This window comes from Amblyomma mixtum, chromosome 3 (genome assembly GCF_055824585.1).
Source record: "Amblyomma mixtum isolate Tamu chromosome 3, ASM5582458v1, whole genome shotgun sequence".
Lineage (NCBI taxonomy): Eukaryota > Metazoa > Arthropoda > Arachnida > Ixodida > Ixodidae > Amblyomma > Amblyomma mixtum.
The window spans coordinates 313295412-313367288 of NC_143014.1; the positions used below are offsets into that span (position 1 = coordinate 313295412).

Consider the following 71877-nt stretch of genomic DNA (forward strand, 5'->3'; position numbering starts at 1 on the left):
AGCGAGCACTTTCAAAAAGTAAAAATTTTCAAAAAAGGTTTTTTGGGTAAAAATATGGCTTTTGCTAAATGCTATTTTCATTGTAAGCGGACACCATAAATCCGGTGGATCGAGTTAAGTAGTCAGCTGGATAGGTAATTGTTTATTTTTTAATTTTGAACTAGTAGAGTTGGACACATATTTGCAAATAGAGATTTGTAGGCGTTCGTTATATGTAGCCATATCAGTTTTAGAATTTCGAAAGCGCGATTGCCCTCGAGCTGTGGATCGAGAAAGTTTAGCTTTTTCGACTAGTTAAGTGCACTGGAGGGGTTGCTTTGCCTTGTTAAAGATCAGGGAGCATGGTCGGGCCGGAGAGGGAATGAGGGAGATCGGAGACGAGGGTGCGGGAAATACAAGGTGAAAACTTTATACAATTAAATCAGATTATGTACAAACAAGGAGCTTGATGACGAGACGCTCGATGCTGCGACCCCCGAAGATGAGACGCTGGAATGTCCACGAGCGGCGTTCCCGCGCATTTCATGTGTTCGCACGAGCAGGGTCCAGGCTACGTGCAAGTCCACGCGGTGTAGGGGAGACGCTCGCTGAAAACTTCTTCCTGTCAGGCGTACACTGCTTCCGTGGGTAATCCAGGCGTTGACCCAACGTGCCTTTCGTGGCTAGTCGGCGTTCCGCTGGAGCCGCGCCGTTTTGTTCCATACTACGAAGGCGAAACGTAACAGCCTGCATGCTTTCCAAAGCGGATGTATTTTTTGCGATGCATCCAACGTTTGTCAAAGCACAGCGGCGAGAGTATTCGCGTTTTCTAAAATCTGAAAACTGGTACGGCTGTTGCTAACGGCCGGCTACAAATTTCTAATTGTAACTAGTCGCCTAACTCTACAAGGTAAAAAGTGCACTAATAAAAATTAGTTAACCAGCTTACTACTTAAGACGATTCACCGGTTTTCTGGAGTCCGCCAACACTCCTAATATTAGGGCGCAAAAGCTATAATTTTACACCAACAATCCTCCTTTAAAAGAATTTTGAAAGCGTTCGCTGAAACACCCGGTATATCGCTAGTGATTATGGCGCATGGCTGCTGACCCGAGAGACGCGGGTTCGATCCCGGCCGCGGCGGTCGAATTTCGATGGAGGCGAAATTCTAAGAGCCCGTGTACTGTACAATGTCAGTGCGCGTTAATGAACCCCAGGTGGTCGCAATTTCTGTAGCCCTTCACTACAGCGTCCCTCATAGCCTGAGTCGCTTTGGGACGTTAAACCCCATAAAACCATATATGTATATACCGGGTGTCCCCGATAAATGTAACCAAACTTATAAAAAATGCGAAGTGTCCTAGTCCAGTGAAACCAACTGAAGGTTGCTCATAGTCGCGTGGCCTAGTCTTGAGTATTTTTTTCATTCTTCGAAGTTCATTAATTAGTTAAGTTTAATTAGCTGACTTTTTAATTATTGAATTCAGGAAGGAAGTGAATGAAAAAGTTTTAGATCGCATCGAAAAACCGCTAGTAGTGCTGTTTCCGTCAAGTTACGATTTACGTAGCTTCATTTATTGGCCTGAAAAGAAAGTTGTCAGGTGACGAGCTGCTCGCTCTCTTCTCTGCCCCAATTGCGCCCAAAGTCTCATCGAGGAGAGGAATTCAGAAAAAATAGATTTTATTCTTTAAGGCGCGTCTTGGGACGTTGAAGTGGCACAGTTGTCATGTGGAAGCTTTTTCGTATTGTGCGGGTTATGGTTAAAGGCCGGTAAAAAAACTACTTTATGTAATTTTTACTTTGCTCCATATGTCTCAGTAAGCTGTTTCTCAAAGCGATCTACACCTTTTCCATTGACACTGTGTTCCTCACGTCAATAATTAAAAAGTTAGTTAATTAAGCTTAACTAATTAGTCAACCTTGAAGAACGAAAAAATACTGCAGGCTAGGTCACGCGACTCTAAACAACCCTCATTTGGTTTCACACGGCTGAGACATCTCGTCTTTCTAAAAAGCTTGGTTACATTTAGCTGGGAAACCTGGTATATTAGAGGAGCGCGATACTCCAAGGTTTCACAGTGGTTTAATGCTCCTTGTCCGCTCAGCTTCCTTCTGGCATTTCATGCCAGCCAGTCCGCCCCAACAGCAAGAAACTTGAGAACGTGTTTGAGTAAAATGATTCAATAAAGGAACAGTAGTAACATAGTTGTGTTCCATGGCACATAAGTTATTAAAGATATCTAGAAAAAGGTTCGCTTTAAAGGGTTTAACATCCCGAAGTAGCTGAGGTAATGAGAGACACCGTCGGGAAGGGCTCTGGATAATTTAGACCGCATCTCTTTAACGTGCACTGACAATGCACAGATCATGTGCCTCTAGCATTTTGCCGCCATTGAAATGCGATCGCCGTGGCGGGGATCGGACCCCTGTCTTTCGGGTCTGCAGCCGAGCACCATAATCACTGAGCCACCGCGCCGGTTCAAAATAGAAGTTGCTAAAGTGGACCCCAAAAACTGATGTGAAGCTATCCTGAGGTTGTTTTAGAATGTGTTTACCTTCTATGGTTCTGAATTAGACTCGTCGTTTATCATGTCTGTGAAGTTACTTTTTCCATTTTGGCTAAAACACTGGTGCAATTAGCCTTTGAATGCGCGGTGTTCAGATCTCCCGCGTCCCGCACGAGCGCAGGAGAGGAAAACAACGAAGAGGAAAACATCGTCCGTGTCGGACAACGTGACGTCACGTTAAGTAGCCTGGAGTAAACAAGTGTAAACTATTTGAGCATATACTGTACTCCAATATTGCAAATCACCTCGATAAAAACCATTTTTTCTTTCCCAAACAGCATGGTTTCAGGGCAGGCTTCTCATGTGAAACACAACTCTTCGAATTCACAGCTGATCTTCATCTAAGTCTACATTCTTTATTTCAAACAGACGCCATTTACCTAGATTTCTCAAAAGCATTTGATCGCGTTCCTCCCCAACGTCTCATCTGTAAACTCGCATGCCTGTCACTCGACCCTCTAGTCTTTTCCTGGATTCGCTGCTTCTTGACTAATCACTCGCAGTTCACCGTCATTGCTTATCACGCATCTGCAACTACCGTAGTTATCTCCGGTGTACCCCATGGTTCCATCCTTGCTTTGCTTCTCTTCCTAATCTTCATCAACGACCTGCCATCTGGAATCTCGTCATCTGTCCGCCTTTTTGCGGACGATTGCGTCATTTATCGCCGCATATCTGATAACACTGACCAGGAATTATTACAGGACGACCTAAATAAAATACAGAAATGGTGCTCCGACTGGCTCATACAGCTTAATATTTCGAAATGTAAATGCATACACATATCACGCAAACGTTCCATTACTAATTTCCAGTACTCGATGAACTCTGTGGCGCTGTCAGTAACGAATTCATACAGGTACCTTGGCGTCGAAATAACGAACAAGTTAACATGGTCAGACCACATTATCAAACTTTGCGCAAGCACTTCCAGAGCACTTGGCTTTATCCGAAGATCACTATCAATGTCCCCTCCATCAATTTGACAACAAGCATACGAAATATGCAATCGCGGTAAAATGGAATATAGGTCAGCAATATGGAACACTCACTAGACCTACTTAATACAACTGCTCGAAGCTATCCGGAATCGGGCAGCTCGCTTCATAACGTCGCAGTAATCGTCTCGACACAGCGTTACCAACCTAAAATGTCTCTCGGCCTTGAACCATTAGCACACCGCAGAAAAGTATCAATTCTTTGTATTTTACACAAACTATACTTTAACTTCCCTGCACTACGCCAAACTTTGTTATCTGCTCCCTTACGCTCATCTCGCCGATTATTCAACTCCCTCAGCATACAGCGGTTGCACGGCGGATCCAACGCTTTCAACAAATCTTTCCTTCCCACCGCCATAGAACAATGGAACAACCTTACTGAAACCGTTGTCATCGAAACTGAACCCACCAGATTTAGGCAGCTAATAACAGACCACTTGAACCATCTATAGCTACTTCCCTCGCGATGCTCTGCCTGCAATTTGAACTGCTTGTGTCATTGCGACACCCCTCCTCCCCCCCCCCCCCCCCCACAAGTGTTTTCCCACTTATTTAATTTCCGTACATATTAATGTTTAATTTTATATACTACTGCTCTGCTATATATTTTCTGCAATATTTGGATTACCTGACGTTCACGTCAAACTTGTTACGCTTTTTTATGTTTACATGCCTTTGTATGACCGCTTAACACCACTGTCACCCCCCCCCCCTTTATGATGATGATGCTGATGAGTACTTCGAGGCTCCCGAGCGAGCTTTCAGCGAGCTTTGATTCTAGTGCTGCGTGCGCTGTGACGTACAAAACGTGTCAGCTGAGTTTGAGTACCAGGTTCAACGGGAGGTACGGTCGCGAGTAAAAAGATTACCCCACGTCACGGATCACAGGAGCGCCGCAATGGCAACGCGTGGCGCTGCGGATGACGAAGAAGAACGAGATTGTCGGGCCTTTACCCTTCTTAAGTATAGGGGGTTTAGAGGAGTGTCACGACAGCGCAAAATTTATTTATCTGTCTCGGCCTCTCTCTTTTCTTTTTTTTTTAATACAGCATTGCTCCCGTAGGCGACTGGTGAAGATTGGCATAGTTGTTTGTTTTTTGATAGTTTGGCAGTTATTTCGCGAGGAGCCTCTAACGCGCTCCGTAAGGATGGCTATAAAGGAAGAGGGAATAATTGCCTGAAATAGGGCGGTTTTTGAATGTTGCCTAAGCAGTGGAGTAAGCGAGAAAAAGCGGTGATATCTTTCACCATGTTCGCGATGGGGGGTGGCAGGCGTTATAAATTAGATGCGTGCCTACGAATTTCGCTAGAAGAACAAAAGACATGCCGCGCGTCAACTTCGCTACGAGAATGGAAATTCTGACATTAGTCCAGGACTGCAGGTCCAGGAGGAGCATTGCTGCCTAAGTAGGGCGCGCAGTGGAGATCGTAACCCGCATTGACCGTGCGTTTCTAGAAGACAAAACTGTCGACGCGGTGGGTAACGTCTTCCGGGAGCCCGCACTGAGGAAGAAGGCCGGCTGATCAAAACCGCCACCTCCTGCAGCCTCCATGTTACTGCTGCCGAGACACTGCAGGAACTGGGCCTCCTAGGAGTTTCTTTGTCGACGATTTGGACAGAGCTTCGGTCAGCCAGAATGTGTATACTAGCGTCGCCTTTAGGTGGGCACTTCTTATCGCAGATCACAAACGACTCTCTCTCGACTTTGCCACAAGCCACCTCACTTTGGCTGCAGAAGACTGGAGGGTAGTCGTATTCTCCGATGAATCGATATTGTCCACGATGTGGGACCAGCGGCGGTGCGTCTGCACGCCCAGTAGTACTCGGTAAGTGCAAGAGAAGAAAATGTTCATATTTTGTTTCGACACCTCTTTTAATTTGCAGTCACTCGAGGGCGAGAATTTCATATGGCCAGAGGCTATGACCAGCGCTCCTTTTCCACTGAAATGCATTATATGCTTCAGCTATTTCTATACTGTTTCATCGTTAACAGTTCATCTGGGTGCATTTATGTGTAGCAGTCGAAGCTTGAACACTAAGATTTATGAATGAGTATGCTGAAGTTAAGGGAAATTGCACTCTTTTAGTCGGAAATAGATCAGCTTTTGTAAGAAAAATGGCATCACCGTATTTATTTTTTGCAGGTATGAACCGCTGTTCCCACAGGCCGTCGCATCCAGCGGACGTCGCTCCATTAACGGGCGACGTTGTATTACGCACGAAGAGCTCGGGCCACTGGTCAGGGTCGAGGGAACGCTCACTGCTGTTTCCTACGAAATTATTGTTCAAAACGACCTTCTCCCTTTCGTTCTGGATGGCCCGCTACCTGATGTGTGCTTCATATTTCAGCACGACAGAAGTGCTATCCACACATGCAGGTATTTCAACGTTTTAACTCAGGTTATGTCACGCCGAGATAATTGCTTCAAAACGAAGTGTATTTCCGTGACGATGATGAACTAAAACTGCGTAGGATGAACAGCGAAACAAGGCTACGCTGATAAGCAGGTCATATCTGGCAGCAACCTGCACATAGCAAGGGAGAGAAGACATTGAAGAGATGAGCAGCCAAAGTGACCATACCGCCACCTTATTAGCCCTAATTTCGATTTCACTGAGGTAATAAACCTTTGTTGGTCTATATGAACATTTTCCCCTGTTTTGGCAATGCACTATGAAGCGAACAAAGTCACGTTTTCTAATGGACCATTTGTTTTACAGCACACTAAAGGTGATAAAACGGACAGAATGATTCCACTTGCTTTATTTGGTGCTCTCTACCCGAGTTTTCATATTTGCTCTTTTCATGCAAAGACGAATACTTGCAGCATGTAACCATTTTTTTTTTCATGCGAGTGCGGCAGCTGCTTGAAGAGCTCTGCAGCCACGAGTTTCCATGGCCTCCCAAGGGTGCAGATTTCAACGTCATTGAAAATATTTGGGGGTTGATGAAAAAACGACTGGCTAAAAGCCAGCTGCACGGATCACCACCAGATCTCCCTGGGGGGGTGGTTCCAGAGGAATGGAGCAGGCTCCAGCCATTTCGTGATCTTGCGAACAGCCTGTTTGAAGCCAAGAAGCGCCTCCGCTAAAAGATTAAGCATGCTCATGGAGCCCCTGCTGAAGCTTTATAGAGGCCCTGGCACGTGTCACTCTACTCAGCATTAGCGCGGCCAGACCTCGTGGGGCGTGCTGAGAAAGATTCGGTTCAACGTGTCCAAGCAAGCAAGCAAGCAAGCAAGCAAGCAAGCAAGCAAAGCAAAGCAAAGCAAGCAAGGCAAGCAAAGCAAAGCAAGCAAGCAAGGCAAGCAAAGCAAGCAAGGCAAGCAAAGCAAGCAAAGCAAGCAAGGCAAGCAAGGCAAGCAAGGCAAGCAAGGCAAGGCAAGCAAGCAAGCAAGCAAGCAAGCAAGCAAGCAAGCAAGCAAGCAAGCAAGCAAGCAAGCAAGCAAGCAAGCAAGCAAATGAAGCAAAGCAAAGCAAAGCAAAGCAAAGCAAGCAAGCTATTAATAGGGCGCATCTCGTTTTTTTCATCCGTTGGTGCCTCGTCCCTTTATTCGTAGCTATGCGATTAAAATAGAAACGTTTGACAGAGCGCTTTCTAATTTGGGATGCAAGGTAATGGAAGGAATGAGCGCCAACCGAGCTGTTGCAAAAAAAAAAACCGCGACCTTTCGAAATCTTGCTCGTTTCTTCGTCAGTGTGTGACTGCGGGTGAGGTGCAGCTTTGAACACAGATAGAGTTGACCACCACGTCTCTGGAAAGTTTCCGGGAGAGCGATTAATATTTCCTGGTGTCTGCTGAACGCGCCATGACTGAAGCGGAAGCCTTGTGCGCGGATTTGGCTTGACCTCCAGCGCGCAATCATTCCGTCAGTCTAACCTGTAGCCGCATGCCTCGTAGTGCTCAGTCACGGCGCTTTGCTGACTCTGACGTCATCGTTGTGCTGCTTAATCCTTTCCGTGAAATACTTTGTTGCCCCAGCGGACAACGCCGGGCACTATGAGCAAGAAGCCGTTAATGGCTCATCATCCTGTCCGTCCATCCGTCACACTATAGCTGTCAATCATCCTGATGATGTCATCAGTGCTTTAATACGCCGTAACCAGAAACTACTGAATTCACTGTGGCATAGTCTGTCGTAACCATTAATTTGTAATGTGTCACTAATTGGTACCACTGATAAGTAACTGACTAGTAATAAGTAATTGATTGGTAATCAGTAATAGTTGAATAATTAGTAATTATTCATTAATCAGTCATTAGAACTTAGGGATTAACTGCTAACTAGACATTAATTAGTGACTGATCATTAGTGATTATTTAGTAACTAGTCTAATTGGTAACTGGATCAGAACATGGTTGGTGGCTCCTTACTGCGCATGTGCTTGCGGCCTTGGTGGCGCCACAATCGTGTGGCGCTCGCATTTCAGCCGACCGAGTCAGACGTCTCCTTTCATTCGTAAACAGCATTGAATCAGCGACAGAAGCAGAGAAAGTGGTGCAGAAAGGCTTTCGCCTCGCGCAGTTTAGATCGTCAAAGTGCCCTCTGAATTTCTGCACACAACACCTTGAGCTTTTACGTTAGGATGACAGTCCTTGGGGCGAGCCAGGAGGCGACCGGGCGTGGTAATGGGCTTGAGTATCGTTCGCACTACTTCCTTGCCGAGAATACGAGGCCAGGTTGTACTGGCGCCTTTTACGCATGGAATGCATACGCGTCTGTCACGCTGACGTATGCTTGGGCTAGGCGTAGAATTGCATTGGTTGCAGCATTTTTGATTACAGGTGATACTTGAAATGAACTAACTCTGGTATCCTTTTCTTCGGTGGTCAGCGAAAGAATAGCCGCCAAAATCGGTTTTACAACACCGTTGCGATCTGCACTGAACGCAGCGCCGTGTCCATCTCGGTAGCTTCTACAGTCCTCAATGTGTCGTCCTGTCGTCGTCGCTACCTCTACCAACCACAGGGGGCGGCGTGTCCCAAGGCATGCCCCGCTGCGCCCGCAATTTGCGCTTTTTTTGTCTAATTTGGGTTCGATATTTGAGTATGCAGCATGAAAAAATGTAGGACGGCCCGATTTGCATAAACAGTGCAGGAACGAGTTACTGACCCGTCAACGCAACGGCTTGGTCCAGGACTCTTTTCCCAAGCACTTCACCCCAGGAAAGCCGAGCATTAGGCCGAAGGGTATTATTGTAACCATTAGAAAACTAGTGGCTCTGAGAATCGAACCCGGCACCTCCCGAATGCGAGTTTAAGTTTATCGGCCAGCAGCGATGGCGGCTGCACGAATTCGCCCTTTAAACGGGATTCGGATGTGATTTTCTTAGTTATTCGTGACTTCTTTCGAAACTCGCCTTGATTGACGGGGCTAATGAAGCTTTTCATGTCTTCCCTCTCAAACTGGGACGTCAGCTGCAGCCCTGCAGTGGCTGGGGCAATGGAATTTCTGTCAGCGTATATTCTCACGTAAACTCGAAGGCCTCAGCTATTACTGGCTCCTGGCAACATTGTGTTCATGTGAGCCGTTCGCATGACCACTGGCAGCAACCGCAGGTCTTTTATCGCGGGTGAAAGAATCCTTACAAAGTGGCATTGCCGGCTTTTCGTCAAAGCGCGGTGTTGTCGGAGTCAGCTTTTCGATGAGCGATACCGACTTGCACGGAGGAAGCCTTCTCAAAGTTTCATACGCAGCAGCGAACCTCAGTCGGTGCTGCGAGCTCCTTTTGAGGAGATTTAAGTTGAGCAAGGTGCGAGAAGAAAGACGGCTGCACTCTAGATGCCCCCTTCTTGCCCGAAGAGTACCCGCACTGTGTCCACAAGAATAAGTGGATGCTCCTAGAACCACCAGAAAAGACACACATCTGGAAGCAGGAGGCGGCATTGTGCACGAATTCATGCAGTCCACGGCACGGTGTTTTATTGTCGCTCACAAGCTGTAGTGAACTAAATTGCATTAAATTGCATGTCCCACAATTTATTCTATATATACAAACAAAATTTCGTGTAATTTCCTGCACGCACAGGCAACGAGCCCTGTTCGCACGCATTACAGATGCTTCCCTCTTTGCTCGTAGAGGCAGTTTAGCAGTTTTTCAGAAACAAAGTGAAAGAGTGAGGGTGAGATTAAAAGTGGAACGAAAAACGTCTCCACCATTACCGTACTGCCATATCCTTAGCAGTACAGCGCGCATCATGAATCACACCCCCCTTTTCTTGTCAGAATGTCTTTGCGGCAAGTCCGATCACTGCAACAAGTCTGTACAGTTCACAAAAACTGTAAAAGTCTTGCACACAAAAGGCATCACAAAATGCGGTGGTGGTGCGACAAGCACTGATGACAAAAGCATATAAAAACACGTTTTGGGAGCCAGCACTGTTCACAAGTACATAAGGAAGGCATCACTGGCAGTCCTGAAGCCGATGTCTAACCTGACGCATGCAGATCTGTCGCATTACAGTGCATCAATAACTCAAATTTAAAGTTGTAAAAGGAGTAATTAGAGCTTACAAGTTGTTTTCTTGTAAACAGCTAAAATTTCAGTACATTTAAAATCTCATTCGCTGTTAAAGCATATTACACGAGAACTTTGAAGGTAGCATGTCTACACTGCACTCCTGCTGCAGCTCAGTTTGGTCCTCAAAAAAGGCAGCAATCTGCAAGAGCCGTTATTTACACTATTTACACTTATATCACACTTATATTTATGCACTTATATACCCTTTTAGACTTATAGTTGCATTTTATTTTAATTTACACTACAAATCTGTAGTAGGCTCAAGCGAAAAGCGAACTATTTTCGCTTGTATGCATCACGAGCCCCCTGCACGTGGTATATCATTTCTATCGTGACTTTTAAATAAAGCTACAGAAACTTGCATTAGCTATGAAAGAAGTAGCAACTATTCATCTCTTTTTACGCTTTTAGCGCTGGGAGTGCTGCTGGATGGTGATGGAGTCGTAAGGTACACTGGAACTATTAGGTGTCTTAGCTCGAGCTTGTAACGAACCACTGGCTGCCTGGGCGTCTTAAATTTTGTGCCGCAGGCAGCTGTTCTGCAGGGCTTGGGTGCCCGTGAGAGCACGGGCACTATCATGAGGCGCCTCCGCTCCTTCGCTTTCGGGGTTTCCTACTTGGTGGTCGTAGAAGGGGATGTTTTGGCACCAGGAGACTTTCCCTCGGCTTTCTGCAAATGGCGGTTCCATGTGACGGGCGGCGAAGAGAGATCCGGTGGTGGCTGTGCATTGGAAGGCTTATCAGCAGGCCCGGCAGTCTGGACAAGCTCGTAACCTTCAGCATCAGCCGTTATCTCGGCCCGTTTCCACGAAGACGGCTGCCTTTCAGGCGGCGGTGCCTGCGCATCTGCAACTGGCAGCTCAATCTCTGCACTGCCTTGTGCTTGGTGGAGCCATGGCTGCGGGGGCTCAGTGGACGTTGGCTTCGGCTGCTGCTCTGCTTCGGCCTCATGCGCTCGAGAAATTGTGTCCAGCGCAGCTCTGCTAGACAGCAGACAGCTGCGGAGAGCCAGCGGCGCCCTTTTTGGTTGCGCAGTCTGGTCGGGCTTGCCTGGGTGGCTTCGATTTCTCGTGCGAGGGCTTGTCTCTGCGTCACTTTCAGGAGCATCGCCTTCAGCAATGCTCTTGGGAGCATGGTGGGTGCAAGCTGCAGAAGAAGCCCTGCGTCGAGAACCGCTCAGCCTGGACGTTGCTTTTGCACTGCGCCCTTCTGGACGCTGCTGCCTGTCAGGTGTCAGGCGGGAACTGCGTCGGGATGACGCAGGCAGCATCTCCTTCGCAGCACCTGTGGCAAGGGTACGTCTTGGTGTTCTGCTAGCTGCCTTCTTGCTGGACAATTTGTTTTCGTCGGAACCTGGGTCTGGCAAGCTTTCCTGGGCCTCCGTTGAAGACGAACGCTGTTGCAACCTTACGATTTTCTTTGCAGGACTTAGTGCTTTGGCTTTAGCAGGACTAGATACGGGGGGCCCCCGTGTAGGACTCGGTGTCCGAGCAGCTCGCTTGCGGGGAGTCTGCTTGAGTGGTAATTTAGAACGTTCTTTGGTAGCTTTCTTCTTGTCCAGACGCGATCTGTGATGAGGTGCTGTCGATGCAGGCTCCCTTATAGCATCAGCAGAAGTGGACGTTCTTTCAGGGCTGCCCGTTATCCTCTCTACTGGCGTTTTGTCCTTAACGGGACTTGGCACCGGCAGTCGTTCCTGCACTTCGCTTGCGGAAGAATGCCACCTGGCTCTGGTAGTCTTCGAAGGGCTCCAGCTCTTTTCCTTGTCAGGTCTGTTCAGACGCGGTTCCCTTTCAGGGCTCGGCATTTGAAAAGTGTGCTTTTGAGGAGTGTGAGTCACTGAATCCTTGCGCCTTTCTCCACCTGCTGTGGACTGCCCCCTGATGTATTGTGCCGCCAACTTCCTTGCAGGGTTTTGAGTGGCATATTGTTTCGGTGCTTTCACTGGGCGGGTTTGCAGCTGTCGTTTAGGGCGAGGCATTGCAAACAGCTTCTTGGCTACCCCTGCCGTTCTGGGAACGGACGTCTTTGACTGCGGGCGAGGGCTGTGTGTGGCCAGCTCCTTGCCTGTACTTCTTGAAAAGGCCAAGGTGTCTTTCTCGTTGCTTCTTCCTCTAGGTATGGTCGTCTCCGTCTTCCACCTTGGACTTCGTGCTGCATGTTTGGTGCTGGCTGCACATGAGCTCTCGCTGGCTGCCCATACCTTGCTTGCGGGCTGCTCAACCTGGAGGTGCTCTAGATCGGATGGTAGCGTCATGCTCCATGCTGTGGGCTCACGCACCGCTTCGACGGTATCCTCTGACGGCGGCGGCATCATGTTACTTATCTCGGCCAGTGGTGTTTCAGTCTCCCAGGTGCGCGTGCCAGAGATGCTCGACCAGCTGGTCTCCGGCTTTCAGTGCGAGTGGTCGGCAGTTCCAAGACCGCCTCTGAGGAGGTACCTGGCAAATTCACGTCGGTCTCCTCTTCTTCCATTTCACTTCCGAGGCTTCAGAAGCACTGATGATGACTGCGCGCTGCATAATAGGAGGTACCTCTTCTTCATCGGCGCCGCGTTGTTCTCCACTGACTGCGAATGCGGGCACGCGCAAGGAGACAGTTAGCGCCTTAGAACAGGTTCTGCTTGGTGGGTGATCAGTTATCTCGGTAGCTTCACTGTCGCAGACAGGAGTGGGCTCTTCCGCTTCAGCTGGTATCCGAAACTGAGCAATGCAGACCTGTACGTTTCCGATATGGGCAGTGCCGAATGGCGCAGTTCCTAGGCATGCAGTGCCGAATTTTTCATTACCGAAGTTTTCAGTACCGACGTGTGGAGTACCGATGTGTGAAGTGCTAATATATGGAGTGCGAACGTGTCGATTGACGAAATTTGGAATGCCAAACTGTACAGCCTCAAACTGGCGAGTGCGACCTGTGCAGTGCGTTACAGTGCAGTGCCACCGTGTGCAGCAGCAGCAGCAGCAGCCGAGTTGGGTACTGGTTCTTTTCCTCAGCTGCCGTAACCACAAGGCCCCTGCGCAAATATGCTCCATGTGGCGAGGAGTGTGGCCGTTTCTTACTTTTGAGGAACCGTGTCCACAGAGCTGTCTATAAACGACGTTTCAGCAATGTCCTCTTCATGAGACGTATTCCACACGCTTGCAAGTTTTGGTGCTGGAGCTGCACCAGCACTGCAGCCACTGGATGAGATATAGACTCCTTGGCTTCTGGGAGATCAGGCCCGGCAACAGCTGAAATGGCTGCAAGGCACATGGAAGCCTCTTCAATCAGGAACTCTGACAGAAGCGCCCCGCGCTCGGGGGAAGATGTCTAACGAGCTCCCTGTCCTGGCGCCTTGTTCGTATCTGTATTCAGGTCGGAACTTCTGGGCTGCACACATGGGGAGGCGGCTCACTGGGAACATCCTGCAAACTGGGACCAGGCTGCGCTGGCGTCGGCTAATAATAGCGAATAGGACCTGAGTGCTGTCTTACAGATCAGTGCCAGAGCCACCACTGTCACTCTCTGTGTGAGTCATCAACTGGATGGATAGGTCACTGGATACTTGTGTGTCCTTTGAAGGGCTTGGCTCCTATTCGCCACCTGCCCTCTCCTTGGGCGGGCACAGCAAGGAGTAGTCTGCGAGGCTCTGGCCAGGGGTGGTAATGTCACAGCCAGCTTCTGAACTCCGAGTCTGACATTACAATTCTAAGCATTTTAACAGATGCATATGCAGGTGTTGGCTGGATGTCTTCGCCGAGTTCTGTGCGCCTTGGACACGTGCCAGCGTGTTCTTCTCTCGAGCCCCCTCGAAGAACAGCAGGCGTGGCAACGACGGGTGGGAGGACCATGGGTCGCCGCTTAAGGATGGAGGAATGTGTGTTTATTGATCGCTGCGCCGCGGAGGTGGTCGGACGTGGAAGGACCTCCCACAGAGTGCCAGGAGGCATGCACAGGATCGATACCTCATCCTCCTCCAGCCTACTTTGCGCGGTATAGTTGCTGACAGTCGGCAGTAGACATTGAGGGACACGATTCACTCTCAGCCACCCTGTCAGGTGAGAGAAAGTGTCGAGATAACCTTACCAGAGGCGCGGCACAAGAGTGCGGACGTCATGGAAGAGCGAAACACGACGACAATGGCTGCCGCTTGGTTAACGCACGCTGTGTTCGCTGTGGGCGACCCGGCCACTTGGAAAAGGATTGTTGCAGTGTCCTAACGGATCTAAATTCTGCAAGGTGCACCACTTGTGTAAAGGCAATGACCGTTGAAAGCGCCTGGAGGAACCGAGACATGGAAGGGGACGCGCCTGGACAATAATTTCGGAAAGAAAGAATTGCCGACGATTACGTTGTCTGCTAATGAGAAATTTGAGCGCAGCTCATCAGCGGTTTCACCGTTTCGAAAGATTGATGCAAACGATGCGAGCAAGACATGTATGTACAATTACAGACAGCTTTTTATTTTTCAGGCACATTTCTTCTTCAAGAAACACTCCACTAACGGTAAAGTTACACTTAAGCGAGATTGCAATACAAAAGAATTATTGCACTTAAAGTTCACTACCACAAGAGGGAGAGGCAAAGAAAGAAAACGCAATTTGTTCACTGAAGCTTAAATGGCGGCTCGGGTGGTCAACGCCCTTCTTTTATAGGCTCCCTCCACGTCTGTCTGTTCTTTGCGCGAAGTCAGGCTTGCACATACATACAGTTTCGGCTGTGCAGTCTCCTTCTCGTTCTTGCGCCCGGCGTGCGTCCTCATTGGTCAAAAGCTGGGAGTGGCTTCCAGGAGCATCTCGAACTTTCTGTCGTGGCTTCGCCGCCGTCGCGCGAATGAAAAGGTCCAGGGCACCTCTTAGCGCACGCAAGGCCAGCCCCTCTCCATCAATATCGCGTAGAAGCGACTCTGAAAGTCTAGAACAATCGTCGGCAATCCCTCAGCGTGCGCGTTGGCGAGGGGTGGGAGAGGGGCAGCCACACACACAAGGCTAATCGCTTTTCAGTGGTTCCTTCTCCACCGTTTTATGACGTGCGTCGGCGAGAGCCGTCCGAGCGGAGCTGTTTTTTTGTTTCTTGCAAAGGAGGCGAGGAGGTAGCGCTCTTACCCTTTCCTGGTTACAACGGAAACGAAGACGGCGACAGCGACGCCGCGAAACGCTGAAACGGGCGCCTCAGAGTTGCGCTCTAAAAATAGCTTGGAACCACTGGTACGCCGCACATTTCGCTAGGGGGATATTGAACCGGCCGCGCAAGCGGCCCCTGATTTTGTTGAGCGTCATATCACGACCAGTTTACGACCAACACCGCTCGAAGTGGCCACGCTTGAACTGACCACGAGTCAAGTTGTTATGTTACGTAGGACAGTTGGCGGTGCGAGGTGAACAGGAACTTTCTGTGCGATGCAAAAGATTGTCCACAGCCTGTTCACTTGTGCTAGTGAACCGGGGTAGTCGGGGAAAAACAACCTTACATCCGAATTTTCCAATATGAAGGGCGTTCCGATCTCGGAGAAACGTGGACTAAGTCATAAAATCGGCCTGTAAAGAAAATTAAAACCGCGTACAACTATGCACAGTGTCCCTTTAAGGTGAGTACGACACGGTAGCGTAGTTTGGGCGCTCGGACAACCCCTAGAGGCATTACCTGCTTGCAGTAAGCAGAATACCCAACAGTGGTGCGGCGCGTCTCTACGCAGTGCATGGACTCCGAGCACCTGCGCATGCGCTCAGGAGCTTCCGAGTTCTCGGCGCATGCGCTGTGGTACCGAGTGCTAGCACCGGGAACGTTCCACACATGGACAATAGAGACGATCTTCCACAGGTATTACTACAGTTGACCGTCGTTATAAAGAAGCTGTCAAGAGAAAAATAACGGACACAACGATTGAGACAGTAGTCTGAGCGAATTTTAACCTCAGGTGCGAACACGCGACTGAAATTTAAAAAAAATGCAATGGCTATAACAAACGACTTGATCATCCCTGAGCTCAGCTATGAGGAAGTCTAACTGCGCCCGACTAAAAGGAAGGGTGAATTTTTCCGAAACGCCCGCGTCGTTTGTTTGTCAAATGTTTAGGGGAATCCCCCAATCCCCCGCGTCGTGCATGCGTTATAAACACAAAGCCATCACCCACAGGGAAAGCGGCGCGATTATGCGCGATACTTCCGACACATGGCTCCAGTTTCCCGCGGTAGTGCGCTCAGCAAAGCGGTCGCCCATCAGTAGGCGCTCACGTACTAACACGAAGTCCTCTTTCAGTTGGGGGTGGTGCTGAGATATCCCGGAGCGTTCTTTGCGAGATGTGAAATGTAGAGGTCAGCCGTTTCTCAATTTTGAGGTTTTGACGCTTTGGTTGCCAGGACGAACGACCTTCGCAATGAATGACACGGGCGGAGATCAGGTAGGAGTTTTCGTACTTATCTGTCGTACTAAACAACAAATATCGCCGATCGCGATTCGGATAGCAAGCTCATATTGCACAAAGGCTTCGTGCATCACAAAAGCAAAAACAGAAATGAAGAACCAGTATCTCTCTGCTTGACTGGGAGAAGTATTAAAAAAACAGCTGCACATATGTATGCCTTAAGCGCAACACCCTGTTACGGAAGCGGAGAGGGACACTTGGTAAGCTGAAATGTTAAACAGCCGCTATTTGTCTCAGCAGCAAATCCCGGTACTGTCACCAACAACAGACCCTTGCGTTGTAGGCTTAACCTGCAACGCGTTGTCGCGCTGGGGCAAATAGGAAAAAGGAAGACCACAATAAAAGAGAACTACAGCGTCAGGACGAGGAGAAGGAGGAACAACTTTACTTTGAGAAAATAACAAAAAGTGCTCAAGGGTGGGCTCTTACTTGTCCAAGAGTCCACAGGCCTGGGCGCCACCGAGAGCTTTGTCTACTAGCCACGATTGGCTAGCTTTTTGAGCGGTAACCAGTGAATATGCGCTTGTCCGTGCAAAGCGCTTTCGTATCGTCGTTGACAACTTTTGAAGCGTGCTGAGCCAACAAGGAGGGAAGCTTCAGCGAGCCGCCACTGTGACCCATGCACCAGCCCCATATCAGCAACTCTTAAGTTCTCGAACGTAGTTGTCTACCTTCGTTTGCGTTCGGGCAGGCTGAATAAGAAATCGACGCTGCCTTCCCCTGCGTGGGTTCATTCACCAAGCTTCCACGTGCTGAAGCGCGAGGATATAGAGAGAGATAGAGAGAGGGAGAAAACTTTTATGCATCGCTCGTTGCGTCTACGGAGTCTTCATGGGTTTAGTCCGCTGTCCAGGACTCATGCGGAGTATGCGGCAGCCCGGGCCCGTTCGGCCAGTGAAAGCTGATCACTGGGTTCCCAGATAGGCAACGCGGCCTCCCACTGTATCGGGGTGGCATTGTGTATAACTGGGACTTCAGGGTTGTCTTAGCATCCCCACGTGGTGTGGCATAGTGTGGCTGTCTCTCCGCACCACGGGTATGTGGGCCTGCATGTAGTGTGATGTATCTTTTTTATAATAAATAAGCATGGATGTGTGTTTGCTTGGAGCTGTCTCCAACTTACTGTCTGCTCTTAAGTGAGTTGGCTGTGGCGGGTGGAACAGACCCTCTTTTAAGGCGCTCCAGTATTCCACCGCACGTCTGGGTAACAGGCTCGAGGACCAACGCATCAGACGTCGCTCGGTTGGTATGTCCTCGAGCGATGGCGTCCGCTGTGTGGTTACCAGCCAGGCCAGCGTGTCTCCCGGTGCCCACATGATGGAATGTTTTTCTTTCTTTAGCCACCTTGGTTTAGAACGCGGAGAGCATTCTTGCCAATTCTGTCCCGCAGGATATTCCAACAGGCAATCTGAGAGCCCGAGATGATTGCCAGGGATTCGCCTCTTCTGTTGCCTTCGGAGACTGCGATAGTAATCGCAGTATGCGATAGTAATCGCAGTCTCATCTGCTTCAGCAGTCGAAAAAAAATTGAAGGCCTGCATATTTCACCTGTTTCCCTTATAGCTGGAAGCGCACGCCCGCACCCCTCTCCCCACACACTGAAATATATATATATATATATATATATATATGGTTTGGTTTATTGGGGTTTAACGTCCCAAAGCGACTGAGGCTATCAGAGATGCCGTAGTGAAGGTCTCCGGTATATATATATATATATATATATATATATATATATATATATATATATATATATATATATGTTGTTACGAAGACGAAGAAGAGGGCAGTAGCGTGGGACGGAGCACTCGAGCTAGGCCCGCAGCCATTAAATCATATTATCATCTGTCATCATGTCCTCCTTTCGCTAGGCTTGCCACCCCGTAACATTTGGTGGAGGTGCGGGTTCCTCATCGCCATCCTGGTCCCTGGAGCATCGCCGCCTTCTGCTCGCCTTCGTCGTTGGCCGAGGGCACCTGGACTCTGCCGCCGGCTCAAACCCAGCTCAACCCCAGCTCAAACCCAGCGAGCACTTTCAAAAATTTTCAAAAAGTTTTTTTGGGTAAAATAATGGGTTTTGTGAAATAGTATTACCAGTGTTGGCGGACACCAGAAAACCGGTGAATCGAGTTACGTAGTCAGCTGGTTAACTACGAGGGGGTACCCAAAAGAAACCGGACTTAATTTTGTTTGAACTTATTTGTTCACATTTTCAGCACAGACCTTTAATATCCTTCAAAGTACTCTCCACTTACAATAATACGCTTGTCGAATCTTTCATTCCCTTTTTCAAAACATTTTTTAAATTCATCTTTTGTGATGCTTGACAGTCCCTCCGTCATTTTTTTCTTCACCTCAGCAACATCAGCGAAACGCTTTCCATTCACCTGTCTTTTGATTTTACGAAACAAAGAAAGTAGCACGTGGCAAGGTCGGGTGAGTATGAGGGTTGAGAAACAAAGGTCATGCCATTTTTGGTCCGAATTTGTCGTAGAGACAGGGCTGTGTGAGCAGGGGCATTGCCATGGTGGAAAAACCAGTCACCCGTCTGCCACAAATCAGGCCGCTTCCACCGAACACTGTTGCCCAATCTTTTCAAAACATCCAAGCAGAAAGCCCGGTTAACTGTCGGACCCTGCGGAACAAATTCTGAATGGACGACTCCTCTCACGTCGAAAAAACAAATCAGCATTGTTTCGAGGTTTGGTTTCACCTGACGAGCTTTCTTGAGGCGAGATGAATTTGAAGTTTTCCATTGGCATGACTGTTGCTTTGTTCAGGATTTAATTCAGGAACACTTGAGTTGTCCCCATAGCATCGTCCTTGAACGTCTTTCTGAATATTTCAAGAGTTTCCGTTCCACTGTTTCCGAGAAAAAATCAGAATTTCACCGGCGCATGCTGTTCACGAACATCAGTCATTGCAAAAACGACACTCACACAAAACAGTCGTCACTCTAAAACTCTGCCTAAACTAGTCTGACCTCCTTCAGCGACGGCACTCGGCTTACTGACTCTGAAATGTTCGTTCTATGCGCTCCTAGCGGCAAAACGCGGTACCACAGAAGCTGTGCCGATTCAAAAAATTAGTCCGGTTTCTTTTGGGTACCCCCTCGTAATTTTTAATCCTTAAATTTTTAACTAGTTGAGTTGCGCACCTAGTGGCAAATAGAGGTTTGTAGGCGGTCGTTATATATAGCCATATCAATTTTTAGAATTTCGAAAACGCGATTGCCCTCGAAGTTGTGGACCGAGAAAATTTAGCTTTTTCGACTATATACGTGCACTGGAAGTGTTGCTTCGCGTGCACGCTTTTAAAAGCGCATGTATTTACTTGCGATGCATCCAAATTTTGTCGAAGCACAGTGGCGAGAGTAATCGCGTTTTCTAGATTATGAAAACTGGTGTGGCTGTTACTAACGACCAGCTACAAATTTCTAAGTGCACCTAGTCGCCTAACTCTACAAGGTAAAAAGTGCATTAAAAGATTAGTTAACCAGCTTAATACTTAAGACCATTCACTAATTTTCTGGTGTCCGCCAACACTCGTAATACGATGCCGCAAAAGCTATAATTTTACACCAAAAATCCTCCTTTAGAGAAGTTTTGAAATTGTTCGCTCAAACACCCGGTATATCGCTAGTGATTATGGCGCATGGCTGCTGACCCGAAAGACGTGGGTTCGATCCCGGCCACTGCGGTCGAATTTCGATGGAGGCGAAATTCTAGACGCCCGTGAACCGTGCGATGTTAGAGCGTGTTAAAGAACCCTAAGTGGTCAAAATTTCCGTAGACCTTCACTACAGTGTCGCTCATAGCCTGAGTCGCTTTGGGAGGTTAAAACCCCATAAAAGCATATATGTATATATCTTAGGGGAGCGCGGTACTCCAAGGTTCCGCAGGGTTTAACGCTCCTTGTCCGCTCAGCTCCCTAATGGCACTTTATGCCAGCCAGTCCGCCCCAACAGCAAAAAACTTGACAGCGTGTTTGAGTAAAACGATTTAATAAAGGAACAGTAGTAACGGAGATTGTGTTCCATGGCACATAAGATATTAAAGGTCTCCAGAGAAAGGTCTGCTTTAAAGGGCTTAACATCCCGAAGTAACTGAGATTATGAGAGACACCGTCGTGAAGGACGCGGGATAATTTATACCGCATGGGGCTCTAACGTGCACTGATAACGCACAGATCACGTGCCTCTAGCATTTTGCCCCCATTGAAATGCGACCGGCGCGGCGGGGATCGTACCCATGTCTTTAAAAATGAAAATTGCTAATGTGGACCCCACAAACGTATTTGAACGAATCGTGAGGTGGTTTGCGAATGTGTTAATCTTCTAGGGTTATGAATTAGACTCGTCGTTGATCATGCCTGTACGTTACTTTTTTTTCGATTCTCGCTAAAACACTGGTGCAGTTTGCAATTGAAATCGCGGTTTTCAAATCTCCCGCGCCCCGCACGAGCGCAGGGGAGGAAAACAACGGAGAGGAAAACATGGTCCATGTCGGACAACGTGACGTCACGTTAAGTAGCCGAGAGTACTTCGAGGCTCCCGAGCGAGCTTTCATCAAGCTTTAATTCTAGTGCTGCGTGCGTTGTGACGTACAAAACGTGTAAACTGAGTTTGAGTACCAGGTTCAACGGGATGTACGGTCGCGAGTAAAAAAGATTACCCCACGTCACGGATCACAGGAGTGCCGCAATGACTACGCGTGGCGCTGCGGATGACGAAGAGCTGTTAACGAGAGTGTGGGGCCTTTCCCGTTCTTGAGTATAGGGGATTCGGCGGAGTGTCACGGCCGCGCAAATTTATTTTATTGCGAAAGCAATACTGCTTGCACATTCAGCCCGTCGCGTAGCGAGGCCGGTAGCTACCAAATGCGGCCTAACTCCTGCTCCTGCCACGCGCGGCGCGCTTAGCGGTCTGACGTTACATCTGCAAGAGCGGGGCTCCAACTTGCGCTGTCGCGTAGCGAGGCCGCAGCTACCAAGCGCGGCCTAACTCCCGCTCCTGCCGCGCGCGGCGCGCTTAGCGCTCGGTTCGGGTGTCCACCGAGATGACAGAGAATTACTGCGCCATTTTCTTTCCTCAAAAAGCGATGTGTTCAAAGGGCAAGGCATGGCGCAGTAATTCTCTGTCATCTCGGTGGACACCCGAACCACAGGAAGGGAGGAACGCCACCACCCGTTCGGCGCGATGCCTTGCCCTTTGAACGCAACACTTTTTGAGGAAAGGAAATTCTCTGTCATCTCGGTGGACCCCCGAACCGCACCGTACAGGAAGAGAGGAAGTGGGAGCGAAAGAAGAGGGAAGCTTCTAGACAATCACCCGTTAGCGTCAGCCGCTCGTTTTGGCGACCGAGGCACGCATAAATCTCCCAGCACGTGGGGGCCCTCGTGTGGTGAGTATAATGCCATGTAAAACAAATGGGCAAAACTTTCATAAATAAGGTTTACTAAGAACACTACCAAGACACACCACCAGGCAAACCAGGCGCAGCCAGGGCTATTGCTTTCGCAACTTACAGGGATTAACCAAGCTAAGCCTCTGCCAATTTTTTCTTTCTCGCCCTCTCTCTTTTCTTTTTGTATACAGCATTGCTCTCGTAGGCGGCTGTTGAAGATTGGGTTGGTTGTTTGTTTTTTGGTAAGTTTGGCACTTATTTCGCGAGGAGCCTCATGCGCGCTGCGGAAGGATGACTGTAAAGGAAGAGGGAACAATTGCCTGAAATGGGGCGGTTTATTGAATGTTGCCTAAGCCATGGAGCAAGCGAATAAAAATGGTGATATCTTTCACCATGCTCGCGATGGGGGTAGCAAGCGTTATAAATTAGATGCGTGCCTACGAATTTGGCCAGAAGGAAAAAAAGACATGCCGCGTGTCAACTTCGCTACTAGAATGGAAATCCTGACATTAGTCCAGGAGGGCAGGTGTCGGAGAAACATTGCTGCCGAAGTAGGGTGCGCAGTAGGGACCGTAACCCGCATTACGCGTGCCTTCCTAGAAGAAGACAGGACTGGCGACGCGGAGCGTAGCGGGAATCCGAGAGCCCGCACTGAGGAAGAAGATCGGCTGATCATAGCCGTCGCCCCCCGCAGCACCCATATTACTGCTGCCTCGCTAGGATGAAATGGGCCTCTGCATAGTCGTGTCTCTTGTCGGATACCACTCCTGACTGCACATCAAAAACGACTGCAGTCTCGACTTTTCCACAAGCCACCTCGCTTTGACTGCAGGGGGCTGGAGGGTAGCCGTATTCTCCGATGAATCGATATTCTGGACGAAGTGGGACCAGCGGTGGTGCGTCTGGACGCCCGTTGCTGCTCGGTAAGTGCGCGACAAGAAAGTGTTCAAATTTTGTTTCGACATCATTTTTCATCTGCAGTCACTCGAGGGGGAGAAAGTGATCTGGCCAGTGACTATAGTAAGTGTTCCTTTTCAAGTAAAATGCATTATATGCTCCAGTTATTTTTACACTGTTTCATCGCTAACAGTTGATCTGGGTGGAGTTATGTGCAGGAGTCACATCTTCAACAGTCCGATTTATGAATGAGTATGCTGGATGTAAAAGAAATTGCACTCTTTTACTCGATTCTAACAATGAGAGGTTTTCGCAAATATAAGGTAAGCTGTTTTCACACAAATTTCATACTGTTATGTATTTTTTCAGTTATGAACCGCAGTTCGCGCAGGAGGTCGCGTCCACCATGCAGGGTGCTTGCTATTTCAGCACGACACAAATCCTACCGACACACGCAGGTATAACAACGTGTTAACTGATGTTATGTCATGCCGAGATATTGCCTGCAAAACGAATTATATTTGTAACACAAGTGCGAACTAAAACTGCGTAGAGCCAACAGCGAATCAAGGCTACGCTGATAAGCAGCTCATATCTGACAGTAACGTGCATGTAGCAAAGCAGAAAAGACGTGCAAAAGATGATCCGCAAAAGTGATCATACCGCCAGCTTATTAGCCCTAATTTCGATTTCACTTAGGTAAAACTTTTGTTGTTCTATATGAACCTTTTCCCCTTGTTTTGACAGTGCAGTATGAAGCAAACAAAGTCACATTTAGGAATGGGAAAATTGTTTTCATGGGATTTTTTGGTACAGTAAATGCGATAAAAGGGACAGAATCACTCGGCTTGCTTTTTTCAGTGTTCTATAGCCCATTTTTCATTGTTATTCCTTTCATGGAAACAGCAATGCTTGCAGCGTATAATCTTTTTTTTCTCCATGCGAATGCGGCAGCTGATCGAAGTGCTCTGCATGCGAGATCTTCTCTGGCCTCCCAAGAGAGAAGATTTGAACGTCATTGAAAATATCTGGGGGTTAAAGAAAGAGCGACTAACTAAAAGCCAGCTGCACGGATCATCGCTAGATCTTTTTTGGACGGTGGTTTCAAGGTCAGGCTCCAGGCACTTCCTGACCTTGCAAACAGCCTGTTTGACTCCTTGCTTGAGCTCTTTCAAAGTGCCGTCAGGGTTGGTGTGGCCTATGTAGGCCACTAGAGTAATGACGTGCTTGCGCTCGCGTACAGAAAGCGACACGGCGTAAACTGTTTTTTTTTTTGATCGCGGGTTCTGCTATCGCTCTTACTTCTCTCCCTGAATTGACGGGACTGTGCTCCTTTTAATTTTGTTACTACACCTTCTCAACAAAGTGTCTTGTGTGAACTAGTTGCAATGAAATAATAAACTGTGTGGTTGTCGAGTTTGTGTTATACTGGCTGAAAGCAGTGCTATCATCTCCTGTTCCCGCGAGCTCCTTTTGACAAGGCATCACGAACATAAAAGAACAGTAATAAACAAGACACCATTGTTGTTCTTTATGACCGAGCCGAAAAGAAATGCCACATGCACCGTCACATAAGGCCGGCACTTCGGCGCTCGGGTGGTGGCACGCTTCATAAACGTCACTTTCTGCCGGTCCCCCCCCCCCCCCCCATATCACAGCCTGGTCACTTGTTAATTGTGTTAATATTTTTTACTCGCGACAGTACTGCTCTAAGCTCGTGTGCGCGAACAACTGCCGCTGCGACTGCGCCGTCTGATACCGTTTCCCACGAGATAAAATGCTCGCAACTCTAAGGACAGCTGCTATGAAGAAGGAGAACTTCAATCCGACCAGAGCAAGCGTGGTCTTCTTGAAGAACTTTCGTCACAGTGGATGCATGCAGAGCTTGTCTCTGATGTGATCTCTAGGGATTTCTGCCAGAAAGGCACAGCTGAACTACGGTGGTTCCATCAATTTTCTCGCGTATGAGATGCGTGTCACTATTGCCAAGAAGCGCCTCCGCTAAAAGAAGAAACATGCTTACGGAGCCCCTGTAGAAGCTTTATTGATGCTCAGGCATGTGTCGCTATCCTCAGTATAAGCGCGGGCCAGACTTCGTGGGGCATGCTGAGCGGGGTTCGGTTCGAAGGATCAAAGCAAGCAAGCATCGAAGCTATTCATATGCGGCATCTCGTTTTTTCGCCCTTTCCTGCCTCGTCACATTGAGCGTAGCTATGCGGTTAAAGCAGGAAAATTAGACAGAGGTTTGTGTTTGGGATACAAATTGAAGGGAGAAGTGAATGCCAACCAAGCTCTAGTAAAAAAAAAACACGTCATTTTGAAATCTTACTCGGTTTCTTGGTCACTGTGTGACTGCGGGCGAGGTGCAACGCACATATAGTTGACCACCCTGTCTCTGAAGTTAAACTGTAGATCTAGGATGGGCAGAGGATTCCGAGGGAGCGATTAATATTTCCCTGCGTCTGCTGAACGCGTCATGAACTGAAGCAGCAGCCTTGTGCACGGATTTGTCTTGATCTCCAGCGCGCAATAATTCCGTCAATCTATCCGGTCGTCACTTGCCTCGCAATGATCGGCCACTGTGCTTTGCTCCCTCTGACGTCAGCTTTGTGATGCTTCATCCTTTCGGCGAAATACTTTGCCGCCTCAACGTAAAACTCCGGCACTAAGAGGAGGGTATTTAGTGCACAACGCCTTGAACTTTTTCGTTAGATGACGGTCTTTGGGGCGAGCCGGGAGGCGTCCGAGTGTTGTAATAGGCTTGAGTATTGCTCATACCACTTCCTTGCCGAGAATACGAGCCAAGGTTGTGCTGGAACACAACCTGCGCTAGGCGTAGAATAGTTTTGGTTTCAACTGTTTTGGATTTCAGGTGGTACTTGAAATGAACCATCTGGGGTATCCTTGTCTTCGGAGGTCAGCGAAAAAATAGCCGCCGTAATCGCCTTTACAACACCGCAGAAAGGTGCGATCTGCAATCAAAGCAGCACCGGAACCATCTCGGTAGTTTCTCCGGTCCTCAGTGTGTCATCCTGTCGTCGTCACTACTTCTTGACCAATCACAGGGGTCGGCCCGCCCCAATGCGTGCCCGTTGCGCCGGCGGCATATTTCTCCTAAAAAAGGCAATTCACGCTTTTTTCTGTCGAATTTGGGTTCCATAACCCAGTATGCAGCAGGAAAAAAATTGCCGACGATTACGTTACTTCCGAATGCGAAATTTTGAGCGCAGCTCAACGATTGTTCCAGCTTTTCGATAGATTAAGGCAATGAATTTGAGCAAGACGTGTACGTACAATTACGGACAACTTGTTACTTTTCACACATATTTCTTCAAGAAACACTCTACTAACAGTTGTTGATTGTCATGAAGGAAGCATTGTGGCCGGAGAAATAGATGGATATATATGCTCGACTTGTGGCACCAATGCCTATGCGTTCTTAGGCGCGTGGGCGCAGTGGCGAACAGCGGCGGCTATGCGTTTCGGCTTGGGCATGCGGGTTAAATGGCGCCAGGAGCGCGCGCATCTAGAGCAGCGCACTGCCCCGGCTGCGGAGCTAGTTACGAGGGACAACGGCGACGCCGCGAAACGCAGGAACGGGCGCCAAAGAGCTGCGCTCTGAAATTGAAGGACGCCGTTGCCAGCCCCATTTTCACAAAAATTGCAGGAATGGGTCACTGACACGTCCACGCTACGGTTTGGTCCAGGACCCTGTTCTCAAGCACTTCACCCTAGGACAGCCGAGCACCAGGTCGGGGAAAATTTTTTAACCATTAGAAAACCGGTGGGTAACCGGTGGCACTGGGAATCGAAGCCAGCACCTCCAGAATGCAAGCTTAAGTTTATCGGCCAGCAACGACGTGGCGGCAGCACGGATTCGCCCTTTCAACGGGGTTCAGATGTGATGTTCTTAGTTATTCGTGACAGCTTGAGATCTTTTGAAACTGACCTTGACTGACTGGGCTAATGAAGTTTTTCGTGCATTTCCCCTCGAACTGGGACGTCAGCTGCAGCCCTGCAGTGGCTGGTGCCTTGGAATTTCAGTCAGGGTACAGTTTCACGTCAATTTAAAGCCCTACACCTATTACTGGCTCCTGGCAACGTTGCGTTCGTGCGAGCCGTTCGCACGTACGCAGGCAACAACGGCACATCTTTTATCGCGGGGGAAAGAATCCTTCCAAAGTGCCGCTGCCGGCTAGTTGTCAAAGCAGGGTGTTGTCGGAGTCTCTTCATCTTTGAGTGAAACCGTCTTCCACGGAGGAAACCTTCCCAAAGCTTCATATGCAGCAGCGAAAGCAGTCGGCGCTGCGAGCTCGTTTAGAAGACATTGAAGTTGCAAGGTGCCAGAAGAAAGAGGGCTGTACTCTCAATGTCCCCTTTCTTGCCCGCAGAGTGCCGGCACTGTATCCGCAGGAAAAATTCAGGGGGCACTTCGGCTCTCTAAAGTCCAGCAAGACGAAAGCCTTTCCTTGCGCACAGTTTAGCACTGATTTCTTTATTTTCAATTTTTCTTTTCTATTTTTTTTTTCGGTTTTGTGATTTGTATTTATTTTGGTTTTTATATTTTATTATTTCTTATTTTTTATACCTTAAGAATTTCAATTCTTTTTAAACTTTTGTTTGCTTTTTAAATATTTTGTTTGCTTTTAATTTTTATTTTTTGTGTTTTCTATTTCTACCTTCTTTATTTTTTTCTTTTATTTTCTTGTTACCCTCAATCCGCGCACTGTGACGTCATAACCATTTCGGCCTACCGAAAAGTGTGACACCTCTGCTGACAAGCTTCTGCTCACAACTTTCTGTCGAGAAAGATGAGGCATTAAAGACTTTCGCCTTAATAAGTCGATGCTCTTAGAATCACCAGAAAAGATTGACTTCTGGGCACAGGAGGTGCCATTGTTCATGAATTCACCGCAGATAACGGCACGGTGTTTTATTTTTCACATGCTGTATTGAACTACATTACATTACATTACATCTCACACAGTTTATTCCATATGTAAATCAAATTTGCACGCATAGGCAAGGAGCCTTGTTGCCACATACTACAGGTGGTTGCCTCTTTGCTCGTAGAAGCAATTTAGCAATTTCTTAGAAACAAAGCGAAACAGTGAAGGTCACATGCAAGTAGAACGAAAAACATCTCCACCAATACCATAATGCCATGTCTATACCAGTACTAAGCACAGCATCAACCACACCACCCCTTCCTTGTCGGAATGTCTTTGTGGCATGTCCGATCACTGCAGTAAGCCTGTACTGCTTACAAAAACCACAAAACTCTTGGCGCGGAAAAGGCATCACGAAATGCGGTGGTGGTGCGACAAGCACTGATAACAAAAACACCTAAAACAAGTTTTTGGCGCCAGCACTGTTCACAAGACAGCAGGAAGGCATCAGTGGCAGAGAAACGCCAATAACCTTGAAGAGATAAGCGGCGCAATGAACAAGGACTCTATGAGAGACGACAAGACAAGCACTTGTCCGTGTTTTTTTCGCTACTCTGTCCTTCAAGGAAAAATAAGCCAAGTAGCCCAGGCCGCTAACCCTGCGCAAAGCTTCTTTGGCGTCTGCTGCGAACACTCTCAATGTCAGATCCCCCGCCCACCGCCTCCTCACCGAAAATGTTGCCCCCAACACTACGCTTCAAGCTGCCTACTTAAAATCTAACGGCATATTCTGCACTGCTCAATGGCTAAATGTGGAAGGTGAGGTGCAGTTGAAATATGGGCACGTTTGTCTCCCTACAGCTATGTTCGGCACCACTGTAGTGCCGATGTCTAACCTGACACATGCAGATCTGTCGCATTACAGTGCATCAGTTACTAAAATTTGAATTTATAAAAGGCGTAATTAGTGCTTACAAGTTGTTTTCTTGTTAAGAGCGAAAATTAAAGTACATTTAAAATCTCATTGGCGTTAAAACATATTACAAGATAGCTTGGAAGGTAGCATGTCTAAACTGCACTCCTGCTGCAGCTCAATTTGGTCCTCAAAAAAGGTAGCAATCTGCAAGAGCCTTTATTTACACTATTTACACTTATATGACATTTATATTTATGCACTTATATACTTTTTCGACTTATAGTTGCATTTTATTTAAATTTACACTATAAATATGTAGGTAGGCTCAGGCGAAAAGCGAACTATTTTCGCTTGTATGGAACACGATCCCCCTGCTCGTGGTATACCCTTTCTATCATCATTTCTAAACAAAACTACAAAAAATTTGCATTAGCTAGAAAAGACGTAGCAACTATACGTCTCTTTCTACGCTTTTAGCGCTGGGAGGGCTGGTGAATGGTAATGGGGTCGTTCGGTACACTGGAACTGTTGGCTGTCTTAGCTCGACCTTGTAACGAACCACTGGCTGCCTCGGCGTCTTAAATTTTGTGCTGCATGCAGCTATTCTGCTGGGCCCAGGTGCCCGTGAGAGCAGGGGCACTATCATGACGCGCCTCCGCTGCTTCGCTTTCGGGGTGTCCTACTTGGTGGTCGTAGAGGGGCATGTTTTGGCACCAGAAGTCTTTCCCTCGGCTTTCTGCAATCGGCGGTGCCGTGTGACGGGCGGCGAGGAGAGATCCGCTGGTGGCTTTGCATTGAAGCTTTATCAGCAGGCCCGGCAGGCTGGACAAGCTCGTAACCTTCAGCATCAGCCGATCTCTTGGCCCGTGTCCACGAAGGCGGCAGCCTTTTAGGCGGCGGCGGCCCCGCATCACAAAGTGGCGGCTCCAACTATGCACTGCCTTGTGCTTGGTGGAGGCATGGCTGCGGGGGGCAGTGGATGTTGGCTTCGGCTGCTGCTCTGCTTTGGCCTCATGCGCACGAGAAATTGTGTCCAGCGCTGTTCTGCTCGACAGCAGACAGCTGCGGAGAGCCAGCGGCGCCCTTTTTGGTTGCGCAGTCTGGTCGGGCTTGCCTGGGGGGCTTCGATTTCTCGTGCGAGGGCTTGTCTCTGCGTCACTTTCAGGACCATCGGCTTCAGCAATGCTCTTAGGAGCATGGTGGGCACTAGCTGCAGAAGAATCCCTGCGTCGAGAACCGCTCAGCCTGGGCGTTGGTGTTGCAGTGCGCCATTCTGGGCGCTGCTGCCTGTCAGGAATCAGGCGGGAACTGCGTCGGGCCGACGTAGACAGCAGCTCCTTCGTGGCACCTGTGGCAAGGGCACGCCTTGGTGTCCTGCCATCTGCTTTCTTGCTGGACAATTTCTTTTCTTCGCAACCTGGGTCTGGCAAGCTTTCCTGGGCCTGCGCTGAAGAGGAACGCTGTTGCAACCTTACGATTTTCTTTGCAGGACTTAGTGCTTTGGCTCTACTAGGAATAGACACGGGGGGCCCCCGCGTAGGACTCGGTGCCTGAGCAGCTTGTTTGCGGGGAGTCTGCTTGAGTGAAAATGTAGGAGGTTCTTTGGTAGCTTTCTGCTTGTCCAGACGCGATCTGTGATGAGGTGCTGTCGATGCAGGCTCTCTTATAGCATCAGCAGAAGTGGATGTTCTTTCAGGGCTGCCCCTTGTCCTCTCTACTGGCGTTTTGCCCTTAACGGGACTTGGCACCGGCAGTAGTTCCTGCACTACGCTTGCGGATGAAGAATGCCAGCTGGCTCTTGTAGTGTTCGAAGGGCAAGGGTCCTTCTCTTTGCCAGGACTGCCCAGACGCGTTTCCCTTTCAGGGCTCGGTGTTTGAAAAGTCTGCTTTCGAGGAGTGTGAGTCACTGGATCCTTGCGCCTTTCTCCGCCTGCTCTGGACCGCCCCCTGATGTCTTGTGCTGCCTCCTTCCTTGCAGGGTTTTGAGTGGCATATTGTTCAGGTGCTTTCACTGGGCGGGTTTGCAGCTGTTGTTTAGGGCAAGGCATTGCAAACTGCTTCTTTGCTACCGCTTCCGTTCTGGGAATGGACGTCTTTGACTGCCGGCGAGGGCTGTGTGTGGCTAGCTTCTTGCCTGTACTCCGTGAAGAGGCCAAGGTGTCTTTCTCGTTGCTTCTTCCTCGAGGTCTGGTCGTCTCCGTCTTCCACCTTGGACTTGGTGCTGTATGTTTGGTGCTGGCTGGACCTGAGCTCTCGCTTTCTGCCCATACCTGGCTTGCGGGCTGCTCAACCTGGAGGTGGTCTACATCGGATGCTGGCGTCATCCACTAGGTTGTGGGCTCACGCGCCTCTTCGAGGGTATCCACTGACGGCGGCGGCTGCACGTTACTTATCTCTGCGAGTGGTGTTTCAGTCTCCCAGGTGCTGGTGCCAGAGATGCTCGACCAGCTGGTCTCTGGCTTTCAGTCAGAGTGGGTGGCAGTTCCAAGACCGCCTCTGAGCAGGTACCTGGGAAATTCACGTCGGTCTCCTTTTCTTCCCTTTCACTTCCGAGGCTTCAGAAGCACTGATGGTGACTGCGCGCGGCATAATACGAGGTTCCTCTTCTTCCTCGGCGCCGCGTTGTTCTCCACTGACCACTGACAGCGAAAGCGGGTACGCGCAGGGAGACTGTTAACGCCTTACAACAGGCTCTGCTTGCTGGGTCATAAGTTGACTCTGTAGCTTCACTGTCGCACAGAGGAGCTGTCTCTTCTGCCTCAGCTGGGATCCGAAACTGATCAATGCAGACCTGTACGTTGCCGATATGTGGAGTGCCGAATGGCGCAGTGCCGATGCATGCAGTGCCGAAGTTTGCGATGCCAAATTTTTATTACCGTTCAGTACCGACGTGTGGAGTACCGACTTGTGAAGTGCTAATATGCGGAGTGCGAATGTGTCGATTGATAAAATGTGGAACGCCGACGTGTGCAGAGCGTTACAGCGCAGTGCCGCCGTGTGCAGCAGCAGCCGATCTGGGTTCTGCTCCTCTTCCTCAGGTGACGTAACCACAAGGCCTCTGCGCAAATCTGCTCCGTGTGGCGAGCAGTGTGGCCGACTTTTGCTTTTGAGGAACTGTGTCCACATAGCTGTCTATAAACGACGTTCCATCAATGTCCTCTTCATACGACGTCTTCCACACGCTTACAAGGCTTGGCGCTGGAGCTGCAGGCGCTGGATGAGAAGTTACTCCTTGGCTTCTGGCAGAGCAGGCCCGGAAACAGCTGAAATGGCTGCAGTGGGCTACAGAAAGCACATGGCAGCCAATTCAATCAGGAACTTTGACAGAAGCGCCCCGCTAAAAAAGGAAAAGGAATGTTGCAGTGTCCTAACAGATGTAAATTCTGCAAGGTGCCCCGCAATGACCGTTGAAACCGCGTCGAAAAACGAACACATGGAAGGGGCACGTGCCTGGACGTTAATTTCCGAAAGAAAATATTGGCGACGATTACGTTATCTGCTAATGAGAAATTTGCGCGCAGCTCATCAGCGGTTTCGGCTTTTCGATAAATTGATGCAAAGAATGCGACCAAGACATGTATGTACAATTAAAGACAGCGTTTTATTTTCCAGACATATTTCTTCTTCAAGAAACGCTCCGCTAACAGTAAAGTTACACTTGAGAGAGATTACAATACAAAAGAACTATTGCACTTAAAGTGCACTACCACAAGAGGGAGAGGCAAACACAAAAAACGCAATTCGTTCACTGAAGCCTAAAGGGCGGCTCTGTCGGTCAACGCTCTTCTTATATAGGCTCTCTCCACGTCTGTCTTTTCCCCGCCGCGGTGGCTCAGTGTCTACGGCGCTCGGCTGCTTACCCGAAAGACGCAGGTTCGATCCCGGCCGCGGCGGCTGAATTTCTTTGAAGGAGAAATTCTAGAGGCCCGTGTACTGTGCGATGTCAGTGCACGTTAAAGAACCCCAGGTGGTCGAAATTTCCGGAGCCCTCCACTACGGCGTCCCTCATAGCCTGAGTTGCTTTGGGACGTTAAACCCCAACAAACCAAACCAAACCAAACGTCTCTCTTTTCTTCGCGCCAAGGCCGGCATGCGCATCCACACAGTGTCGGCTGTGCAGTCTCCTTCTCCTTCTCGCGCAGGGCGCGTCCTCATTGGTCAAAGGCCGGTTGTGGCTTGAAGGAGCATCTGGAACTTTCTGTCGTGGCGCCGCCGCCGTTGCGCGAGTGAAGAGGTGGAGGGCATCTCTTAGCGCACGCAAGGCCACGCCCTCTCCGTCAACATCGCGTAGAACCGACTCGGACAGTCTAGAACAATCGACGGCAATCCCTCAGCGCGCGCGTCGGCGAGCGGTGGCAGAGGGGCAGCCACACACATATAAGGCTAATCGCTCTCCAGTGGTTCCGACTCCATCGTTGTACGACGCGCGCAGGCGAGAGCCGTCCGCGCGGTGCTGTTTTTTTAAGCGAAAAGCTTCACTAGGCTCGTCAACACCGCGCTTCGCGTGAGCCACCCCTCGGCGCCGCCGCTGCGCGCGCTACGTCGCCACTTCTCCTCCTCGCCACCGTATTAAGGCGCGCTCACACTAGCGGGAAAACGCCCAACGCAGAACGTTTTCCGCGCGCCGCTTCCCGCACAAGCCGGTTTTTCTCCCGCAGACATGCTGCTGTGCCGTCCCGCAGAGAGATGGGTCCGGGAGCTATTTCTCCCGTGCCGCTGACGAGAACAGCCAATAGGGGCTTACCGTGAACCGTGGCGTCAATCCCAGTTCAGTGACCCCGTCGGCGGAGGCGGAGGCTGCGCGCGTCCTGCGGGGCACTGGGCGGTTGCTTTGCCCTCTCTCAAAGCCTTCTCTCTACATTCCAAGACAACCGCAGCGAGAAAACGCGCGCAGTGTGAGCGTGATTCCGAGGAGCTGCGACATAGCGGCGTCGTTGACGCTGCGCCCCTGCAGGAAGTTTGCCGCTAGTGTGAGCGCGCCTTTACCCCTCCCCGTTGCCGCGCGGTCGCCGCCGCCGTCCCAAGAGGAGAAGGTTCTTTCGCAAGGCGTTGCGAGAATGCGTGAGCCGCGGCGGCGGCCGTAGAAGAGGCTCAGATATTCGCCATGGAAGGAGGAAAAAGAAGACGCAGAAGTGATAGCGAGGGAGTTGGCTACTGCGCGCTCGCCTCCTCGCCACCGTTTGCCCTTTCATTACAGCCGCGTGTTTACCACAGTTGCTACCCATGCGGAAGGAGGGCTAATAGACAGTTTTCGCTGAGTGTTTTTACGGCCAGCGTGGTGGAGCGGGCGGGCGGATACACGAGCGGAGAGGCGCGAGAGAAAAGAGTTTTAGCCGGGTGGATCGCCCATCTTCTCGAGCGGAGTAGAGTCGCTTGCTCTGCTGCTCCACCTATTGGTCACGATACGAGCTAGAGTGAAAAGAATATAAATTTAGCCTGTTAATAACGCATTGAAACTGTTTAGTAAAGATAGATTCTGTGTTTTTAGTTATTTGATAGGTGTTGCGTTTTAGAGGTACAAAAGAGGCTGCCATCTTGAATACCCATACACGCCCGCGCTGGCCGGCCCAGCGACGTGCGTATGCGCAGTGGGGTCAGCGCTCGTCCGGTCCTCTCCGCTGGGCGTAAAAACGCTCAGCTAAAACTGTCTAATAACGTGCATGCCTCCACCATTATTGGGGTGCTCCCAGTGCACTGTGCACGAACTGCGACAGCCATGACGTCAAACAAAGCACAACTGCAGCTTTTCGCTTGTATATCCAGGCTTAACCAGAGCTAAGCCACTGCCAATTTTTTGCTTCTTGCTAAGGAGGGGAGGAGGTTGCGTTTTACCCTCTCCTGGTTACAAAGGACAACGAAGAGGGCTACGGTGACGGCGACGCGGCGAAACGCCGAAGCGGGCGCCTAAGAGCTGCGCTCTAAAAACAGCTTGGAACCACTGGTATGCCGCACATTTCGCTCGGGGGATATTGAACTGGCCACGCAAGCGGCGCCTGATCTTGTTGAGCGTCATATCACGACCAGTTTACGACCGACGCCGCTCGAAGTGGCCACGCTTGAACTGACCACCAGTCAAGTGGTCATGTTACGTGGGACAATTAGCGATGCGAGGTGAACGGGAACTTTCTGTGCGATACAAAAGATTGTCCAAAGCCTGTTCACTTATTGTGCTTCTGAACCGGGGTAGTCAGGGAAAACAACATTACGTCCGAATTTTCCAGTATGAAGTGTCTTCTGATCTCGGAGAAACGTGGAGGAAGTCATACAATCGGCCTGTAAACAAAACTAAAACCGCTTACAACTGTGCACAGTGTCCCCTTAAGCTGAGTACGACACGGTAGCGCCAAATCAAAGAGACCTCTGTCGAATGTTTCTATTTCAATCGCGTAGCTACGTTCAAAGTGGGTAGCTCGGCAAGAAATGGTGGAAAAACGAGATGCCGCATATGAATAGCTTCGATGCTTGCTTGCTTTGATGCTTCGAACCGAACCCCGCTCAGCACGCCCCAGGAAGTCTGGCCCGCGCTTATGCTGAGGAGAGCGACACATGCCTGAGCCTTTATAAAGCTTGTGCAGGGGCTCCGTGAGCATGTTTCTTCTTTTAGCGGAGGCGCTTCTTGGCAATAGTGACACGCTTATCATGCGCGAGAAAATGGATCGAACAGTGCCGTAGTTCAGCCGTACCTTTTTGACAGAAAGCCGCCGCGGTGGCCTAGTGGTTCTGGTGCTCGGCTGCTGACCCGAAAGACGCGGGTTCGATCCCGGCCGCGGCGGTTGAATTTCTTTGGAGGAGAAATTCTAGAGGCCCGTGTACTGTGCGATGTCAGTGCACGTTAAAGAAACCCAGGTGGTCGAAATTTCCGGAGCCCTCCACCACGGCGTCTCTCATAGCCTTAGTCGCTTTGGGACGTTAAACCCAATAAACCAAACCTTTTTGATAAAAATCTCTAGAGATCACATCAGGGACAAGTTCTTCTTCAAGCAGACTACGCTTGCTCTGGTCGGATTGAAGTCCTCCCTCTTCCCAGCAGCGATCCTCTGAGTTGCGAGCTTTTGATCTTGTGGGAAACAGTATCAGACGGCGCAGCCACAGCCGCAGTTGTTCGTGCACCCGAGCATAGAGCAGTACAGTCGCGAGTAGAAAATATTAGCACAAGTGACAGGCGACCAGGCTGCGACATCTCAGCACACGGAGCTCTGTTTCGCAGACCTGCCTATCGGGTCGTCACATGTATGCAGCACAGGGGGGAACGGCAAAGTAACCTTTATGAAGCACGCCTCCGCCCGAGCGTCGAAGTGCCGGCATTACATGACGGTGCATGTGGCATTCCTTTTCGGCTCGTTCATTACGAGCAACGACGGAGTCTTGTTTATTACTGTTTTTTTATGTCCGTGATGACTTGTCAGAAGGAACTACTGGGAACAGGAGATGATAGCGCTGCTTTTAGCCAGTATTACACAAGCTCGACAAACAGAGAGAGTTTATTATTTCACTGTAACTAATTCACACAAGTCACTTTGTTGGGAAGGTGTAGTAACAAAATTAACAAGAGCACAGTCCCGTCAATTCAAGGAGAGAAGTAAGAGCGACAGCAGAACCCGCGAGCAAAAAAAAAAACAGTTTACGCAGTGCCGCTTTCCGTACGTGAGCGCAAGCACGTCATTGCTCTAGTGGCGTGCATGACCCCACCGACCCTGACGACACTTTGAAAGAGCTCAGGCAAGGAGTCAAACAGGCTGTCTGCAAGGTCAGGAAGTGCCTGGAGCCTGCTCCATTCCTCTTCAACCGCCGTCCAAAGGAGATCTGGCGGTGACCCGTGCAGCTGGCTTTTAGTTAGTCGCTCTTTCATTAACCCCCGGATACTTTCAATGACGTTGAATTCTGCTTCCTTGGGAAGCCCTAGAATCTCTAGGATGCAGAGCACTTCGAGCAGCTGCCGCATCCGCCTAGAGAAAAAAAAACGATTATACGATGCAAGCATTGGTGTTTGCGTGAAAGGAATAACAATGAAAAATGCGCTAGAGAACGCAGCATCAGGCAAAAGGAATGATTCTGTCCATTTTATCGCATTGTTGCACATAATCACATGAAAACAATTTCCCCATTCTTAAATGTGACTTTGTTTGCTTCATAGTGCATTCTCAAAACAGCGGGAAAAGGTTTATATAGAACAGCAAACGTTTTACGTAAGTGAAGTCGAAATTAGCGCTAATAAGAAGGCGGTATTATCACTTTTGCTGCTCATCTTTTGCACGTCTTTCCTGCTTTGCTATATGCACGATGCTGTCAGATATTTATTTTGTAAGATGGGTACTAGGACGGTTAGAGGTACTGGGCGCCGGCGGTCCGTAGACACAGAGGTCGAGCACCGAGAGCACACACACAAACAAAGCGATGGCAATGCCGCTCAATACAACGGTTAGAAGTTCGTCGTCGTCTTCGCCTGAATGGGAACTTCTTCATCGTTACAATTTATTTATTTATTTATTTCATACTGCAGGCCCAGTGAAGGCCCCTGGCAGGAGGGGCACAATAAGCACAATACAAACAGCTGCTTATCAGCGTAGCCTTGTTTCGCTGTTGACACTACGCAGTTTCAGTTCGCACTTGTGGCGGAAATGTAATTCGTTTTGCAGACAATATCCCGGCGTGACGTAACCTCAGTTGAAACGTTGTCATGCCTACATGCGTCGGTAGGACTTGTGTCGTGCTGAAATAGGAAGCACCCTGGGTGGTGGACGCGACTTCCTGCGAGAAATGCGGTTCATAACTGAAAAAATACATAACGGTATGAAATTTGTGCGAAAAAAGCTGACCTTATATTTGCGAAAACCTCTCATTGTTAGAATCGAGTAAAAGAGTGAAATTTCTTTTACATCCAGCATACTCATTTATAAATCAGACTGTTAAAGATTTGACTCCTGCACATAACTCCACCCAGATCAACTGTTAGCAATGAAACAGTGTAAAAATAACTGGAACGTATAATGCATTTCACTTGAAAAGGAACACTGGCCATAGTCACTGGCCAGATCACTTTCTCCCCCTCGAGTGAATGCAGATCAAAAATGATGAAACAAAATTTGAACACTTTCTTGTCGCGCACTTACCGAACAGCAACGGGCGTCCAGACGCACCGCCGCTGGTCCCACTTCGTCCAGAATATCGATTCATCGGAGAATACGGCTACCCTCCAGCCTTCTGCAGTCAAAGCGAGGTGGCTGCTGGAAAAGTCGAGACAGAGTCGTTTGTGATGTGCAGTCAGGAGTGGTATCCGACAAGTAACACTACTATGCAGAGGCCAAATTCCTCCTGTAGCTCGGCAGCAGTAATAAGGGTGCTGCTGAGGGCGGCGGCTATGATCAGCCGATCTTCTTCCTCAGTGCGGGCTGTCGGATGCTCGCTACGCTCAGCGTCGCCAGTCCTGTCTTCTTCTAGGAAGGCACGCGTAATGCGGGTTACGGTCCCTACTGCGCACCCTACTTCGGCAGCAATGCTTCTCCGGGACCTGCCATCCTGTACTAATGTCAGGTTTTCCATTCTTGTAGCGAAGTTGACGCGAGTCATGACTTTTTTCCTTCTGGCGAAATTCTTAGTGCGCGCATCTAATTTATATCACCTTTTATCGCCATCGCGAACATGGTGAGAGATATCACCGCTTCTATTCGCTTTATTTATTTATTTATTTATTTCTTTATTTGTACATACTATCGGTCCAACCTGGACCAAGATAGGAGTGGACACAACATCAATCTTGTGGCTTACGCAGACCAGCAGGAACAAGATGCAGTCAGTACAGTAGAAACAATAAAACAGTGTTAACGAAGTACAGTCATAAAATACAGATGAAAAATGGCAGGCAATAAAAGATTCCCTTAATATACTTTATTGCTTTATATGATAAGCAAGACGGACGGAAAATTGTTCTCGAGATTCTCCATTGGCAACTTGCGCTGTCGCTTAGGCAACATTCAGCAAAACGCCCTATTTCAGGCAATTATTCCGGGAACTCTTCCGTTATAATCATCCTTCCGCCAAACTAGCAAACTGCCAAACTAGCAAAAAACAGACAACCAACCCAATCTTCACCAGTAGCGAACGACAGCAATGCTGTATTCAGAAAAAAAGAAAAAAAGAGAGGCCGAGACAGAAAAATAAATTTTGCGCGGCCGTGACACTCCTCTACACCCTCCTATACTGAAGAATGGGAAAGCCCTGACACTCTCGTTAACAGCCTCTTCGTCACCCGCAGCGCCACGCGTTGTCATTGCGGCGCTCCTGTGATCCGTCACGTGGGGTAATCTTTTTTACTCGTGACTGTACCTCCTCTTGAACCTTGTGCTCAAACTCAGGTGACACGTTTTGTGCGTCACAACCAACGAAGCACAAAAATCAACGCTCGCTGAAAGCTACGTTCGAGAACTTTAAAGTCGCTGCATATGGGGCTGGTGCATGCGCCCTACTGGCGGCTCGCTGAAGCTTCCGTTCTTGTTGGCTGAGCATGCTTCAAAAGCTGTCAACAGCGATACGAAGGCGTTCTACACTGATAAGCGCTTATGCACTGATTACCGCTCAACCAGCTGACCAAACATGACTAGCGGACAGAGCTCTCGGCAAAGTCAGTTCTGTGGATTCTTGGATAAGTTGGCGCCCGCTCCTGAGGACCTTTTATTTTTGTTTTTTTAAAACTAAAATAGTTCCTCCACCTGACGGTCCAGTTCTCTTTTCTGGTGGTCTTAATTTTTCGTATTCGTCTCAGCGTGACAACGCGTTGCAGGTGAAGCCTACTACGCAAGGAGCTGTTTTTGGTGACAGTACCGGGATTTGCTGCTGAGAAAAATAGTGGTGCTCTCACATTTCAGCTTACCAAGTGTCCCTCTCCGTTTTCGGATCAGGGTGTTGCGCTTAAGGCATGCCTATATACAGCTGTTTTTTTATACTTCTCCCCGTCAAGCAGATATTGATCCACGAAGCCTTTCCGCAATTTGAGCTTGCTGCCCGAATCCCGATCGGCGATATTTGTCGTTTAGAACGAGAGATAAGTACGCCAACTCTTATCTCATCTCCTCCCGTATCAGTCATTGCGAAGATCGTTCGTCCTGCCAAGGCGCAACCGAACCCTCGAGACGTCCAGATTGAGAAACGGCTGACCTCTGCAATTCTCATGTCGCAAACGACGCTTTGAGGATATCTCAGAACCACCCACAACTAAAAGCGGACTTCGTGTTAGTACATGAGCGCCTCATATTGATGGGCGATCGCTTTGCTGAGCGCACTACCGCGGGAAACTGGAGCCATGTGTCGGAAGTATCGCGCATAGTCCCGCCGCTTCCCCTGTGGTCGATGGCTTTGTGTGTATAGGGCATGCGTGACGCGGGCGTTTCGGAAGAATTCACCCTTCCTTTTAGAAGGACACAGTTAGACTTCCTCATAGCTGAGCTCAGGGGTGCTGAAACCGCTTGTTATAGCCATTGCATTTTTATTGCGTAAGCAGTACTGCACCAGGATTCGAACCGTCGCGTGGGCCCCGGCGGTGGCCACTGTGGACCTTGAACAGCGTTGCTTCAGCCGCGCTCCGACTGATGGCAGCGCCGACGATTCGCCGCATTGCCGCCATCGGCAATGCAGTTTTGTGCTTAAGGGCAGAAGTTCAGTCGAGATTAGACGTAAATCAGAGAGCTGTGGGAAGATTAGCACTAGGTGCCTACGGCAAAACCACGAACGAGGCAGTACAAGGGGATATGGGCTGGGCATCGTTCGAAGCACGGGAAGCTAAGAGTAAATACTATATGAAGAACGCCTCAGGAAATTGGACGATAACAGGTGGGCAGCTAAGGTATTTAAATACTTATACAGAAAGAGCCTTGACTCACAGTGGCGGAAAAGAACTAGAAAACTAACCAGTAAGTATGCCGGTCATGAGGACGGAGAAAGAAAGGGCATTAAACGAGAGGTTAAAAACGCGGAAGTTAAAAATTGGATTAATTCAATGGAAAAGAAACAGTGTAGAACTGTATCGATACTGGAAAAGGCAGATCAGGAAATAATTTTTCTATGATAATTCAAGAGGTAGTGCCCTACTTTTTGAAGCTAGGTCAGGGTGGCTTAGAACGCGAAGCTACAGAAAGAAATTTAACTAAGAAGATGACACATGTGCAGTGTGTGGTAGATCTGTGGAAACAATTGGACTCCTCATGTTCAAATGTGGTGGTATCCATCCGGATGTCGATGCAGGGACAGTCACTCTCCCGGAGGCCCTAAGGTTTAAAGATAACAATGGTCATGTAAATAAATCTGCAGTGGAAGTTAGCAAAAAGCGATTGGAGCATTGGTGGCTGAAAAGCAGAGATGTGAGACAAGGTTAGAAGTGTAGGCAACCGTAGGTAAAGAAGATGGCGAATCTTAATGAGAATTGACAACACAGTTGAACAAAAATAAAGAAAAGCTCAGCATGGTTGCAATAGCCACCACCCCGTTTCAAAGGGGGCGCTCCTATCCATCCATCCATTCATCCATCGCGCGGCAATGGCGCCGAGCAGTTTGCTCTGTCTACGACAGATAGCTCCACTAGGAAAGCCGGCACTGCTGGGCTTCGAAGTGGGCGTTAGCAGCATTGGCGCGCAGTGCATCGATGGCATTCGAATGATATCGGTTGAGCAATAAGTCTCATTTCTAGTCAGACCACATAAAAAAAAATAACACCGAGTAGGAAATTGGTCGAGTTGGGGAACCGAACCAGGGTCTCCGGAGTGAGAGACGAGCCAGCTAACCACTCCACCATGCCAGCTTTTTTTTTCTTTATTGGCTGGCTTTGACACATAACATTCAACAAAACAAACAATCAACAAAGCACACTAAACACTATGTACATACACAAGGCACTGTCGTGGTCAGCCAGCATGAATCTAGTTTCATCAGATTAAAATTCAGGCAAATTGCACAGCGGCTCTAGTCTCGTGAGCCACTCCGGAAGCTCCGCAGCGGCTCTCTGGATGGCCAGAAACCGGTGCATGCTTTCCCGGAAGTAAGTTCGGGCAGGACTAGCGTCTTTGTCACAATGGTAGCCTGCCATTCTGGAGCGCCATATACAGTGGAGGCCTATCAGCATTACTAAGTCAAACGGTACCCCATCCTCATTTTTTACATATAAGTACCGGATGCGGCACGGGTCAAGTTCTTTCTTTAGGGTTCGCTGCAATACATCCAAAAAAAAAACCGCTTTCCAACAGTGTAAAAAAACGTGGTCTATTGTTTCCGGCTTTCTGCAAATTAAACAGTGAGATCCCCAGGGTAAAAAAAAACTCCTTTCCTACCAAAAATTTATTAACCCGTACGGTGCCAGTGTTCGCAGCTTAAAAAAGATTTTTGTTCCTTGTGGCACCTGCATTCTTCTAACCCTCTCTAAAATATCTCTGCCTGGGCCTCCACTGTACAAGGCCCTGTACAAGGACACTGGGAAAACTATATTGCACAAAGCACCGTACAGTTTCTTCCGTTTCACAGTAGACAGAAAATAATTTGAAAACCGCGCGGAAAGGAATCTCACACTCGCTAAAATTTCCCGGTAAAAGCCGCTGATCCTGAAGTAAACCTCAGTAGTAGAGACTACATACTCCGGCAGCATGCGCCGCAGCCCAACTTGGCATATGGTGCGCAAAAGCGGGTCTCTTGTGTCCCGAAAAAACAAAAACATTTGACCAGCTGCCGCAAAAACAAATGGCCCAGTCCCAGCCCTCCGTCCTGTACCCATCTCAATAGGTTGGTCCGGCTGCAGCGCTCCCATTCAGTCGACCAGATGAAGACGGCGAAAATCCTTTGTAGCTTTTGAATGTTTAACCTTGAACAGTGCAACACCTGCATTACGTACCAGAGCCTGCTGATAAAGAACAAGTTGGAAACAGTGGCTCTGGCAAAAATGGACAAGGTTATTCCTTTCCACTTATCCGCTCTCTCCCGTATCTCTTTGACCGGACCTTTCCAATACTGTTCACTGTCTCGGTACGCGTCGAGCGGAACGCCGAAGTACTTATCTGGTGTCGTCGTCCAAGGCACACTGGCGAACCGTTCAGGCGTAGATGGCCACCTTCCATGCCAAAGCCCGGGGCACTTCGACCAATTAACCCCGCTGCAGGTAGCTTGGCTGCATTCGTGTACACATTTAACAGCCTCGCTTATGCCTCCCTCGTCAACCGAAAACACAGCAATGTCATCTGCGTATGCCAAGAGCTTTACTTCGGCTGCTTGTAAACTGAATCCATTGATACTCCCGTTTTTCAGTATTTTCAAACAAAGGCTCTCGACGTAATTACAAAATAAGAGGGGGCTGAAGGGACAGCCCTGGCGCACCGAACGCTGCCCGCGAATGGCGGCCCTCGAACTCTTGTTAACAATCAAGCTCGTCGTGCAGTTCCGGTATGCTAGGACCACACCCTCACGGATAACAAACCTACATTAACGTGACCTAATACAGCGAACAAAAGTTGATGGGCGACACAGTCAAATGCCATTTCTAGATGAATTTGGAGAATAGCCACCCGACCATCAGTGTCATCACAGCATTTTGAAGACACTGCGCACTACGTGAATGTTGGTAAAAATTGACCGGCATTTAATCCCGCAGGCCTGATGGGGACCAACTAAGTAATAAATGACAGTCTGCAACCATCGCTCCAAAACCTTCATGAAAATTTAGTACTCGACGTTAGTGCGTGCTATTGGTCGGTATGCTGTAACCTGTCGTAATCTATCTATGTCATCCGTTTTGGGAACCAGAACAGTATGGGACGACCCATATGACGGAGGCAGTGCTTTTACTTTAAAGGTTTCATTAAAGGTTGCGTTCAAGATCGGGGAAATAACATGTTTGAATTCTTTATAGAAACCCGCATTGAACCCGTCCGGTCCAGGCGACTTAACGGGGTTTGAACAGTCTATTGCTTGCTCCACTTCCTCTTGCGTTATGTCCCACTCTAATCTGTCTTTTGCTTCGTCGTCACGACGCGTTATGTGGGCTAGAAACACCTCCATAAATGTGCAAATATCAATCGGATGCCACGCGAAGAGCGCCTGGTAATGCTCGAAAAAGGCTGCTTTGATGTGATCGATGTCCGTTATTGAAACACCTCTCCATTCCATTTCGTTAATGTGGTTTCTTTCGGCACGAGCTTCTTCTAAACCAAGAGCTCGTTTAGTTGGCGCTTCCCCTGCAGCTGTGTCCTCTGCCCTTGCCCTGACCAGCGCTCCTCAATAAAGCTTTTCTTCAATTAGCTCTAGCTTTTGCTTGTTTTTTTTCTTATGCCTTCTATCCATTTACCAGGCGCTCGGCATTCCTGTTTTAGCACCTTCTGAATCAGTTCCTTTAGCTCTGTTTCCTGTTCTTTCGCCTCATGATGCATACAGGTAGCTCTTTCTATTGCTTCTAATTTTAAAGTTTCTCTAGTGAGCTCCCACTGCTACCATATCCTCATGCTTCTACTGGGTTCTATTTTTGATATTTCATCTTTTACAGTTCGGTTATAAAATTCGTCCTGAAGTAACGTGTCATTTAATTTCCACATTTCCCACGAAAAATTATTCCCCTTCTTACCGATCCCTATGCTCCACTGAACCAAACAATGGTCATAAAATGATACCGGCACAACTCTATAACTATTACATTTAGGTACGGTAGCCACAGATGCATAAATGCGATCTAGCCGTGCGTAACTTGAGGCCTGGAATCATGTGTACTTTGCAACAGACGCTCCTCCGAGACACTCTACCACATCCTCTAGGTTGTAGTTCCCGATCATTCGCAACAACACTTCAGTGCTTTTTCTAGAAAACCGTGTAAGCTTGTCTTATCGCGCGCGGTAAGGACACAGTTGTAATCGCGCATAACAATGAGCTCTCTTTCCTTGCGAAGACGTCTTTCGACAACGCGGCTCGGTCATCAACCGCATTAGGCGTGAACAAGCAAACAATACGCCTGTCAATGTTGCTCAGCGAAAAATCGAGTGACACGTATCGACCCGACATGCATGAATTATGACCGTGTACCTCTAGCCTCAGCAACGTCTTAACAAAAAGAAAACAACCAGCCGATCTGCCCATAGCATCGCTAACGACGGCAAAATACCTTGACGTGAAGCGTCGCACCATGCTCCCGGTCTGTTCTTCGCCGTCAAATTGAGTCTCCTGAACAGCCAGTAAATCAATACCTTGCTCCGTTATAAGTCGGTACAGCTGGCTTTGTTTTGTTTTCTTTTACCTGCCAGACCTCTGACGTTTAGGGTGGTGACTTTGAACGGAGATACAGAAGCCATTTTTCCATAAGAAGAAGCGACCGAAAGCATGGTGGTTACCTCCAGCGTCTAGCCTGTCGCTAGACGTTGCCGTCGCCGCCGGTGTCATCCGGCGCGAGCACTTGCCCCTGGTCAGGAGGCGCCTTCTGGTCACCACGCTTGTCGGACGGAACCATTGGGCGCGGCCGCAGACTAGACCGTCATGCTTGAGATGCTTTTGCCGGTGGTTCCTCAACGCTGGGCTCTGCTGACTTGTCCCCGTTGGGCTTGGTCTCGGCGTGCGGACGCTTCGCCAGGGTAGTGACGCCGGTAGTCATGCGGGCGTCGGGCTTATCGTCCTGGTCCTCGCTGGCCGCCTTTGATTCCACGACCACGGGCACTGGCGGGCTGGCTCCATCATTTGGCGCCTCCAGACGCGTCAAAGATGGGCCACTAGTTGGCGACCCGCTCTCCTGTTCGATCGTCGTGTCAGCGTTGCTCCTCGCTACAGCTTGCTCAACCACCACCCCCTCGGTTTTGCCAGCGTCGTCAGCACCGCTCGCTGCCTCCTCCGCTTCGACGACGTCCGAGTTCTGCGGAGTCGCTCGCCGCTACGCACCCGGTAGCCGACGCGTAGGTTGCGAACGTAGTCGGCCTCCGAGTGTCCATAGCGTCGGCACTTCGAGCACCTGGGCACCTTGCAATCGCGGCGAACGTGCCCCGTGCCGCCGCAACGCAGACACTTCATCGGCCACCTTGGTACCACCACGAGAGCCAACTCACCAGCGACTCGAACCTGGTGGAGCAGGTCGTCCACCTTCATGCTTGGCTTCATCTTTAGGAGCACGGTCCTCGGGGTGGACCCCTTCTCTGTCATACTGGCGACGCGCCAACGCTCCCGGGTGACCTGAGTAACGTTGCCGAATGCCGTGAATGCCGTACGGATGTCCTCGTCGGCGACGACATGTAGCATCCAGTGCAGGCGCAACTTCACTTGGTGCTCTTCCGGGACGAAGACGATGCAGCGGCGTCCCTTCACTTCGAGCTCCTTCAAGGCGGCCAGACTGTTTGCGGCATCCGCGCCACTGAGCGTAACCGCCCACACGTGGTTTATCTGGTATGCCCCCAACGCCACAACATCAGGAGCGCACCAACGTTGGCGAGGGCGCCTCGGAAGTCCTCGACCCTGTTGAGCCTCACACGCACGTCACTGTGCTGAAACACCGTGTTTAAAACGACACGACCAGTGGGCAGGGTAGGCAGAACGATCTCGTATTCATCATCTTCGTCGCTGGTAAACCTGTTTCCGCGGCCAGCTACAGCCGCTATCACTGCTCCATGGGAGCCCATGATCCTGCAACCGTCCGCTATCGCGTCAGGAAGTAGAATGATCTCGATAATTTGGAATGAACAAAGGCTCGTCTAGTGAAAACGGTGTCTTCGTTGGCTCCTGTCTTCCTCCCTTCCCGTTACGGCAAGGTACAGGTGTCCACCGAGATTTGCGAGACAGATAGATTTCCTTTCCTCAAAAACCAATTACCCGACGAGCAAGACGTACAGCCGAACGGGGGATGGCGTTTTCTGGACTACCTGGCAGCGTGGTGGAATGGTCACGTGACCAGATATGGCGGCGCCCATGCTCCCGCTCTGTTAAGCGTCTATAAATGCACGCTTGCCTTGTTGTGAATGCTTTGCTATGCAGTTCTCTAAAGAGAAGTGACAACGACAGGAAGAAGCGACAACGTGCACAAGAGATGCCAGGACAGCGTGAAGAACGTCTTGCAAAGCGTTGTGCTAAGGATGCAGCTCGACGACAACGTTCTACCTCGCAGAGTGGTTCCACGTAATCGGTCACCGATGAATCTTTACACCTTACTGTTCAGGAACGCCGCAGTGCTACCAGGTGAAGGCAACGCGCCGAAGAATTGCCACGAGAACGCGCACACCATTACTTATGCAGTTGACCATGTTTAACCAGAGCTAAACCACTGTTAATTTTTTTTTTCATTTCAGTCGCGTGTTAGCACCTATGGTTAAAATTCTCTCAGAAAACCATCTCATTCGTTGTGTCCGTTATTTTGCTCTTGATAGCTTCTTTATGACGACATTTAACTGTGGTGCCCCGCCAGAGACGGTTGGTTTAACTCTCAAGACTGAAACTTGATCTTCGCACCAGGGGTGCCCCGTCAGAGACGGTCTTGTGATCAGTTGAGATGCAGGGATAAAAAAGGCAATAACTGGAGATTTATATACAAATATTTACAGAATATACAAGTTAGATACAACGGCAAAAAGACAAACAACCAAAAGGCGGAACTGGCTAACACTAGGGGAGGCCCCTACTCGGCGTAGCCGAAGATGCGTAGCATCTCACCTTAGCGCAGAACCCCGCTTCCAGCTCCGGGGCCCGGTTTTAAAGCCCTAAAGGCCCGGCCCACATTTCGTGGCTTCCACTCATGTTACAATGTTCACATGATTGGTTTAGGGAGAGCCTGACCAGCCCTCCAGCTCCCGTAAGGTGAAGAACCGTCTCCACCACAAAATAAAAACAAACACAAATACACATTCGTGCCAGCACGTGCGCGAATCGGTACCGCGGGGCGGGGGACACCCGAATTTCCCGGCGCGTTCGCAAGCGGCCGCGTTCCGAGAAAGGAGACGCTCAGCTTTGAGCGCCCCCAGCCGCGTTCCAATGACCCCGCGTACACTACCGACCCTTTACACCTCTCCATGTGTGGAACGTACCCGTCACTAGCACTCGGTACCACTGCGCATGCGCCGAGAACTCGGAAGCTCTTGAGCGCATGCGCAGGTGCCCGGAGTCCATGAACTGCATAGGGACACGCCGTACCACTGTTGGGTCGTCTGCTTACTGCAAGCAGGTAATGCCGCTAGGGCTTGTCCGAGCGCAGAAAAACACGACATTTCGAAACCTTACTCGGTTTCTTTGTCAGTGTGTGACGTCGGGCGAGGTGCAGCGCGCATATAGTTGACCACCGGGTCTCTGAAGTTAAACAGTAGATCTAGGATGGGCAAAGGATTCCGAGGAGCCGATTAATATTTCCCGGCGTCTCCTTAACGCGAAATGACACGGATTTGGCTTGGCTTTTGTCTCATTTGGGTTCGATAGTCCAGTATGCAGCCTAAAAACCTCTACGACACCGTTTCCAGCACGATTTTCGTAAGAAAGTGCTTCAGTTGGCGGAAAGAGCCACTGACCCGTCAACCCAACGGCTTGGCCCAGGACACTTTTCTCCAGCACTTAACCCACATAAAGAGAGAACCAGGCCGGGGAAAATCTAGCAAACTGGTCGGTATCCGGTGGCACTGGGGATCGAACCCAGCACCTCTTGAATACGAGCTTATAAGTCTATCGGGGAGCAACGACGATGGGGCTGCACGTATTCGCCCTTTCAACGGGGTTGGGATGTCATTTTTTTTAAATTTCGTAAGATATGTCGAAACTGACCTTGATTGACTGGACTAATAAAGCCTTTCATGCCTTCCACATCGAAATGGGACGCGAGCTGCAGCACGGCAGTGCCTAGGGCTTTGGAATTTCAGTCATGGTATAGTTTCACCTAAATTCAAAGGCCCAATCTATTCCTGGCGCCTGGCAACATTGGATCCGCGTGAACCGTTCACATGACCGTAGGCAACAACGGCAGATCTTTTATCGCGGATTAAAGGATCCTTCCAAAGCGGCACTGGCGGCTTTTCTTCAAAGGGCGTTGTTGTCGGAGTTAATTTCTCGATGAGCGAAACCGACTTACATGGAGGAAGCCTTCCCAATGTTTCATACGCAGCAGCGGACGGCAGTCGGTGCTGCGAGCTCTTTTCGAAGACGTTGAAGATGAGATATATGCCAGAAGGAAGAAACTGCACTCGGCTGTGTTTTATTCTCTGGTGCACCAGCGTATAAACTTCGCCCCTTGATTCTCTTGGAACGGGAGGCGTTGCGCCTTTGTTTGGGCCTTCCAAAATTTGTGGCGAATTCCGTTTTGTACCGGGAAGCGCGTACTCCATCATTGACTTCTAGATTTAGGCTCTTAACGGTGAAAACGTTCGTAAGAATGTGCGATTCTTCGCTCCATGCCTCCAATTTGATCTTCCTTCGTCAGCCTCGGCTATTTTTCAACGAAACCTGGTCTCGTTTCCGTACCCCTCAGATATGTTTGGTGCAATCCCTCCTGGACCCCTTAAACGTCCGCATTTCGGACATCCGTCCGGTATGCGCCAACTCATCTATTCAGATTTTCTTCGATGACATCTTTCCAAAACATGCAAAGTTAATGCCTTTTCATTTGCTCAGCGGTTTATTGCAGGATTACCTGCTGTGCTTTAAATCTCATGTGCTCATAGCGACAGACGCCTCACAGTGTGAAGAAAAGGCCGGAGTTGGCATTTTCTCCATCTCCCTTGACTGGTCATTCTGACTCCGCCTTCCCGATTACACACCTATTTATTTGGCCGAATTTCTAGCAGTAGTCTTAGCGTTGCGCAAATTAAACAGCTCCTTGTCTTCTGTCATAATTATGACAGATTCATTATCGTTGTGTTCCTCTCTCACCGCGCCTACAACATCTCAGGCACTTCGGTTATTCAAATGCTTGGTTCCACCCCACGTGTGTTCATTACGGTTGGTCTGGGTGCCTGGGCACAGAGGAATCCATTTGAATGAGGTTGCTGATACCCTGGCGAAGGCATCTCTTCAAGGCCCAGTCGTATCTGTGCTTCCACCCAGCGCATATATTACCGCGGCCAGGTTTCGCAGGTATCTGCTCCTGAAAGAATTCGCAGCTTCAGCTCTGACCTCCTCTCCCGAATTCCGGCATCTCCTTTATCCGTGGTGCAGTAAAGGATGGCGATCACGCAAGCTTGAGGTTTCCTTCACTCGTCTACGTTGTCGCGTGCCTCTTTTAAACTTCTACCTTTATAGATCTGGTCTGGCGGTCTCCCCATTGTGCCCGTTCTGCGGAGAACCCGAAACGATAGATCATTTCTTGTTGACCTGCCGCCGTTTCTCCTCTTTACGGAGCCGCCTGCTGGAGCTTCCGTTACGACAGCTTGGTCTAAGTCTGTCAGCTGGGGTTGCTCTGTCTCTTGGGGCTTCCTCCCTTGGGCACAGCAACTGGAATGTGCTCTCCGCCATGCAAAACTTCCTTACAGACACTAAACGGCTGCCGTCTTAAGCTCTGGTCGTTCTCATGACCAATATTTCTCTGGAATGAAAGCTTTCTGAATCGTGGAATATTTAGCCCCGTTCTCTATTTCAGTCACCGATCTCACAGCATTTGTTTAACCTATTTCAATTACACATTTGAGATCCTTTCATTTATTTCCTAATTGCTATTATTATCATGATTATTTTATTTTTCCCCACAATTATTTTCTTGTTTAACATTTTGTACACCTATCAGTTGCCGCCTGTGTCTTGGCCAATCCCCCGCAGTGGGTATGCGCCATTTTCTAGAGGACAACAACAACAACAACAACGATCCCCCTTTTTTTCCCGCAGAGCGCCCGCACTGTGTCCGCAAAAATACGTCGATGCTCCCAGAGTCGTCACAAGAGAGATCTGGGCACAGGAGGTACCATTGTTCACGAATTGACCGCAGGCAACGGCACGGTGCTTTATTTTCGGTCACACGCTAAGTGAATTAAATTACATTACATTGCATTTCGCAGAATTTACTTCGTATGTAAATCAAATTTCGTACAATTTCGTGCATGATTAGGCAAATAGCCTTGTTGCCCCATATTACAGCTGGTTGCCTTTTTGCTTGAATAAGCAGTTTAGCAGTTCTTAGAAACAAAGTGAAACAGTGAAGGTGGCATTTAAAGAGGAACGAAAAAACTTCTCCACCAATCCCATAATGCCATGTCCTCACCTCTACTGCGCGCAACATCAACTACACCACCCTTTTCTTGACAGAATACATTTGTCTCGAGTGCGATCACTGCAGCAAACCTGTACTGCTCACAAGAAGAGCAAAACTCTTGGCACGCAAAAGGCATCACAAAATGCAGTGGTGGTACAAAAGACATTGATAAAAAAAGCATGTAAAAACACGTTTTGCGTGCCAAAAAAATGATTTTCAGGGAAGGAAATGTGGCGGTAACCGTCTCACATACCTCGGTGGACACCAGAATCGCGCTGTAATATGAAGATGGAAGGAGGGAGTGAAAGTAGAAAGCAAGAGGTGCCGTCATGGAAGTGTAAGGAATAATTTCGACCACCTCGGCATCTTTAATGTGCACTGACATCGCACCGCAGACACGTGCCATTTGCGTTTCACCTCCATCGAAATGCGGCCGCCGCGGTCGGGATAGCTTTCTGGCGCGAGCACTGTTTCGGTGCGGTTCGTTTTTTGGCGCGAGAAAAACGGCAACAACTTTGAAGGAAAAAGCGGCGCAACGAAGAAGGACGGAAGAGACGAAAAGACAAGCACTTGTCCTTGTTTGTTGCGCTGCTATGTTGTTCAACGAAAAATTAACAAACTAGCCCAGACCGCTAATCCTGCGCACAGCTTTTTTGGCGCCTTCTGCGATGACTCTCAAAGCCACGCCCCCCGAAACTAATGCCCCCAACTCTACGCTTCAAGCAGCCTACTTCCCAATTAAAGGCATATTCTGCACTGCTCGATCACCAAATGTGTAAGCTGGGGTGCAATTGAAATAAGGGAACATTTGTCGCCCTACAGCGACCATTGTAGTCTTGAAGCCGATGCCGAACCTGACGCGCGCAGTTTCGTCTGGAGTACAGTGCATCAATTACTCCAATTTAAATTTGTGATGAAAAGCAGTGGTTACGAGTTGCTTTTTTGTTTAAAGGCAAAAATGTAAGCACATTTAATACATCGTTCGCAGTAAAACTTTTTGCAAGAGAGATTTGAAGGACGTGTGTAGGATGCATGTCTGCACTGCCCTCCTGCTGTAGCCCAATTTGGTTTTCAAGTAATGGCAGCAATCTGCAAAAGCCTGTGTTTTCGTTCCATTTTTATTTGCACAATAAAGACAGGCAGGCTCAGGCGAAAAGCGAATTATTTTCGCTTGAATGGAATTTAAGCCCCTTTTATGTGGCTGATCATCTGTATCGTCACTTTTAAACAAAACTACAGAAATTTGCATCAGCTTGAAAAGAAATAGCCACTATTCGTCTCTTATGCTTTTAGCGCTGGGATTCCTGCTGAGAGTTCGGTACACTGGAACTGTCGGTTGTCTCAGCTTGAGCTTGTAACGAACCACTGGCTGTCCGGGCGTCTTCGGGAACTTTTTGCTTTTGCAGCTGCCCACGTGCTGCGCTAGGTGTCCGTGAGAGCACGGGCACTATCACGACGCGCTTCCGCTGCTTCGTTTTCGGGGTGTTCTCCTTTGGTTCGTAGACGGGGATGACTTTGCACCAGCAGACTTGCTCCCTAGGCTTTCTACAACCGGCGGTGCCGTCTGACGGGCGGCGAGAAGAGCACCGCTGTTTGCTTTGTCCTTTTGCCTTTATCAGCAGTCTGCAGGCTGGACAAGCTCGTAACCTTCAGCATGAGCTGATCTCTTGGCCGCTTCCTTCGCATCTCCAACGGGTGACTCCATCCCTTCACTGGCCTTGTACTTGACGGAGCCATGGCTGCGGGGTGCAGTGGAGACAGGGTCCGGCTCCTGCTCTGCCTCGGCATCAGGGGCTTGAGCAGTTGTGTCCAGTGCGATGCTGCTATAGAGCCGACGGCTGCGGCGGGCCATAGGCGTCCTTTTTGGCTGCACAGTCTGGTCGGGCTTGCCTGGCTGGCTTCGATTTCTCGTGCGAGGACTTGTCTCTGCGTCACCTTCAGCACCTTCACCTCCAACAATGCTCTTAGGAACATGGTGGGTACTTGCGGCAGAAGAAGCCCTGCGTCGAGAACTACTTTGCCTGGTCGGTGTTCCAGTGCACCTTTCAGGGCCCTGTTGCCTGTCAGTAGTCAGGCGGGAACTGCGTCGGGCCAACGTAGGCAGCAGCTCCTTCACACCACCTGTGGCAAGTGCACGCCTTGGTGTTTTGCCGTGTGCTTTCTTGCTGGCGAATATGTTTCCGTCGGAACCTGGGTCTGGTAAGCGTTCCCGGGCGTCCGTTGAAGCGGAACGCTGTTGCAACCTTATGATTCTCTTTGCAGGATTTAGTGCGTTGGCTTTAGGAGGATTAGGCTTGGTGGGCCCCCGTGTAGGACCCGGCGTCTGAGCAGCTCGCTGGTGCGGACTCTGCTTGAGTGGTAATGTAGCACGTTCTTTCGTAGCTTTCTGCTTTTCTAGACGCGATCTGTGATGAGATGCTGTCGACGCACGCTCTATTATAGTATCAGTAGAAGTGGACGTTCTTTCACGCCTGCCCCTTGTCCTCTGTAGCGGCGTTTTGTCCTTTGCGATACTTGGCACTGGCAGTCGCTCCTGCAGTACGCTTGCGGAAGAGGAGTGCCGCCTTGCTCTAGTAGCCTTCGAAGGGCTCGGGTTCTTCTCCTTGGCAGGGCTGCCCAGACGGGGTTTCCTTTCAGTGCTCGGTGTCTGAAAAGTCTGCTTTCGAAGAGTGTGAGTCACTGGATCCTTGTTCCTGGCTCCGCCTGCTCTGCACTGCCCCCTGATTTTGTGTGCTGGCTCCTTCTTTGCAGGGCTTGGAGTGCCAGGTTGTTTAGGTGTTTTCACGGGGCTGAATTGGGGCTGTCGTTTGGGGCTGGGCGTTGCAGACTGCTTCCTGGCTACTCCTGTCCTCGGACTAGGCGTCTGTGATTGCTTGCGAGGGCTGGGTGTGGCCAGCGTCTTGCCTGAAATCCGTGGAGAGCCCAAGGTGTCTCCTACGTTGCTTCTTCCTCTAGGACTGGGCATCTCCGTCATCCACTTTGGACTTGGTGTCGCATGCTTGGTGCTGGGTGCTCCTTCGCTCTCGCTGGCTCTCCATGCCTTGCTCGCGAGTTGCTGAACCTGCAGGTGCTCTACGTTGGCTGCTGTCGTTATCCACCATGCTGAGGGCTTACGCGTCGCTTCGAAGGGGTCCACTGACGGTGGTGGCTGCATGTCACTGAGTTCGGCCAGTGGTGTTTCAGTCTCCCAGGTGCTTGGGGGGGGGGGGGGGGCAGAGCTGCTCGACCAGTGGGTGGCAGCTCCTGAGGAGGGACCTGGCAAAACCACGCGTCCTCCTCTTCTTCCGTTTCACTTTCTTATGCTTCGGAACGTTGATGATGACTGTGTGCTGCTGAAAAACGGTTTTGTCTTCTTCGTCGGCACGGCGTTGTTCTTCATTGACTGCGAATAGAGGGACGCGCAGGAACACTGTTAATGCCTGAGAACAGGCTCTGCTCACAGGGTCTTCAATTAGGTCGGTACCGTCATTTTAGAAGAACGTAGTGGGATGTTCCGCTTGAGCAGGAATCCAAAACTGAGCATTGCTCACCTGTGCATTGCCGACATGTACAGTGGCGAATGGTGCAGTGCCGAATGGTGTAGTGGCGAAGTGTGCCGTGCCGAAATTTGCAGTACCGAAGTTTTCAGTACCGAAGTTTTCAGTACCGACGTGTGGAGTGCCGACTGCGAAGTGTTAATGTTTAGAGTGCTAACTGTCCAGTGCCGACAACCCAACTGCGCAGAGCCAAACTGTGCAGTGCCACACTGGACAGTGCCGTTCTGTGCAGTGCTGAACTACGCAGTGCCACCGAGTGCAACAGCAGCCAAGCTTGGATCTGCCTTCTCTTCCTCAGGTGCCTTCACCACCAATCATCTGCTCAAATCTGCATTTCGCAGGCTATGTGGCCGACTCTTGCTCTCAGGAACCATGCCCATATATCTCTTCATAAGTGAAATTCCATGAAGGTCCTCTTCATCCGACGCCTCCACACTTTTGCAAAGATTTGTGCTGCAGCTGCAGTCGCTGGATGAGATAGTGACTCTTGGCCTCTGGCTGAACAGGCCCAACAACAGGTGAATCATCAGCAGTGGGCGACTGCAGGCACCTGGTAGCCTCTCGTATCAAGAACTCTGGGAGAAGCGCCTTCTAACGAGCTCCTTGTTTCGCTGCCTCGTTCCCATATGTATCCCGGTCGACACTTCTGGGCTACACATTGGTAGGAGGCTGAAAACTGTGAGCATGGTGCAAACTGGGACCAGGGTGCGCTGGCGTCGGCTGATAAGAGGGAATGAATCCTGAGTGCTTTCTTGCAGATCATTGCCAGAGTCATCGCTGTCACTGTGCGTGGGAGTGATGAATTAGCTGGATCGGTCACTGGACGTTTCAGTGTCCTTTGAATGGCTTGTCTGCTATTCGGCACCTGTCCGCTCCTCAGGCGGGGAAAGCATGGAAGATTCTCCCAGGCTCTGGCCAGGGGTGTCATGGTCAATGCTAGCTTCTGAAATCTTCGAGTGTGACACGACAAATCTCAGCGTTTTAACTGACTAACTGAGGGATATGCAAGTGTTAGCTGGACGGCTTCGCCGAGTTTTGTGCGCGTCGGACAGGTGCCAGCGTGTTCTTCTATGGAGCCCCTTCGAAGAACACCTGCCATGACACCGACAGGTGGGAGGAGCCTTCGAGTTGTCTGCGCATGCACTGTGGTACTTAGTGCTAGCTCCTGGTACGTTGCACACATGGACTGGAGGGCCGATCTTCCACAGGTCTCTACCTCAGATAAACCTCGCTTTAACGAAGCTGTCAACTACAAAATAACAGCCACAACGAAGGAGATGGTATTCCGAGCGAATCGTAAACTTAGGTGGTAACACGCGACTGAAATGGCGAAACAAAAGATGGCTATAACAAGCGATTTAAGCAGCCCATTAGCTGAGCTATCAGACAGTATAAGTGCGGCCGACTAAAAGGAAGGCTGAATTCCTCCGAAACGGCCGCGTCATGCATGCGCTATAAACTCGAGGCCATTCACCACAAGGGAAGCGGCGCGACTATGCACGATAGTTTCGTCACATGGCTCGAGTTCCCCGCGGTAGTGCGCTCAGCAGCGCGGTCGGCCATCAGTAGGCGCTCACGCACTGACACGAAGGCCTCTGTAAGGGGTGGGTACATGGTCCCGAGATACCCCGGAGCATTATTTGCGAGATGATAAATGTAGAGGTAAACAGTTTCTCAACCTCGAGGTCTTGACCTTCCGTAGCGCCTTGACAGGAAGAATGATCTTTGCATTGACTGAGACGGGTGGAGATCAGGTAAGTGGTTGCGTACTTCCTTATCTCTCGTCCTAGACGACCAATATCGCCGATCGGGATTCGTGTAGCAAGCGTACATGGCACAAAGGCGTCTTTCTTCGTGCATTACATAAGTACGAACAGAAACAAAATGCCTAGACCACGCCAGTATCTGCTTGACGGGGAAGATAAAAAAACGGCTGTATATAGGTATTCCTTAAGCACAGAACCCTGTTCTGAAAAACGTGAAACAGCCGCTATTTGTCTCAGGAACTAATCCCGGTACTGTCACGAACAAGAGCTCCTTGCGTTGTAGGCTTCACCTGCAACGCGTTGTCGCGCTTGGGAAAATAGAAAAACGGAAGACCACAATAAAACAGAACTGCACCATCGGGACGAGGAGGACGAGGAACAAATATATTTGGAGAAAATAACAAAAAGTCCTCAAGGGTGGGCTCGTACTTGTCCAAGAGTCCACAGGTCTGGGCGCCACTGAGAGCTTCGCCTACTAGCCACGTTTGGCTAGCTGGTTTAGCGGTAACCAGTGCATATGCGCTGATCCGTCCAAAGCGCCTTCGTATCACCGTTGCCACCTTTTGAAGCATGCTCAGCCAACAAGAACGGAAGCTTCAGCGAGCCGCCACTGTGGCGCATACACCAGCCCCTTATGCTGCAAATAAAGTTCTCGAACGTAGTTGTCTACCTACATTTGAGTTCGAGCAGGCTGAATAACAGATCTACGCTGGGTTCGCCCTGTGTGGGTCATTCTCCAAGTTTCCACGTGTCGAAGCGCCAGGATATAGAGAGAGAAGGAAAGAGGGAGAAAACATTTATGCATCGATCGTAGCGTCTTCGGAGTCTTCATGGGTGGAGTCCATAGTCGAGGACTCCTGCGGCGTATGCGGCACCCCGGGCCCGTTCGACGAGTGAAAGCTGATCACTGGATTCCCAGGTCGACAACGCTTCCTCCCAATTCTCTGCGGTGGCATTGTGTATGACTGGGCCTACATACTTGTTTAAGCATCCCCACCTGGTGTGGCATAGTGTGGCTCTCTCCGCACCACGGGCTTGTGGGCCTGTATGTAGTGGGGTGTATCTTGTTTAGAATAAATAGGCATGGATGTGTGTTTGCTCGGAGGTGTCTCCAACTTACTGTCTGCTCTTTAGTGAGTTGGCTACGACGGGTGGAACAGACCCTCTTTAGTGGCTTAAGATGCTCCAGTATTTCACCGCACGTCTGGGTAACAGGCTCGAGGCCCAACGCATCAGACGTCGCTTGGCTGGTATGTCCTCGAGCGATGGCGTCCGCTGCGTGGTTACCAGCCAGGCCGGCGTGTCTCCCGGTGCCCACATGATGGAATGTTTTTCTTTCTTCAGCCACCTTGGTTTAGAACGCCGAGAGCATTCTTGCCAAGTCTGTCTCGCAGGATATTCCAACAGGCAATCTGAGAGTCCGAGATGATTGCCCGGGATTCGCCTCTCAGCTGTTCCCTTGAATCCGCGAGCGCACGCCCGCACCCCCCTCCCCACGCACACAAATATATATATATATATATATATATATATATATATATATATATATATATATATATATATATATATAGCGAAGTATACGCTTCGTTAAAGGAAACATATTTATTCAACTCGACGTTTCGATCGGAAGACCGATCTTCTTCCTGAAGAAGATCGGTCTTCCGATCGAAACGTCGAGTTGAATAAATGTTTCCTTTAACGAAGCGTATACTTCGCTATATATTCTTATAAGCAGTCTAGTACTTCACGCTTTCGCAACCTATATATATATATATAGCGAGTCATACGCTTCATTAAAGGAAACGTATTTATTCGGCTCGATGTCGGTCTTCCGATTGAAACGTCGAGTCGAATAAATGTTTCCTTTAACGAAGCGTATACTTCGCTATATACTCTTGTAAGCAGTCAAGTACTTCATGCCTTCGCAACCTATAAATATATATATATATATATATATATATATATATATATATATATATATATATATATATATATACCGGGTGTTTCGGCGAGCACTTTCAAAAATTCTCAGACAGGGTTTTTTGGGGTAAAAATACGGGTTTTGCGAAATACCGCGTGTTCCGTATTTATTTTTCCCTGTTACGAAAAACTCCGCTGCGCAACCTACTGAACTATATGGGCTCAAACCGCCGACTACAAGGTACCTTATGATGGTCTTCGTCTTTCGATAAGTAATTTAACATCTAAAATTGCCTGCATTTTCAGGAATCGGCGAAAAACTGCATTCAGCTGCGGCAGAACTTTTCGTCCAGGCGAGCAAAGAAGCCAGTGTGAAGTACTGGGCCACCTGGCGAGCGGTGTTAATTTCAAGGAGCAGACGACGCGCACATCCGAAGAAACCGCGCCACGTGCGCATTCCTGCCCCAAGCCGTGACATCGGTTGCCTCACCGCCCGCCAGATGGCGCAGCCTTTCAAAGTGGCTTCTTTGCTCGCCTGGACGAAAATTTCTGCCTCAGCCGAATGCAGTTTTTCGCCGATTCATGAAAATGCAGGCAAGTTTAGATGTTAAATTACATTTAGGAAGACGAAGACCATCATAAGCAACCTTGTAGTCGGCGTTTGAGCTCATATAGTCCAGTAGTTTGCGCAGGAGAATTTTTTCTAAAACGGACAGATAAATACGGAACAGGCGGTACTGTTACCAGTGTTGGCGGACACCAGAAAACCGATGAATCGAGTTAAGTAGTGAACTGGGTAACTAATTTTTAATCCTTAAATTTTTAACTAGTACAGTTGGGCACCTAGTTGCAAATAGAGATTTGCAGGCGGTCGTTAGACATAGCCATATCAATTTTTAGAATTTCGAAAACGCGATTGCCCTCGAAGCTGTGAATCGAAAAAGTTTAGCTTTTTCGACTACTTACGTGCACTTGAGGGGTTGCTTTGCCCTGCACGCTTCCGAAAGCGCATCTATTTTCTTGCGATGAATCCATATTTTGTCAAGACACAGCGGCGAGGGTATTCGCGTTTTCTAAAATCTGAAAACTGGTATGGCTGTTGCTAACGACCGGCTACAAATTTTTAATTGCACCTAGTCGCGTAACTCTACAAGGTAAAAAGTGCATTAACAAAAATTAGTTAACCAGCTTACTACCTAAGACGATTCACCGGTTTTCTGGAGTCCGCCAACACTCCTAATACTAGGCCGCAAAAGCTATAATTTTACACCAACAATCCTCCTTTAAAATATATTTGAAAGCGTTCGCTGAAACACCCGGTATATCGCTAGTGATTATGGCGCATGGCTGCTGACCCGAAAGACGCGGGTTCGATGCCGGCCGCGGCGGTCGAATTTTGATGGAGGCGAAATTCTAGAGGGCCGTGAACTGTGCGATGTCAGTGCGCGTTGAAGAACACCGGGTGGTTGAAATTTCCGTAGCCCTTCACTACAACTTCACTCATATCCTGTGTCGGTTTGGGACGTTAAACCACCATAAAACCATATATGTATATAGCTTAGGGGAGCGCAATACTCCAAGGTTCCACAGGGGTTCAACGCTCCTTGTCTGCTGACCTTCCATCTGGCATTTCATGTGAGCCAGTGCGCCCCAACAGCAAGAAACTTTACAGCGTGTTTTAGTAAAATGATTTAATAAAGGAACAGCACGAACGGAGATTGTGTTCCATGGCACATAAGCTATGAAAGCTACCTAGAAAAAGGTTCGCTTTAAAGGGTTTAACATCCCGAAGTAGCTGAGGTTATGAGAGACACCATCGTGAAGGGCTCGGGATAATTTAGACCGCATGGGGCTCTTTAACGTGCACTGACATCTCACAGATCAAGTGCGTGTAGCATTTTGCCCCCATTGAAATGCGACCGCCGGGGCGGGGATCGGACCCCTGTCTTTCAAAATAGAAGTCGCTAATGTGGACCCCACAAAGAGATTTGAACGAATCGCGAGGCGGTTTTCGAATGAGTTGATCTTCTAGAGTTGTGAATTAGACTCGTCGTTGATCATGCGTGTACGTTACTTTCTTTCGAATCTCACTAAAACACTGGTGCAATTAGCAATTGAAAGCGCGGTGTTCAAATCTCCCGCGTCCCGCAGGTGCGTAGGAGAGGAGAACAACGGAGAGGAAAACATGGTCCATGTCGGACAACGTGACGCCCCGTTAAAGGGATACTGAGGCTGCTTTCGAATCAGCTGATTTTTTAGGGTTTTCAAGAAGTGTCATTGCTGATGACGACTTTGAAATTATTTTTTCGATTTTGGCTAAAACAGTGGCGCAATCACCAATTAAAAACTCGATGTTTAAATCTCGCGCGCAGCGTGAGCGGCAGGAGAGGAGAAGAGCGGAAAGGGAAACTTCGTCCATGTCGGCCAAAGTGACGTCACGTTGAGGAGCCGGGGATACTTCGGCGCACCCGAGAGAGCTTTCAGCGCGCGTTGTTTCTCGTGCTGCATGCGTTGTTCCTTGTACTGCGTGCGTTGGGACGTACAAAGGGTGTAAGCCGACCTTGAGAATCAGATTCAACACGAGGTACTACTCTGCGTTCGTGTCCACGAACAACTACGCCCACGACTGTGTCGTCTTCCACTGTTTTCCGCCGCAGCGCAAGCGCTCGCTGCTGTGAGGAAGAATTCAAGCCGACCAAAGCAAGCCTACTCTGCTCGAAGCACTTTCCTAAGAGCGGCTACATGCAGAGCTTGTCCCTAATGTGATCTCTGGAGATTTCTGTCACCCACTTAACCATGACGCAGTTCCTTTGACTTCCTCGCGCATGAGAGGCGTGTCACCATTCCGAAGAAGCGCCTCTTCTAAAAGTACAAACATGATCACTAAGCCCCTGCAGAAGCCTAATAGAGGCTCAAGCATGGGTTGCTCTCCTCAGCTTAGGTGCGGCCAGACCACCTGAGGCCTGCTCAGCAAGGCTCGGTTAGTGATTTTATTCTCGGTTCGACGTGTCTAAGCAAGCAAGCAAAGCAAAGCACAATAAAGCAAAGCAAGCAAGCATCGAAGCTCTTGATATGCGGCATCTCGTTTAATCGTAGCTAAGCAATCAAAATGAAAGCGTCCGACGTTCTGATTTCGGATGCCAATTTAACAGAGAAATGAATGCCAACCAAGTTTTTGCAAAAAAAAACACGATGTTTCGCAACCTTACTCGGTTTCTTCATCAAGTTGTGGCAGCCGGCGGGTTGCATAGCTAGGCTTTTAAACACACATATAGTTGAACACTACTTCACTGAACCTAAACTGCAAATCTAGGAAGAGCGAACGTTTCCGAGGCAGCAATTAATATTTTCTGCCATCTGCTTAACGCGCCACGAGTGAAGCAGCAGCCGTGTGCGTGTATTTGGCTTGGTTTCCAGCGCACAATGATTCCGTCACTATCCTGTGGTCACATGCTTCGCTGTGCTTGGCCACTGCGCTTCGCTAATTTTGACATCAACTTTCTGCTGCTTCATCGCTTCCTTGAAATACTTTCTTGCCCCAACCTACGCCGGGTACTGACACAGCGCTTTAGGCTTTTATTTAGGATGACGCTCTTTCGGGTGAGCCAGGACGCGTCCAGTGGTGGCAATTGACCTGAGTATTGTTCGCACCCCTTCCTTTCCGAGAATACCAGCCGAGGTTGTGCTGGCACCTTTTACGCATGGTCTGCATACGCGTCTTTCACGCTGGCGTATGCTTGTGCTAGGCATAGAATTTTTTGCTCGTGTCTTTTTTGATTTCAGGTGATACGTGGAATGAACAAACTGTAGTATCCTTTTCTTTGGAGGTCAGTAAAAAAATAGTCGCCATATTCGCTTTTACAACACCAAGGAAAGTTGCGATCTGCACTCAACGCAGCGCCGGATCCGCATCGGCAGCTTCTCCAGTCCTCAAATGACGTCACGACCTCTCTTGACCAATCACGGGGGGCGGCGCGCCGCACGGCGTGCCCCGCGGCACAGGTCGCATATTTCTGCTAAAAAAGGCAACTTGCTCTTGTTTTTGCCTTATTCGGATGCGATATTCGAGCATACAGCATGAAAAACTATAAGACGCCGCTGCCAGCCTGATTTTCAAAAAAAGTGCTTCAGTCTCCCTTTAAGTAGCCGGGAGTACTTCGAGGCGCCCGAGCGAGCTTTCAGCGAGCTTTGATTCTAGTGCTGCGTGCGCTCTGACGTACAAAACGTGTCAGCTGAGTTTTAGTACCAGGTTCAACGGGAGATACGGTCGCGAGTAAAAAGATTACCCCACGTCACGTATCACAGGAGCGCCGCAATGACAACGCGTGGCGCTGCGGATGACGAAGAGGCTGTTAACGAGAGTGTCGGGCCTTTCTAGTTCTTCACTATAGGAGGGTGTAGCGGAGTGCCACGGCCGCGCAAAATTTATTTTTCTGTCTCTCCCTCTCAGTTTTCTTTTTGAATACAGCATTTCTCTCGCGGGCGACTGGTTAAGATTGGGATAGTTGTTTGTTTTCTGCTAGTTTGGCAGTTACTTCACGAGGAGCCTCTAACGCGCTGCGTGAGGATGATTTTAAAGGAAGAGGGAATAATTTCCTGAAATAGGGCGGTTTTTGAATGTTGCCTAAGCAATAGAACAAGCGAGAAAAAGGGGTGATATCTTTCGCCATGTTCGCGATGGGGGGGGAGGGGGGGGGGTAGCAGGCGTTATGAGTTAGATGCGTGCCAACGAATTTCGCCGGAAGGAAAAAAGACATAGCGCGCTTCAGCTTCGCTACGAGATTGGAAATTCTGACGTTAGTCGAGGACGGCAGGTATCGGAAAAGGATTGCTGCCGAAGTAGGGTGCGCAGTGGAGATCGTAGCCCGCATTGCCCGCGCTTTCCTAGAAGAAGACAAAACTGTTGACGCGGTGGGTAACGTCTTCCGGGAGCCCGCACTGAGGAAGAAGGTCGGCTGATCATAACCGCCGCCTTCTGCAGCCTCTGTATTACTGCTGCCGAGACACAGGAGGAACTGGGCCTCCTAGGAGTTTCTTTGTGGACGATTGGTAGAGAGATTCTTTCAACTAGACTCTGTATACTCGCGTCGCCTGTAGGAGGCCACTTCTCATCGCACATCACACCTCGCTTTCAGTGTAGAAGACTGGAGGGTAGTGGTATTCTCCGATGAATCGATGTTCTGCACGAAGTGGGACCAGCGGCGGTGCGTCTGCACACCTGTTGGTACTCGGTTAGTGCAAGACAAGAAAATGTTGGAGTTTTATTTCGACATCCTTCTTAATCTGCTGTGACTCGAGGGCGAGAAATTGATATGGGCAGTGACTATGACCAGCGCTTCCTTTCAACTGAAATGCATTATATGCTCCAGTTATTTCTGTACTGTTTCGTTGCTAACACTTAATCTGGGTGCATTTATGTGTAGCAGTCTAAGTTTGAACACTTAGATTTATGAATAAGTATGCTGAGGTTAACAGAAATTGCACTCTGTTAGTCAATTCTAACAATGACCGGTTTTCGGAAATAGAAGTTCTGCTTTTGTAAGAAAAATTGCATCGCCTTATTTATTTTCTGCAGTTATGAACCTCTGTTCCCACAGGCCCTCGCATCCAGCGGACGTCGCTCCATTAACGGGGGTAGTTGCATTACGCACAAAGAGCTCAGGCCACTGGTCAGGGTCGAGGGAACGGTCACTGCTGTTTCCTACGAAATTATTGTTCAAAACGACCTTCTCTCTTTCGTTCTGGATGGCCCGCTACCTGATGTGTGCTTCCTATTTCATAACGACAGAAGTGCAATCCACGCATGCAGGTATTGCAACGTTTTAACTGAGGTTATGTCACGCCGAGATAACGTCTGCGAAACCAAGTGTATTTTCGTCACGAGTATTAACTAAAATTGCGTAGGATGAACAGCGAAACAAGGCTACGCTGATAAGAAGCCCATATCTGGCAGCAACCTGCACATAGCAAGGCAGAGAAGACATAATTAAGATATGAGCAGCCAAAGTGATCATAACGCCACCTCAGGAGCCATAATTGCGATTTCATTGAGGTAATAAACATTTGTTGGTCTATATGAACCCTTCCACCTGTTTTGGCAATGCACTATGAAGCGAACAAGGCCACATTTTCTAATGGAGGAATATTTTTATAGTACACTAATGTCTATAAAACGAACAGAATGATTCTGCTCGCTTTATTCAGTGTTCTCTACCCGAGTTTTCATTGTTGTTCTTTTCATGCAAAAACGAATGCTTGTAGCGTGTAAGCGTTTTTTTTTCTATGCTAGTGCGGCAGCTGCTTGAAGAGCTGTGCATCGAGGAGTTTCCATGGCTTCCAAAGGGACCACATTTCAACGTCATTGAAAATATCTGTGGGTTAATGAAAGAACAACTAGCCAAGAGCCAGCTGCACTGATCATCACATCTCCCTTGGGGGCGGTTCAATAGGAATGGAACAGGCTCCAGCCATTTCGTGATCTTGCAAACAGCCTGTTTGATGCCAAGAAGCACCTGCGTCAAGAGATTACTCATGCTCATGGAGCCCTCGCAGAAGTTTTATAGAGGCCCAGGCACGTGTCACTCTCCTCAGCATAAGCGCGGCCAGATCTCCTGAGACGTGCTGAGAAAGGTTCGGTTCGACGTGTCCAAGCCAAGCAAGCCAAGCAAGCCAAGCAAGCCAAGCAAGCCAAGCAAGCCAAGCCAAGCCAAGCAAGCCAAGCAAGCCAAGCAAGCCAAGCCAAGCAAGGCAAGCAAGGCAAGCAAGGCAAGCTATTAATAGGGCGCATCTCGTTTTTTCATCCTTTGGTGCCTCTTCACTTTAATCGCAGCTACGCGATTTATATAGAAATGTTCGACAGAGGTCTGTCTGATTTGGGATGCAAAGTAAAGGATGGAATGAGCGCCAACCGAGCTCTTGCAAAAAATAACAAAGAAACGCGACGTTTCGATACCTTGCTCGGTTTCTTCGTCAATGTGTGACTGCGGGTGAGTTTCAGCTTTGAACACACAGAGTTAACCACCACGTCCCGGTTAAACTGTAGATCTAGGAAAGGGAAAGGTTTCCGGGAGGGCGATTAATATTTCCCGTCGTCAGCTGAACGCGCCATGACGGAAGCAGCAGCATTGTGCGCGGATTTGGCTTGGTCTGCAGAGATCAATCATTCCATCAGTCTAACCTGTCGTCGCATGCCTCGCAATGCTCGGTCACTGCGCTTTGCTGACTCTGAAGTCATAGTTGTGCTGCTTATTCCTTTCCGTGAAATACTTTGTTGCCCCAACGTACAACTCCGGGCACTAAGAGCAGGGTATTTTAAGGCGAAAGCCTTTAATGGCTCATCATTCCGTCCGACCATCCGTCACATTATAGCTGTCAATCATCCCGATGATGTCATCAGTGGTTTAATACGCGGTAACCAGAAACCACTGAATTCATTGTGGCATAGTCTGCCGTAACCATTAATTTGTAATGAGTCATTAATTTGTACCAATCATAAATAATTAACTAGTAATCAGTCATTGTTTGGTACTCAGTAATAGTTTAATAATTAATAATTAGTCATTAACAATTAATAAGAAATTTTGTATTAACTGCTAATTAGAAATTGACCAGTAATTGATAATTCGTGATTATTTAGTAGCAAGTCTTTAATTGGTAATTGGATCACCGTATGGTTGGTGGCTCCTTATTGCGCATGCGCTTGGCGCCTTGGGGGCGCCGCCGTCGTGAGGCGCTCACATTTCAGCCGACGGAGTCAGACGTCTCCTTTCATTCGTAAACAGCATTCAATCAGCGACAGAAGCAGAGAAAGTGGTGCAGAAAGGCATTCGCCTCGCGCAGTTTAGATCGCCGAAGTGCCCTCTGAATTTCTGCACACAACACCTTGAGCTTTTTCGTTAAGATGACGGTCTTTGGGGCGAGACAGGAGGCGTGGTAATAGGCTTGAGTGCCGTTTGCACTACTTCCTTTCCGAGAATACGAGGCGAGGTTGTGCTGGCGCCTTTTACGCATGGAATGCACCCGCGTCTTTCACGCTGACGTATGCTTGCGCTGGGCGTAGAATTGCATTGGTTGCAGGATTTTTGATTACAGGTGTTACTTGAAATGAACCAACTATGGTATTCTTTTCTTCGGAGGTCAGCGAAAAAATAGCCGCCAAAATCGCTTCTACAACACCGCTGCGATCTGCACTGAACGCAGCGCCGTGTCCACCTCGGTAGCTTCTACGGTCCTCAGTGTGCCTTCGTGTCGACGTCGCTACCTCTTGACCAACCACAGGGGGCGGCGTGTCCCAAGGCCTGCCGCGCTGCGCCGGCAATTCGCTTTTTTTTGTATAATTTGGGTTCCGTATTTGAGTATGCAGCATGAAAAACTGTAGGACGCCTTTGCCAGCCCGATTTGCTTAAACAGTGCAGGAATGAGTCACTGACCCCTAAACGCAACGGCTTGGTCCAGGACTCTTTTCTCAAACACCTCACTCCAGGTAAGCCGAGCACCAGGCTGAAGGGTATTATTGTAACGATTAGAAAACTAGTGGCACTGGGCATCGAACCCAGCACCTCCCGAATGCGAGCTTAAGTTTATCGGCCAGCAGCGATGGCGCCTGCACGGATTCGCCCTTTCAACGGGGTTCGGATGTGGTTTTTTCAGATATTCGTGACTTCTTTCGAAACTGACCTTGATTCACGGGGCTAATGAAGCTTTTCATGTCTTCCCTCTCTTACTGGGACGTCGGCTGCAGCACTGCAGTGGCCGGGGCCTTGGAATTTCTGTCAGCGTATATTCTCACGTAAATTCGAAGGCCCCAGCTATTACTGGCTCCTGTCAACATTGTGTTCATGTGAGCCGTTCGCATGAGCGCTGGCAGCAACGACAGATCTTTTATCGCAGATGAAAGAATCCTTCCAAGGTGCCACTGCCGGCTTTTCGCCAAAGCGCGGTGCTGTCGGAGTTAGCTTTTCGATGGGCGATACCGGCTTCCACGAAGGAAGCCTTCCCAAAGTTTCATACGCAGCACTGAGCGGCAGTGGGCGCTGCGAGCTCCTTTTGAAGACATTGAAGATGAGATAGGTGCCAGAAAAAAGAGGGCTGCACTCTAGATGCCCCCTTATTGCCAGAAGAGTACCCGCACTGTGTCCACAGTAATAAGTCGATGCTCCTAGAATCACCAGAAAAGATACACACCTCAAAACAGGGGGCGGAATTATTCACGAATTCGCCGCCGACCACGGGACGGTGTTTTATTGTCGCTCACAGGCTGTAGTGAACTAAATTACATTACATTGTATATCCCACAATTTATTCTGTATTGAAACGAAATTTCGTGTAATTTCCTGCACGCATAGGCAACGAGCCCTGTTGCCACACATTACAGGTGGTTGCCTCTTTGCTCGTAGAAGCAATTTAGCAATTTCTTAGAAACAAAGCGAAACAGTGAAGGTGAGATTTAAAGTGGAACGAAAAACGTCTCCACCAATACCGTAACGCCATATCCCTAGCTGTACAGCGCGCAGCATGAACCACACCACCACTTTCTTGTCAGAATGTCTTTGTGGCAAGTCCGATCACTGCAACAAGCCCGTACAGTTCACAAAAACAGCAAAAGTCTTGGCACGCAACAGGCATCACAAAATGCAGTAGTGGTGCGACAAGCACTGATAACAAAAGCATCTAAAAACACGTTTTGGGCGCCAGCACTGTTTACAAGCACAGCAGGGAGGAATCAGTGGGAGAGAAAAGCCAACAACCTTGACGGGAAAAGCGGCGCAACGAACAAGGACTGTATGAGAGACAACAAGACAAACATATGTCCGTGTTTGTTGTGCTACTCAGCCCTTCAAGGAAAAATAAGCCAATTAGCCCATACTGATAACCCTGCGCAAAGCTTCTTTGGCATCTGGTGCGATCACTCTCGAAGCTACTCCCCCCCCCCTTACCGAAACTGATGCCCCAAACACTACGCTTCAAGCCGCCTACTTAAAATCAAAGGGCATATTCTGTATGCTCAGTCGCAAAATGTGGAAGGTGAGGTGCAGTTGAAATGTGGGCACGTTTGTCGCCCTACAGCTATATTCGTCACCACTGTTGTCCCCAAGCCGATGTCTAATCTGACACACGCAGATCTGTGGCATTGCATTGCATCAGTTACGCAAACTTAAATTTGTAAAAGGAGTAATTAGTGCATACAAGCTTTTTTTTTGTTAAAAGCTAATATTTAAGCGCATTGAAAATCTCATTCACAGTTAGAGCATATTACAAGAGAGCTTTGAAGGTAGCATGTCTACACTGCACTCCTGCTGCAGCTAAATTTGGTCGTCAAAAAGGTAGCAGTCTGCAAGAGGCTATATTTACACTATTTACCCTTATATAATACTTATATTTAAGCACTGATATACACTTTTAGACTTTTAGTTACATTTATTTTTATTTACACTATAAATATGTAGGCAGGCTCAGGAGAAAAACGATCTATTTTCGCTTGTATGGAACACGAGCCCCCTGCACGTGGTATATCATTTGTCTCATCACTTTTAAACTAAAGTACAGAAATTTCCATTAGCTTCAAAAGAAGTTTCCACTGTTCGTCTTTTTTTACGCTTTTAGCGCTGAAAGTGCTGAGTGCTGGTGATGGGGTTGATCGGTACACTGGAACTGTCGGCTGTCTTAGCTCGAGCTTGTAACGAACCACTGGCTGCCTGGGCGTCTTAAATTTTCTGCTGCATGCAGCTGTTCTACTGGGTCCAGGTGCCCGCCAGAGGATGGACACTATCATGACGCGCATCCGCTCCTTCGCTTTCGGGGTGTCCTACTTGGTGGTCGTAGAAGGGGATGTTTTTTCACCAGAAGACTTTCCCTCGGCGTTCCGCAACTGGCGGTGCCGTGTGACGGGCGGCGAGAAGAGATCCGCTGGTGCCTTTGCATTGGAAGCTTTATCAGCAGGCCCGGCAGGCTGGACAAGCTCGTAACCTTCCGCATCAGCTGATCTCTCGGCCCGTTTCCAAGAAGAAGGCTGCCGTTCTGGCGGCAGCGGCCCCGCATCACCAAGTGGCGGCTCCATTTCTGCACTGCCTTGTGCTTGGTGGAGCCATGGCTGCGGGGGGGCAATGGATGTTGGCTTCGGCTGCTGCTTTGCTTCGGTGTCATGCGCTCGAGAACTTGTGTCCACGGCTGCTCTGCTAGACAGCAAACAGCGGCGGAGAGCCAGCGGCGCCCTTTTTGGATGCGCAGTCTGGTCGGGCTTCCCTGGGTGGCTTCGATTTCTCGTGCGAGGGCTTTTCTCTGCATCACTTTCGGGACCATCGCCTTCAGCAATGCTCTTAGGACCATGGTGGGTGCAAGCCCTGCGTCGAGAACCGCTCAGCCTGGACGTTGGTGTTCCAGTGCGCCCTTCTGGGCGCAGCTGCCTGCCAGGAGTCAGGCGGGAACTGCGTTGGGCCGACGTACGCCGCAGCTGCTTCGCAGCACCTGTGGCAAGGGCACGCCTTGGTGTTCTGCCATTTGCCTTCTTGCTGGACAATTGCTTTTCGTCGGAAGCTGGGTCTGGCAAGTTTTCCGGGGCCTCCGTTGAAGAGGAATGCTGTTGCAACCTTACGATTTTTTTTGAAGGACTTAGTGCTTTGGCTTTAGTAGGACTAGACACGGGGGGCCCCCGTGTAGGACTCGGTGTCCGAGCAGCTTGCTGGTGCGGACTCTGCTTGAGTGATAATGTAGCACGTTCTTTGGTAGTTTTCTGCTTGTCCAGACGCGATCTGGGATGAGGTGCTGTCGATGCAGGCTCTCTTATAGCATCAGCAGAAGTGGATGTTCTTTCAGGGCTGCCCCTTGTCCTCTCTACTGGGGTTTTGCCCTTAACGGGACTTGGCACCGGCAGTCGTTTCTGCACTACACTTGCGGAAGAAGAACGCTGCCTGGCTCTAGTAGTCTTCGAAGGGCCCGGGTTCTTCTGCTTGTCAGGACTGCCCAGACGCGGTTCCCTTTCAGGTCTCGGTGTTTGAAAAGTCTGCTTTCGAGGAGTGTGAGTCACTGGACCCTTGCGCCTTTCTCCACCTGCTCTGGACTGCCCCCTGATGTCTTGTGCCGCCAACTTCATTGCAGGGTTTTGAGTGGCATATTGTATAGGTTCTTTCACTGGGCGGGTTTGCAGCGGTCGTTTAGGCCGAGGAATTGCAAACTGCTTCTTGGCTACCACTGCCGTTCTGGGAATGGCCGTCTTTGACTGCCAGCGAGGGCTGGGTGTGGCCAGCTCCTCGCCTGTACTCCGTGAAGAGGCCAAGGTGTCTTTCTCGTTGCTTCTTCCTCTAGGTCTGGTCGTCTCAGTCTTCCACCTTTGACTTGGTGCTACATGTTTGGTGCTGGCTGCACCTGAGCTCTCGCTGGCTGCCCATACGTTGCTTGCGGGCTCCTCAACCTGGAAGTGCTCTACATCAGATGCTGGCGTTATGCTCCATGCTGTGGGCTCACGCACCGCTTCGACGGTATCCACTGACGGCGGCGGCTGCATGCTACTTATCTCGGGCAGTGGTGTTTCAGTCCCCCAGGTGCTGGTGCCAGAGATGCTCGACCAGCTGGTGTCCAGCTTTCAGTGCGACTGGGCGGCTGCTCCAAGACCGCCTGTGAGGAGGTACCTGGCAAATTCACGTCGTTCACCTCTTCTTCCCTTTCACTTGCGAGGCTTCAGAAGCACTGATGATGACTGCGTGCGGCATAATACGAGGGTCCTCTTCTTCCTCGGCGCCGCGTTGTTCTCCACTGAGTGTGAAAGCGGGCACCCGCAGGGAGACTGTTAAGGCCTTAGAACAGGCTCTGCTTGGTGGGTCATCAGTTGACTCGGTAGCTTCACTGTCGCACAGAGGAGCTGTCTCTTCTGCTTCAGCTGGGATCCGAACCTGATCAATGCATACCTGTACGTTGCAGATAGGTGCAGTGCCGAAGTTGTGATGCCAAATTTTTCATTACCGAAGTTTTCAGTACCGACGTGGGGAGTACCGACATGTGAACTGCTAATATGCGGAGTGCGAACGTGTCGATTGATAAAATGTGGAATGCCGACGTGTGCAGAGCGTTACAGCGCAGCGCCACCGTCTGCAGCAGCAGACGAGCTGGGTACTGCTTCTCTTCCTCAGGTGCCGTAACCACAAGGCCTCTGCGCAAATCTGCTCCGTGTGGCGAGCAGTGTGGCCGTCTTTTGCTTTTGAGGAACTGTGTCCACATAGCTGTCTATAAACGACGTTCCATCAATGTCCTCTTCATACGACGTCTTCCACACGCTTACAAGGCTTGGTCCTGGAGCTGCAGGCGCTAGATGAGAAGTTACTCCTTGGCTTCTGGCAGAGCAGGCCCGGAAACAGCTGAAATGGCTGCAATGGGCTACAGAAAGAACATGGCAGCCACTTCAATCAGGAAATCTGAGAGAAGCGCCCCGGTAAAAAAGGAAAAGGAAAGTTGCAGTGTCCTAACAGGTGTAAATTCTGCAAGGTGCCCCGCTTGTGTAAAGGCAATGGCCGTTGAAACCGCGTCGAGTAACGATGACATGGAAGGGGCCCGCGCGTGGACGTTAATTTCCGAAAGAAAAAATTGGCGACGATTACGTTATCTGCTAATGAGAAATTTGAGCGCAGCTCATGAGCGGTTTCGGCTTTTCGATAGATTGATGCAAACAATGCGAGGAAGACATGTATGTACCATTGGAGACAGCTTTTTATTTCCCAGACATATTTCTTCTTTAAGAAACACTCTGCTAGCAGTAAAGTTACACTTGAGAGAGATTACAACACAAAAGAATTATTGCACTCAAAGTGCACTGCCACAAAAGAGAGGCAAACACACAAAACGCAATTTGTCCACTGAAGCTTAAGCGGCGGCTCGGGCGGTCAATGCCCTTCTTATATAGGCCCTCTCCACGTCTGTATTTTCTTCGCGCCAAGGCAGGCG

The 71877-nt window shown here is 49.3% G+C and overlaps 3 pseudogenes; all 3 read right to left on the reverse strand.

Annotated features, from left to right (window-relative positions):
- Nucleotides 1-29033: 29033 nt before the first annotated feature.
- LOC149355651 (uncharacterized) lies at nt 29034-30906 on the reverse strand (annotated as a pseudogene).
- Nucleotides 30907-54501: 23595 nt separating this feature from the next.
- On the reverse strand, nt 54502-55361 carry LOC149355652 (uncharacterized; annotated as a pseudogene).
- Nucleotides 55362-68482: 13121 nt separating this feature from the next.
- Nucleotides 68483-70447, reverse strand: LOC149355653 (uncharacterized; annotated as a pseudogene).
- Nucleotides 70448-71877: the final 1430 nt, after the last annotated feature.